At 34.6% G+C, this 72,089-nt stretch overlaps 2 protein-coding genes across 4 annotated transcripts; both read right to left on the bottom strand.

Moving 5' to 3' along the window:
* Positions 1-5,097: 5,097 nt before the first annotated feature.
* On the bottom strand, positions 5,098-6,318 carry LOC145054899 (dehydrodolichyl diphosphate synthase 2-like). Its single transcript, XM_079003162.1, has 3 exons — positions 5,849-6,318; positions 5,699-5,766; positions 5,098-5,627 (listed from the first exon to the last, which is right to left on the bottom strand). The coding sequence occupies exons 1-3, from the start codon at positions 6,209-6,211 to the stop codon at positions 5,189-5,191; spliced, it is 870 nt and encodes a 289-aa protein (XP_078859288.1). The 5' UTR covers positions 6,212-6,318; the 3' UTR covers positions 5,098-5,188.
* A 40,078-nt stretch (positions 6,319-46,396) lies between these two features.
* Positions 46,397-65,902, bottom strand: LOC145054898 (uncharacterized). 3 transcript variants are annotated; one of them, XM_079003159.1, is made up of 28 exons: positions 65,541-65,902; positions 65,335-65,429; positions 65,148-65,213; positions 64,701-64,802; positions 64,075-64,163; positions 63,870-63,943; positions 63,671-63,795; positions 62,752-62,822; positions 62,309-62,463; positions 62,152-62,231; positions 61,859-61,955; positions 60,575-60,837; positions 59,679-59,719; positions 59,199-59,301; positions 58,991-59,064; positions 58,791-58,909; positions 57,387-57,477; positions 56,586-56,688; positions 55,935-56,388; positions 55,724-55,860; positions 55,178-55,266; positions 53,997-54,078; positions 53,349-53,439; positions 52,322-53,081; positions 49,838-50,766; positions 48,808-49,025; positions 48,467-48,602; positions 46,397-46,885 (listed from the first exon to the last, which is right to left on the bottom strand). In XM_079003159.1, exons 25-27 carry the CDS (start codon positions 49,846-49,848, stop codon positions 48,493-48,495), a joined length of 339 nt encoding a protein of 112 aa, XP_078859285.1. In that variant the 5' UTR covers positions 49,849-50,766; positions 52,322-53,081; positions 53,349-53,439; positions 53,997-54,078; positions 55,178-55,266; positions 55,724-55,860; positions 55,935-56,388; positions 56,586-56,688; positions 57,387-57,477; positions 58,791-58,909; positions 58,991-59,064; positions 59,199-59,301; positions 59,679-59,719; positions 60,575-60,837; positions 61,859-61,955; positions 62,152-62,231; positions 62,309-62,463; positions 62,752-62,822; positions 63,671-63,795; positions 63,870-63,943; positions 64,075-64,163; positions 64,701-64,802; positions 65,148-65,213; positions 65,335-65,429; positions 65,541-65,902; the 3' UTR covers positions 46,397-46,885; positions 48,467-48,492. The 3 variants fall into 3 exon arrangements, with proteins under 3 accessions (XP_078859285.1, XP_078859286.1, XP_078859287.1); XM_079003160.1 differs by lacking the exons at positions 53,349-53,439; positions 53,997-54,078; positions 55,178-55,266; ... (18 more) ...; positions 65,335-65,429; positions 65,541-65,902 and having other exon boundaries at positions 52,985-53,337; XM_079003161.1 differs by lacking the exons at positions 53,349-53,439; positions 53,997-54,078; positions 55,178-55,266; ... (18 more) ...; positions 65,335-65,429; positions 65,541-65,902 and having other exon boundaries at positions 49,838-50,363; positions 52,985-53,337.
* Between the last annotated feature and the right edge of the window lie 6,187 nt (positions 65,903-72,089).

Below are 72,089 nucleotides of genomic sequence, written 5' to 3'. Positions count from 1 at the left end.
CTTCAGAAGACAGGACGCCAGTCTGACCTTGTCCCCCTCGGGACATCTGCTAGTGCGGAAAGCGTTGGCCACATCCGCCAACCATCTGGTGCTCGCTATGGGGTCTCGCGCCCCATGATAGTCCGGAGCTCGACATGCCCTGAACTCCCTGAAAGTAAGGGTGCGCGACCCCATCATGGCCGCCACCTCGGCACGGAAGGTGCCCAATCTCTCATCCATCAGCTCTAGAATCCCCTCCTTGATCGAACCGAAGATCACACGAGTCTGCTCTAAAATGATACGAGTAATCTCTGAAGAAAGAAACTCCCTGGTCTGCTCATCCATGTGCTCGCTCCCCGAGCCTGATCCTGATCCCTCCCAGGCACCACCACTGCCGGCTGCTGTCCTCGGACGCAAAACCACCATACTGAAACACATCATAGCAATATCAGAAAACTAAAATATCTCAAGGGATCATTGATACTACTACTAGCTTCCTGGCCTTGTCTCGGCCTTCCTTGATTCGAGTACGGATCCTCTGCTTTCAGTAGTACGGGCCCATACTACCTTCCACATCTATCCGTACTTTCCTCAAGAACCGCCTTGACTCCACCAAGTCACTTCTACAAGTGCTAATCTCTGCTACTCTCATCCTAGGCTTGCCCTAGGGAAACCTCAGACTCACTCAATTAGTCCTCAGCTGCTAAAGGTCTCCCTATAATGCTAGTTAACCACCACCTGAACACCATCACATGTGACGAGGATCAGATAATCCTTCAAGTAAAAGACCCGTCCCTATAACGGTTGGACTCAAACAAGAGCTGTGCCATAGGGCCAGTCCCAGCACTCTGGGATTATTCAACCCTGATCACATGTGATGTGACGTATTCACCTAATGGCTAACTCCCATCATTCAGAGTCCCACAAAGCACAAAGCAAGCAGCATTCGGATAAGGGAAACATACTCAGGCAAAACTATCCTCATAACGAGAAACTGTACTAGCATACAGTGCTAAGCTCATACTATCAGGCATAACCTAAACAGGCTATCCTACTGCTGTCTGGTCAATACTAGCATGCAATACTCATAAAGCTGTAACACATAAAACAGGCACATAAGGCATCCTCCTAGATCCTTAGTCCTATACTAGCATGCTGTTCTACTGAAGCTGGAACAATTAATCATAATAATAAAACTTGTATTGGTAATTTGGGAGTACTTACTTGAGCTCGGCTGATCGCATGCACCACACCCTTATCTTGTTTTAAAAAAAATTCTTTCTTTTTAAGTGCTTTCCAAAATTCTTTTAGAAAACATTTCCTTTTTAGAAAAATCTTTTTACTTCCCTTAGTTTGAGTTCAGATACACCCGGAAGTGCATCCGAATCCCTCAAACCAGGGCTCTGATACCAACTTGTAACAACCCAAAAATACGACCCAAAAATTTTGTTTTTCAACATAACTAAAAACCATAATCTGAGTGTCATATCATAAAACCATACATGATGTATCTCAAAATAATAATAAAACACTGTGCGAAAAACTGTATCATATCCATGTCATATAAAAATCAAGAACTAAATCAACTCCCAGGATAAAAGCTGAAGCTGTGGTGTGTGCGATGCCATCATCCCGAGCTCTTCCCTCTACTTGCGGAAGTACCTGAAACCAAAACTGAAACTGTAAGCACGAAGCTTAGTGAGCTCCCCCAAACTACCACATACCATACGATACATATATAAAGGACATACTGGGCCTTGCCCACTGCATCAGACCGAAGTCTGGAACTAGCTGCATCGGACCGAAGTCCGGAACTGACTGGGACCTTGTCCCCTGCATCGGACCAGAGTCCGGAACTAACTGCATCGGACCGAAGTCCGGAACTGACTGCATCGGACCGGAGTCCGGAACTGACTGCATCGGACCGAAGTCCGGAACTAACTGCATCGGACCGTAGTCCGGAACTGACTGCATCGGACCGAAGTTCGGAACTGACTGATCATGGCATAGCATAAAACATAACAACTATTATAAACACATAAACTGCATACTGCATCGGAACAGAGTCCGGAACACATAACATAATTATGCTTGAATCACAAAGACATCAAGCACTCTAGCTACTGCATCAGACCAAAGTCCGGAACTACTGATAATTAAACGGGCCGACATTGTGGCCGTAGACCCGTTCTTACTGAAGGGAAACTCACCTCGTGAACTGGCTGCTGAGTGAATGGCTCTGAGGGCTAACTGCTGCTGCTCCGGTATCTCCCCGGCTACAAGTCCATAAACACACTCAATCAAATACTAAACACTGCACTGGGTAAAATGACTCTTTTACCCTTGGTCAAAGTCAACTCTCAGTCAAGGTCAACTCTCGGTCAAGGTCAACCCACAGTTGACCTGACTCGCCGAGTTGGGCCGCCAACTCGCCGAGTCCTTATTCTCACTCCTCGACTCTACTCGCTGCTACTCGTCGAGTATGGCATCGACTCGACGAGTACTCTCCCGATCCAAGAACTCAGACAATCTTCATCCGACTCGCCGAGTCCTATGAACAACTTGGCGAGTTGTTCTTGAGCTTAAGAAGATTGCCTTGGACTCGCCGAGTTGTATGAACAACTCGCCAAGTCCCCCCATTACTGAGTCTACCCTCAAACTCGCTGAGTCCACTCCACTACTCATTAGTCCCACTCGACACCGCTCAAAAAGGAAGAAATCGGGGACTCGTGACTCGACTCGCCGAGTCACCGCCATGCAACTATTCTACACTCGACTCTGCTCGAATCCAATACATCCAAATGATAGATCTGAGTCCAATAAGCTGATTTACCACGTAAAGTTTCCAACTTTACGTGTACAAACGCATGAACAAGGGAATAAAGGCTAAAAGATGCTTAAAAGGGGTAGATCTAGGGTTAATATGCAAAATAGCTCCATAAAGGCAATAGATCTGGGCTCTACAACTCCTAAATGAATAGATCTAAGGTTATCTCGGCATAAGAGAGCTTCCATATCAACATAAAGCTTTGAGAAAGGCATTAACAAGATCTAGAAAGGGTTTTAGGGCATAAAAGAGAGGGAAAACTGAAGAATACCTCAAAGAGCTCTTGCTTTCCCTTGAATCTCCGCTGTGAAATCCTTCTCCTTGCTCCTTTCTTCTTCTCCTTCTTCAAGCCTTCACAAATGCACACAAGATCACCAAAAAAAACACTCAAGATCGAATTAGGGTTTTCTCACAGCTTTAGAGGGTGAAGGAGGCGAGATTGGGGGCTATAAGGTGGCTTAAATAGTGGGAAACCCGGGGATTTAGGGTTTCTCCCAGACGGACAGACTCGCCGAGTCCAGAATATGGACTCGCCGAGTCGCCAGCTAACACGTGCTCGAAATCCCGACCCTACTCGGCGAGTCAGGCTATGAACTCGCCGAGTCCCTCTTGCAAAAATTCAAAATAAATACCAAGGAATTATCATACCGGAGACGGGTCGTTACACAATCTTAACAAGGCATCACCAGGAAAATCACAGAGAAAGACAATAACTTATATGATATTCGATTAAAATGAAGCTTTTGTTTCTACTATATTCTGATGACCAAGTAGTTATCCAAGTGTGAGATTGAAATAGGAAATTGATTTTTAAAAATCATAAACCTTTCAAACACACTTGATAGTCTTAATATCCTATTCTTGTTTATAACCTTACAATGATTTGAACACAACCTTTATTGAAGTTAGATATGAAATAGTTTTTTCATTTATTTGAAACCATATTATATTCCTTTAGGTTGGTTGTTCTGGGTGGTTTTCTTCTACTTGCTCTTCTCCTTCTTGTAACGTCCAAAATTATATGTTATTCTTGTCAATTCCTTCTTGCAATATGGTCTAGGTAAACTATATAAATAAACAAATGTGATCTTAATTATGTGAATATGGTGTGATCACTAATTATTTTAGGTGATGTAAAGATGCTTGAAAATTGAAACGGATTCCACTAAATTCTACCTAAGATAGTTTGGTTAACTATATTGGTGAATAAGCACTTGTTTAGATCATGCACTACAATCTAAGCTCATGTAAAATCAAGTATATCGTCATTTAAAAAAAACTAGTTTATGTAATTTAATTCGTTACTCGTTAGAACTAAGGAATTAAGGGTCTTTTTTCCAGCTCGTTCTAGGCAATTGAATCCTCAAGACCGGCCCCGACAGTGTTAGTACATTTTCACGTTATGTTTCTTAGAGTGAAATGTGCGTCAGAAAATAGTGAAAATGATGAAATTGTGTTAGTCAAAACTCTTCAAACTTTCCGTGCAGAAAGTAACGAACCTTTCCGATTTGTATAGTTTTGGCAAGTTATAATTGGGTGCAAAAAATGACGTCAATATGTCGAATCAAGTTGTGTTATTTTCATGTTTTGATGTTTGTTATGTTTAAATTTCAAGTATCTTGTGTTTTATTTAATTTTAAGCTCGTTATCTTTCATTTAATTTCAAGTGAATTTGTCTTTTTAATTTTAATGAAAATTTAGTATTATATAAATTAATTTTAGTTTTAAATAAGAGAAAAAAAATCTTATGACAAAAGTGGCAAACGATCCCCTTTAAATGACAAGATCTTGAAGAGATGATGCGGTAAAAGTGATAATACATTTAGCTTTTATCATTCAACACAACATGAAAATCAACATCAATTATTTGTTAGTGTGACGTGCTCTTGAATTAGTTTGGTGGTGATTTTGCGTAATCTACTATGTATTGTTTGGCTTAAAGGAAGAAGAAAGATAGTAATTATAAGATTTCGAGTGAAGAACAAATCCAAAATCACCGGTCATTGCCAAAAATACAAAATCAACGTCTTACGTTGGAGCAAGATACTAAAGGGTTATTTTGTAAGCCTCTTAATAGAACCATTAAGAGACAACCTTTTAAAAGCTTTTAGTATGCACTATTTCACCTCAATTTTGCTCATTTAGCTGTTGGTAGTCTAGTCTCAGTTTGCTTTGCATTAGCATTCGTATCCTTGATATGAAGCTTATGTTGGTGATTTCATTAAATATCTTGAAGCAAACCGTTTGATGAGGAAGTTACATTTTATATGATATATTTGACAAAAAAAAAATACAAAGAAATTGAAATATATATACCATTGCAATAGAATACTTATCTTCGTTTTGAGTGTTACATAGTTACATTATTAGCCCACGAATATCTCATCCCCCATATCGTCTCCGTCTCTGTTGAAAAGTATGAAAAGCACGTAGAAGTTCATCTTCTCCAAAATCCGGCCAAAGGGTTTCAGTGAAGTATAGTTCAGTATATGCCAATTGCCACAAAAAGAAGTTGCTCACTCTAATCTCCCCACTTGTCCGAATAAGAAGATCAGGGTCTGGAAACCGCATCAAGTTCATACAAAGTTCATTATCGATCATAAACTCATTGATTTCTTCAGGTTCAACCTCACCATCTTTGACTTTTTGGCAGATGCTTTGACAAGCTTGGACGATATCATACTTCCCACTGTAATTAATCGCTATAACAAGATTGAGTCGTGAATTGTTCTTCGTGGTGTTCTCACAATGTGTAATGAAATCTCGTAATGACTGTGGAAGCTTAGATATGTCTCCAATGACAGAAACTCGGATTTCGTCCCTGTCATCAGAATTACATTTTGAAAGTGGATTGAAATTGATTGAAAACTTATTCTAAGCGCTGGAAATTACCTCGACATAGAAGCAACTTCATCTTTTAATGTGCTTTCAAGCAGTCTCATTAAGAAATCGACTTCAACCTACCATAAACACAACCAATCAATCGACTGAACCCACAAAAATTCTGATGAAATTGGAATTCAATTTCAATATTACACATACTTTGGGTCTTAACCAGTTGTCAGATGAGAAGGCGAAGACTGTAAGAACTTGTATTCCCCACTTACGGCACAGATCCACCACGACCTTCAATGCTCCGACACCGGCTAAGTAGCCCGCCTGGGGCATCAATCCTCGCGACCGAGCCCATCTCCTATTTCCGTCCATGATGACTGCAACGTGCTTCGGCATTAACTCGCGATGGAGTCCCACCGGAGTAACAATCGGTTCCTCCGGCGAAGTGATTCCAACTCCGGCATATTGGTCGTTGGTGAATACATGAAGACGGGGGTTGTTGGTTATTAGAGAGAAGGGGTTTGAAAGGCAATAGCGAGGATTGGGCAAGGAAAGGGAAAGAGATAGCATTATGAAAGAGGGTTTTCACTTTTGAGGTATGCAGATTGGAGGGAGATGAAGGAATAACCCGACACGACGTCGTCCAACCCTTCGCCTTTGTATAGTTGTCCAAGTTTAGATTAAGCCGGTGGTTACTAGGATCATTATTACATCCAAAAGTAACTTCATAATTCTAGTCTTTATCTCTTCTAGTCTTCTATTATAAATGAATATTTTTTTTGTCATATATTCTTTTCTATTTTATTTGGATACTCTTTTCTATTTTATTTGGATACATGGTATTTTCTAGAAATTTTAAAATTTTTATTTTCAGTTTATTGTATTTTTCATTTTATTAAATTAAAATTTCACATTTAATATGTAAAGTAATATATATGTAAGATATTTATTAGAAAGAGTTTATACATCTAATGTATTTAATACATTAAAGCCTTATTAATTTTAATAATTCAAAATTTTCTCATTTCTCTTATAAATTAAAACTTTTCAAATTGTTAAAATTTTATATTTAATTTTTTTTAAATAAACTCATGTAATACATGGGTCTAGGCCTGGCAATGGAGTGAGTTTTGACCCTGATCCGATCCAAACCCTTAACAATTATACGAGTTTGGAGCATAGTTTTTGATTCCTTTACCCGTTAACGACTCGTACCCGCTAACCATTTTATTAAAAGGGTCGGGTATAGATCATCATCGATCCGCTCCATTTATAACCCGCCCCATATAAATTTTAAAATTATACATTTATATTTTATGCCGCCTAAATTTTACTTTAAATTCCAAATTAAAGTCCAAAGACTAAACTATTTATACATAGGATTCGGGGACTCAACTTCTAGACTTTCATTATTCTCTCAAGAATCATGATGTCATTTCATTTATATTTCATCATGTAATCACCAATTTCATTTATAAATCAATAAATTCATTTATCAACTTGAAGAAAGTTTATAATTGTCATTCTCTATCAATGCAATCAATGATCAAAAACTAATTAGAAGTAACTACAACAATGATTTTAATTTCAATCAAAAGTTTTCGAGTACATAATGTGTTTTCTAAATCAACATTTGTTTTATTTAACAAATGTGATTTTATGATTTAAGTAAAATGTGTTTGATTATTCAAAAAACCTACGGGTTACGGGGTGGGTTTGGATATATGCTGATTCGGTGGATAAGGGTATGGGTTTGATTATTCAAAACTCTACGGGTTTGGATCGGGTTTTGGAATTTGTTAAAAGGGTTTGGATTAAGGTCGATTCGCTCCAAACCCGCCCCATTGTCAGGTCTACATGGGTCTCACACCTAGTTATATATTAGAACGGGGAGTAGGCAATAAGATAATAAGATGTAACATTAAGTTGTGTCACCTCACATGTTACATAGAAAATATTGTTATAATACCAAGTAGAGAAATATGCAACAAGATGCAACACCAACTTTTTGAGAATAAATATGTTTTATTTTTTATTTTTTTTTGAATTTAGTTTTCTTTTTTTTTCGTTTTTTTTTCATTTTTTTCTTTTTACGTTTTTTTAATCACTAAAATGAATATATTTTTATAAAACATAAAATTTTAAAAACAAAAAAACACATAATATTAAAAATCTAAAATTACGATTACAATTAAAAAAACATAATTTTAAACCTAAAATCATAACTACAATACCATTCAAATTACTCCTAAAACCACACAACAATACTAGTAATTCAACAATACTCCTAAAACACCATTCAAATTACTCCTAAAATCATAATTAACCCAAATAATTCTTCCTAATTTGATCTTTCATTGCTTGTAGCACCGCTAGATCTTGAGACGTCAAACCCTCCTCGCTAGTTCGAAGAATTGACAATTGTTCTGTCATTAGCTCCCTATCTTTTTGCTCTTGCTTCTCCCGTGCCTGCCTTTCTAGGAAATCCAAATGACGACGTTTAGGTTGATGTGATTCCGTACGTCCGACACGTCGATCGAGCTCGAATTGCGAGACCTTTTGGATTGAACCTCCGACGATGTAGGCGTTTTATTCCACTTTGGATCCGCTCACAACAACTCCCATGATTTTTCAAACTCGAAAACATGTCCCATTTCGACCCGATATTGTTCTTTTGCTGATTTGAACAAATCGAATTCGTTGGTTCCGCTTTGCTGTTGCGCCTCAAGCCGGTTGTAAATACCGTTGAATTTGTTGCACCGCTTAGTTATTTGACTCCATTTGCTGCTCAACATGTCATTGTTACGATATAGATTTTTCTTCAATATAGCGTGAAACTTGTCGCGTACCGCCCCCCCCAATAAGCTCCTTTCTTCATTCCATTTCTGTGGAGTTCGTCTTTTGAAGTCGTACACACAGTCGCCGTCAAAGCATATTTCTCCTCCGGTGCCCATCATTGTGGAACGTCTGCATTTTCTGTTTCAACCGCTATCGATTTCCCATTCGATTTTACTTTCCCTTTCCCTCTCCTACTACCTCCCGCTTCCACTTCAACCGATGATTGTGTTGTAGGTGGGGGTTGGTTGGTTGTTTGTTGCATCGACGTAAAAGTAGGGAAAATATTTTGTTGTAAATTTGGGTTTTGACCAAATATATTTTGTTGAAGGTCAGGTGAGTTGGGAAATTGCAGTGGTGGTGAAGCGGGATTGAAAGCGGCGCCTTGGTATGAGATTTTGTGGTGATCCTTGAGACAATAAAATGTTAAAATAATTTTCATAACCTGCAAATCCGAGAAGTGAGGTTGTGTTTGGTTGTGTGTTTGGGTTTGATGATGGAGGGGGGGGGGGTGTTTGGGTTTTGATCCATTTTTTGATTAAGAAAGTGTATAAAATATAGAGAGAATGATAAAAAGATGTAAAAGCTGAACTAAAATGAGTATATATATATATATATATATATATATATATATATATATATATATATATATGTATGTATATATATATATATATATATAGAAAGAGAGAGAGAGAGAGAGAGAGAGAGAGAGAGAGTGTGTGCTAGGTTGAGGTATTTAAAGTAATTATTGTGTTATTGTATGCATAAATGTGGGCCAATCAAAATTAAATAATTAATTAAATAAATAAGAGTAATTTAGTAATTTGCTTAGTAAATTCTAAAAATAATCCCTTAATAATGGTATTGACTAAATAAATAAGTGTGTCTTCCTCAATCTCCCACCCGATAAAGCCCTAGCATCCTAGAGGGTATCGAAGCTTTCGGATCGTGTTCGGAAACCCCTCACTGATCGTCCACAAGTTCTAATCGGAAATCCGGAGTTGTAGCCTTTATCTAATCGAGAGTTGAGAATTACTGTACATCTAATCGAAGGTAGTCATGGAGGAACCCCTCACTGTCATAGGAATTTTTCAAACTCATACCCACATAACTACAACATATCAATCGATTGTATTCATCAATTTCGTCTTCGATAGCAAAACCCCACATGGTCAACTATGTAGAAAGTTAAAGGGGGACGGTGTTTTTGTTCGATATCTGGGGCAACGTATTTGGTAGATCTTCCCAACAATTTCAATTAGAATATTTGCATTCGTTGATTATATTAGTAAAATAATTTTGTACAGTAATTGTTGTAATCCGTTAGCTTGATATTGGTCGTTGCATTAATTTTTTTTAGGGTTTCAGAATTCAAGGACGATAACTAGGAAATCATCTACTTGCGGTTTCTGCGAGAACTCGAATCTAGCTTCTATTTGCTCGAGTTGTGTCAAGTATAGGTGTTAACACGCTGCCGCACACGTATTAAACAAATAAATTTATCACTGCTGGTTGCACTAAAAATATAGCACAGGCAAGCAGGGTCGAATCCCCAGGGACACAGCCTAAAAGTCGATGCCTTTTTGCATCAGGCACATCCAGTCAAAATAGAAATTATAAAAGGGGGTTATAAATTAAACTAAAAACTAAAATTGCAGTGATATTAAACTAAATGAAAATCAATAATAAAAACGGTTTCAGTTCTGCTGCGACTTTCCTAATCATGTAACTGATCCAGATCTGATTATTTGTGATGCGTTCTATCTAAGCTGGTACTGAGAAAAACTAACAAGCTCTAGTAATTTCTCTTTTACCTTAATTAGTTAACCAAAACAAGCTCTTTAATTCACCCTAAATTTTTACTGTTCAATTAAACAAGCTCTTAATTAAATCAGAAAAATTGCTTTATGATTTGTGTAAAATTCCCAGCAATACCTAATACTTCTCACAAGGTCGGAAGCGTAAAGGTATGCTTTTTACAGTTTATAATAAAGTCAAATCCCAAACTCGGAACCGATTTAATACTTGTTACTTTTACCAATTTATTAGAAAAATTATGAATTCTATTAACTGATTAACTGAAATGATAAAATCCTAGCTAGGTGATCAGACTAACAAGAATTCAAATCAAACATTCATTAAGCTCAAAATTGAAGAATCTAGATAGAAACACAAATAAAAATCCAGATCTAATGATCAATCACATGAAAAGTACTTGTCTTTTGCAGAATTGAAAACTAGGGTTTAGCCAGACATGGCTAAAATCCTATCTAAAACAATAAAAAGAAACATTAAACTACTAAATCTTACTAAACTAAACATAGGAGATGATCCACATTCTTCAGATCTTCAGAAATTGATGAAAGTAGAGAAGAAACGCCTCCAAAATCGTATTTTCGTCGTCTGGAACCTCTGGAATCGCCAACTTAGGTTACAGGAATGCTATCAGGGTCTATTTATACGTCCAGTAGCAAAAACGGTGCACCTGTGATCGCATGTACACAACCTGCGATCGCAGGTTTTGAAATAAACGCGTCTGGTGTCTTTTTAATGAAGTAGGATGCTATTTTGACACTTTTTGGCCAACCTGCGATCGCATGTACACAACCTGCGATCGCAGGTATTGAGTTTTCACTCCCGGATGGATTTTGGGCACAAAAGAACCTCGAAGGCAACCTGCGACCACACCTGTGATCGCAAAAAGGGTCACCTATGATCGCAAGGAGAAAACCTGCGATCGCAGGTTGTGCCTATGAGGTCCAAAATTTCGTCTATTTTCATATCATTTTGAATCGCGTCAATCGGAGTACGGTTCTCGAGATATGGTCAAAATACTGATAGGGGGTCAAAGCTGCCAGCAACATCCTTTAACTTTAGATTGCATATTCTATCTTCGTGTGATCAATTCAATCCAATGTTTCTTGACCAAAGCATCTTGCAAGCATTCCTCAACATACTCCATAATTCCCAAGCTCCATTTTAAGCTCCAAACACGCATCCAACTGCTCCCAAAGCACTGCTCCACTCGAACTATCTGAAATTGACATAAAAACATAAGCAGTACGAGAATTCTAACGAAAGACATGAGCTGAACATTGTTTATCTAAATGACATTCAAATGTACAAAATATGATGCTAAAATGATGATAATAACTACCCTATAAGATGCATAAAATGGCATCTAACAACAGGTAAAATTTTTGATATTTTTTTAGTATTTTGTAGTGTTTTAATTTAGCAATTCCGCTTGAACAGGCATCAATTTGTACTCCATTTGCTCCCAAAGTGGATTTACATTCGAATTTTGAAACTTGAATTGATATCTCCTTTATACAGGTTGAATTCATATGGCACAAATTTGACATCATTAAAGAGTCGTCGAGATTCTTTATACTCAAAATTAAGTGAAGTTCTTGTTGCAAAGGTTTGATCATCTCCACAGCTTGTCTTTTTTCTGATTCTTTTAACAGGAAATGATTAATTTGCTTTTCATGTTCCTCTCTACTTGTTTGATTTCTTCATACCCATTAGTTGCTCCGATCAGTAACAGGTTCTCTTCCCTTTTCTTTTTGTTTGAATGTTAGATAGAAATCATTGGGGTGTTTGGGTTTGTTTCATTTGATAGAAACCAAAGGGTGTTTGGATTGGGTGTTTGACAGGGAAGGAATGGAAATCAAAAGCAGATCGCTCATTACACACTTCATCATATTCAGCCTCGTGTTGTATCATTTGAGGAACAGGTTTATTTCATACTAAATCAGCAACCATCTATCATCTATGCATAGTTCAGTAGCAACATCAGAACGTTTTGAAGTAGAGATAAAGTACATTGGTTTGTTGGAGGTGCAACATTTTTGTGAGTAGGACTCTATATGTCATCCCAAGATGGTGTTAGCTCTTTTTATATTATCTACTAAGATAGTCTCGTTAGGCTCTATAAGATGACATCCGTTAGTGGTTTTATTTTATTTGGGACTAATATACATATCAGAATGAGCAGTTTTTTGGCTGCATTTTACGAATTGATTCATATTTCAATTTAGGTTTTTTTTTCCTGATTTAACACTTCATTTATGTGGACAATGCAGGATCTTGACACGGTTGAATTCTAAAAAGGTATCAAGTATGTTTATGTAGATAATTCAATGGATGATATTGGTGAGATTCCAATTCTATTGGAATGGAATCACGAATTCCAATTCTGTTGGAATGGAATGACTTATTCCAATTCTGTTGGAATCATATAAGTTGATGCTTGAAGAAGGGGCCACAAAATTGAAACGGACCACATTATTCTTTTAGAATGTATTAATCGTTGTTAGATTTTGATATTTTCTTTCCCGTTTTGATTGTTTTTTAGTTTTATTCTTTAACAATAAATGTAATTCTTAACCATTGTTACCGTATTCTATAAGAAATAATGTATTTTTTTGTTTTTATTCTTCAATTGATTGTTCAAGAATTTGTTATTCTACAAGAAGTTTTTAAATTCATGATCAAGAAATAGGTTCAAGAATATTTTTATTATTTATGGTTCAAGAATATTTTTATTTTTGAATATACTCATAAACATATTCTGTCAGAATGTCCGAATTAAAAGAATTATAATTCATAGAATTGGATTTTTAAAATTAATAGAATCTATGATCCCTTAAAGAATGCAATTTTCCTTTATTAAATCTATATTAATTGACTAAATTACCCTTGTAATTAATTAAGATGATATTTTTCAATTATAGTTAATTCAATAATATATATATTAATCACTTTCTTAAAATAAGTATGCATACAATAACACAATAATTACTTTGAATAGAATAACCTAAGTATATATATATATATATATATATATATATATATATATATATATATATAAAGTTAAAAAGGTATTTTTTATTTCAAATATTGACCGTTTGCAACAGTCATTAACCCACTGAACGTATATATTTTTGTCGTTTCAATACGTCGCAACAGCCAAGAGAAATTGCTTAACGAGATGCAACGAGTAGGGGGCGGTGTTCCCCCGTTAAGACAGCGTTAAGGTCGTCCACCTCAACCACAACGAGTCTCAACGAGACCCATACCGCATCCTCTTAAAAGAGAAATTTGAGGATATCACTTTCAATAATCATGGTCATTCATTGTGTTTCCATGATTAATTTCAACCATCGAATCATTTTAATGATGTCATCATAAAATAAAATAAATTTAATATTAACTAAATTAAGTTGATTTACGTTTCGGAAGTTGAAAACTTATTAATGGTGACTGGGATTTTTAATTGGAATTTATTGAAGTGAAATAAATGTCAGCATAATTATCAAAACATAAATATGGTTCCTTTTTCAAATCAAATAATTTGTATATATCTTTTATAATTATAGAATTTGAAATCAAAGAATTCAAAATAGTATGATATGAATCACAATATTAATTTCTTCATATCCTTTCCAAAATCATTGTTCAAAATTACGTATAAGTATAATCTCATTCAGTTGTTATCACAATTTCATGAAATTTGGACTTTGCAGCATCACGTTCGAATGTCAGCTTCATAAGGTTAGCAATTTTTTTGATTGACTGATTAATTTCTTATATCTGTAATAGTTTATTTGTTCAGTATATGTATCAATGGCTTAGTGAGTTTTTGATAAACGAATTCTATGTTCTCTCTCTCTCTCTCTCTCTCTCTCTCTCTCTCTCTCGCACTCGCTCGCTCTGTGTGTGTGTGTTTGGATTATATTCTATTTTTGGATCGGATGAAGTAAAATTCAGTTTAATTAGTTATGTATTAATTGGATTTGATTCTGTGTTTTGATCGGATGAAAATAGAAATAAAGAAAAGTAAAAATGGAGTACCTTCCCGAAAGGTTTAGTGTCTACGTATATTATTTCTTCAAAATGACTTATTTACCCTTGCAATAAAACTACTTTTTTGGGAATGATTCATATATTTCTTTAATATATGTTTGTGTCTCTGTTTCTCAATCAACATATGCATTTTTTTTCCAGAGGTAAAAAAGAAAAAAGGCAATGTACTTTTGATATTGCAAGTGTTATCATCCTCGTACGTACGACAAAGCTTATAACTTGGGGTGGTAAGAATATTTTTTATTATAAATGTCCATGTCATTACATTAATATTTTATTTATAAGATAAATTAATTTACAAATTTAATTGTTATTTCCAGGTGAGCATCAAGTGAGTAACTGTCTATTTGGGTCGAGATTACATATTAATGATGACATGTCTCATTTTTCAGAATTCAAAAAAGCATATGTCTTTTATCATTAATTAATAGCTTAATGTTTGTTTTTCCTTATTCTTGATCATTAATTATTTATATTGTTTACCTTCTTTATTTTTTTCTTCTTATATGTAGTATTGTTGTTATGGATTTGAATGTTGAGTCTTCCATTAGTACTACACAGCTTAACATCGATGATGTTGTGGCCAAGACAGAAGATTACTACCTCCATTTCCCAATCAAGAACATTGATAATATTCTAGATTACAATGAGGTATACTTAACAATATTAATATTTTTCCATTAATTTTACAAATTTATGGCATATAACACAATGATTATATATATATATATATATATATATGTGTGTGTGTGTGTGTGTGTGTGTGTGTGTCTATATATATATATATATATATATATATATATATATATATATATATATATATATATATATATATAATATGAAATAGGAAATTGGTTTGTCCATTATTGCTACTGTTATCGGTTTTGATTTAGACGAAGGTTGGTATTCTTTTTATTGTGGTGACTGTTCAAAAAAAGTAAGTAAGAATGATGATGATACTAATGCTTAATCATTTACTTGTGATGGTTGTGCTGGAGTTTATGATGTTTACAGCAAGTAAGTTCATAATTTTACATTTGTAAAGTTTTTGTGCCATTAGTCTATATTTGAATGTTTCCAATTTTATTTCATTGTCCATTAAAGTGTTATTTTATAATTTTGAGGGTGAGGGTCATAATTCATGTTCAATATAAAATTGGGTCCGCTTCTTTTGTATTGTTTGACCGTCATGTTAAAGATGTTATTTACTGTGGTAATCAATTGACGGAAACGATATGAAAGACAACGTTAATTTTTTTAATCATCAACTCATCTCTTATTTTGCTTTATGATATTAATGTTGTTTAATATATGTATTGATGAATTAAATAAATTCATTTTAACCCATTAATATATACAATTCTTTTAACATAAAAAATTGTCTATAAATATGTCATTCAACACTTTGTACTTTTTTATGCGTTCCCCCCGCGTTTGACGCGAGTTATAATCTAGTACGGTGTTATAACACCAACTATGAACATAGACAACACCAAATAACACTCTTTATTTTCTATTTATTTTTTGTTTTTTTTTCGATTTTTTAATTTCTAGTATTCGAATTGTTTTTTTATATCATAATATTTATAAAAAAAACATATAAATTAACAACACATGTAATTTAATTAAATCCTAAGTTAAAAATAACATTTAAAAACTAAAAACGACATTACAAAAAAACAAAACATTGAACAGAAAAAATATGATAATCCTAAATTTAAAAAACATAAAAACAATGCATTAGTCATTGCCCAAATATTTCTTCTTGATCTTTTCCTTCATTTTTCGGAGCACTTGCACTTGTCTCGGTGCCATATTTTCCTCGCTTGTATGAAGAATTGTCAAATCCTTCGTCATTCGATTTTCCTCCACTTGATCACGAAGGAACTCCAAATACTCACATTGCAATTCTTGTTTTTTTTTGCGATTGTGTTGTGGGGGTCGAATTTCTATTTCATTTCCGCATGCTCTTGAAGCCTGCTTTCACTATCCTCCGCATATCGTTGAGCGCACTTCTTTTTCTCGCGTCTTATCGGTCGTTGTGACGGGGAGATCTCTACGATGTTGTCTGAGAGCTCATCGGTGTCAGCGTTGAGGTCGGTGTTCGTTCGTGCATCAAAAGTATCAATCGAACCCGAACCACGAGACCTCTTTGATTGTACCTCTAATGATGTTGGCGTCTTAATCCATTTTGGGTCATTTCTCAAAATCTCCCAAATTTAGCCGTACAAATAAACATGGCCCATTTCGACATGATGCTCCCTCGCGGCTCTAAATACATCGAAGTCGTTCGCACCACTTTGCTTGTGTGAAGAAAGTTTGTTGTAGATCGAATTAAACATGGCACACTTCTTATTGATTGCATCTCACTTTCTACTAAGCATATTGTTATAGCCTTCGATTCAGAACAAGCGTGTGACCGTCTATCTCATTCTTGGGTTGTGTGCGACCATGTTCTTGTCTAGTTTTATGTTGATATCAATATGTGTTATGAAGGGAATTATGTGTGATAGAAGGGTATGACCCATGTTGTGTTCAGTTAGCATTAAGAGGGATGTTGATTGGGTTCCTGCAAGTCGGTAGACTGGTGGTTGGGTATCGTTAGGCCCATTTGGTGCTGGTAACGAGTCTTCAGGCGATGGATGTGATGACGACAAGATGGATTTAGTGTTGTGAGCTTATAGTTTAGTGGATAGCAGGTGTCATGATGTATCGTGAACAAGTGGTTGTATGATTTATATGGGTAAGACCTGATAGTCTTTTGATTGAGACTCTTAGGTCTCAGATCGTTAGCTTTCTTGGCTTATTTGAGTGCGAGTGCATTGTGGGGGTCGAGAGATTCAGTGACCAGTTGGTTTGGAGCATGTCGGAAATTAATGGTTGTTAGGAATAATAGTTGTGCTTTAGTAGCCACTTGCAGAATGTTTGCATTATAAACTCAGTTGGCTTGTGAGCTATCTATCAGGAGTTCGGTTACCAATGTTGGGCATCGGTTACGAAATCTCGATTCATAAGGTTCATTGCGAAAGTCTCGAGTGATTTGTCAGGTAGGGGTGCACCTGAGCCGAAATGGGATTTAAATGCAACGTGAGAATTTTTGGAATGACCATCCTTATGCTCGTGGGATCAGCAGGTTGGTGATGACTTTTCAGGAAGTCAAGTGTGTATTTAAGGTTGTTAGGCGCAACCTCCGAATTGGGGATTTGGTGAAATTCACTATCGGTATATTTTAAGCATTCCTTCTGCATAGTAGAATGGTAGTCCTAGTCAGAGACTAGGGGATGGTGCGATGAATGAATGATCAGTAGTCCTAGGGAATAATTTTTAGGGTTTAAGTTGATGGGTTCATGTTTTCAGGATGTTCATGCTTTGGGTGGTTATCGATGTGATATGAGGTCTTCCAGTTAACAAGAGTAAGGTAGTTGTTTCAGATCTTAAGAAGAGCAGTCAGGCTTCCTTCTTTGGCCGAGGGCATAGTGTTAAGGTTCATTCTTTCGGAGGTAAAAAGTGATTTCTGCCAAGATGGGGTCTGGATGGCAGGTTTGGGAGGCGTTCGTCGGTATAGGATGATTCTTCAAGTTAAATCAGAATTCGTGAAGTTAGGGCAAGATCGACTAGCATGGCAGGGGAAGTAGTAAGGAATGATTTTGAGGATGAAATATAATTTAAGCGGGGGAGAGTTGTAACACCATGTTTCGAATCGTTTCATAATTTGGGTCCGTGTACTCAAGATCAGTTATCATAGGGCCTCGGGCCTTGGGGAGAGAGACATTTAGGCCCCTTTGGACGTAGGTAATATAGATTAGGTGATCCGAGAGTTTTGGTTGGTCCTTTGGAGCCCAAGGGGTATAACTGTAAAGTGATAGTTCAAGTATGAATTTTGGATTTAATTTCAGTAAGTTTTAAGGCAAAAGAGAGTTGATAAGGTTGTAGAGCTTCTCAACACCTTTCTGTGGATATAAAGATCGTCGAAATCGGAGTTTAAACGAAGAAGTTATGTTTGAAGTTAGGGCGGTTTTGGGTTGAGCCACGTGCGTTGGGCTTACTCAACGTGTACGTTGGGCGTACTAGGGCATCCCTACTACATTGGGCATAAATTGAGTATGGTATGTGTATGCGATCAGTGCCCAAAACCTATTTTCATGGTTTGAGCCCTATTTAAGCTCCTTAACTCCCCCAAACCCATTCCATTCTCAGCCTCCACCTCTCCAACACCCTCTCTTGTGACCTTAACCCTAAATTGAGCCTTGTAAGAAAAAAGAAGGTGTTTATAAGTGCTTTCGAGTGTTCTTGGTGCACCTTGGAGAAGAAGAATCACATTGAAGAAGTGTTGGTTGCATTGAAGCATGTAGATCCAAACTTTGTTCACCTTGATCTTTCTTTTAGAGGTATAAAGTTTGAATCATGATGATGGAATTGTCAGATCTAGCTAGTTTTTGGGTGTTATGATCTTTTGGTCTCTTTAAGTGTATAATGTTTAGATCTTGAAATTTTGTGACCTTTTATGGATAAAGTTGGAAACTTTATCCATCTAAACATCATTTGAGTCAGATTTTAAGGTTGGAGACTTGTACTTAATGGATTAAGTTGAAAAAGATGCACTTTTAGGTCCCTTTGAGGCTTAAAGACTAGATCTTGTTTGTGGGAGCCATTCTAATGGATAAAGTTGGAAAATTTATCCATTATGGAGTTTTTATGAACCATACAAATGTGATCTTGGCCCTTTTTATCCCTTCCATGCACGAGCTGTGATGTCTTATTAGGTTAAGAACTTAGGGTTTTGGACGTTAAGCACCTTATAGCCATGAAAAGTCACAAGGTTGGAAACTTTATGACTTAGGACATCATTTTGGGCTTGGATATGTGTTTTGGACGTAAGGGCTTAATGGAATAAGCTCTTAATGGAGTTTTGGGACTGGGCTGCATACGTTGGGTGAACTTGGTGGTACGTTGTGTATACGCGGTCAGCGCCCCACTTTTGGTCAACATCAGAGTACACTGAGCGTACTCTCTTGGTACGCAGGGTGTACTCCGCTGGGAAGAAATATTGACTTTTAGACCTTGTCCGATGACTTTGACTTTGACCAGGGTTGACAAGTTTAACCTAAGGGCATTTTGGGTAATTCGATTTATAGTTTGAGATTTGGTTTCCTGTTAATTGTATAGGTGATCGGTAGAGATAACTTTTAGAGGAGTGATCAGTTTAGCTGTTCTTTCAGACTGTGAGGTAAGTTTTCTCACTATATCCATGGGTCGAAGGCACCAATGTCGGCCCATTACTTGTTATGTGGAATGCTAGTTGTTTCTGTGATGCTTGCATGAAAGATCAAGATCTGGCCCCTGGAAATTGTATGAAAGACCAGGATCTGGCCCCTGGCAATTGTACGAAAGACCAGGATCTGGCCCATGGAAGTTGTATGAAAGACCAGGATCTGGCCCATCGCACCTGTGTGTAAGACTGGGATTTGGCCCTTGGCACTACAAGGAAAGACCATGGGGTTAGCCCATAACACTTGTATGTTTTGGTATGTGGTATTTTGGGGAACTCACTAAGCTTTGTGTTTACAGTTTCAGGTACTTTCGGTTAAAAAGGGAAGGGCCCAACGTGATTGCACAGCATGCGTCCGAGTTTTCCGCATTAGCAATTAATGATATTACTCTGATGTTTACATAATATATTCACTTTGATTGGTTTTGGACCAACTTGTTGTATGATTATTGTTTTAAAAACTAAAATTTTACCTTAGATTTTTGGGATTTTACAATGGAGGTAGCCCGTGGCACTTGTATGTAAAACCAAGATTTGACCCTCGACATTGCAAGGAAAGACCGTAGGGGTAGCCCATGATACTGGCATGTATTGGTATGTGGTATTTCAAGGAACCCACTAAGCTTTGTGCTTACAGTTTTATGGTTATGGTTTCAGGTACTTCTGGTCCGAAAGGGAAGGACCCGGCTTGATCGCAGTGCATCCACCCATGTTTCCGCAACTATATGATTTTGGGATTGTACTCTGATAACTGTTTTTATTCTGAAATACTTTGAATGATTGGAAAGAATATAATTAGTGTTTCTGGTTGAACAAAAATGAAATTTTTTACCTTATAATTTTTGGGATGTTGCAATATATATATATATATATATATATATATATATATATATATATATATATATATATATATATATATATATATATATATATATATATATATATATATATATATATATATATATATATATACACGAAAAAATAAAGATCTTGATATTCAACCTCAACCACATATTTCTCATTTGCCGCTTTAGCACTCCAGCGTACCGACGTCGCGGGAGAGTTATAATCATAAATGATTATTCAGTGTTGCCTGTTCGTTTTCTCCGTGCCACCTTCCCCACCACCAATACCACTACCACTGCCATCGATTGACACCACCACTGCCACCTCCGTCACCTATACTACCACCACATCTTCCACCGTCACCTCCTCTATCAACAATCGCCATAATCATATATAATTACTCAATATATGAACATACATATATGTATAATCATTTATGATTAGACATATACATATAACCGTGTATAATCATATATGATTATACCTTTTGCCATATAATCATTTATGATTAGGCATACCCCGATGTTGCCGGATATGTTGGAGCGTTAGACCGGCAAATGAGAAATATGTGGCTGAGGTTGAATCTCAAGATCTCTATTTATTTTTTTTATTTCAAGGAACCAAGGAACAAAATTCTTTTTCAAGTTTTTTCAATAGAGAACCATAATTATTGGTTCTCCTAGGAACCAATTGTTTTTTTTCAAGTTTTAGAATTTATTGTTTATCGAAAAGAAAACTAAAAATTTCTAAAGTAATAACTTCACATTGTGAATGCTAAAAAATAAATTATATAATTTTCGAGCTCACTATGTGAATTTAGATTCACACTGTGAATTTGATGATTTTAGTATCGAATTTGATATCATCGGAAAAAAGATAAAAAGTTATATATATATATATATATATATATATATATATATATATATATATATATATATATATATATATAATAAAAAAAGAAGCTCTAAGTGTTGAAAAAAGATTGGTTCATTGATTAATTATGGTTCTCTATTAAACCTCACACACACACTCTCTCTCTCTCTCTCTTTATATATATATATATATATAGAGAGAGAGAGAGAGAGAGGGTTCAATTGAGAAAAAATGTTGAGAATTGAGGAATCATTCTCAGCCACACATTTATTTTGCCGCAAAATAGTTAGGTGTATCGTCGGAATTGGATAATGGATAAACATTTGTTTACAACCAAACATGTTTCATTAAACTATGTTAATCATTACCTTAATATACACAAAAACATGTTTTTTTTTTTATTTTTAGAAAGCCATTTTTATCGAAAAAATATTTTCAATATATCAAAATTGATAAATTTTTTATTCTCTTTAAATAGACATCCATATTAATATAGTTTTAAGATAAAATAAAAAATTTATTTTTTTTAGAGTTTCAACTCTCGTTATTCATAAGTGAATAAAAATCTATCAGATTTTTATTACAATACATTCGTTATTCACTTATGAATAAAACGTATGCTTAACTTTTTTTATAGTTTAAGTATCGTTCATATATGAATATGACACGTAATAAAGTTTTCTTACTTAAAATATATTTTTTACATCATATTTTGTCATAGATAATATTTATATATGAATAAAACGTGTATTAGTTGTTGTCATATTTTATATTCATATATGAATAAAACATTTAACAGATTTTTGTTACAGTTAATTTGTTATTTATATATGAATAAGCAGTATAAATGATAGTTAAGTTATAAAAAATATTATTCGTATATGTTTATTTATAAATGAATAATGAATGTACTTTAGCAAAAATCTGATGCATTTTTATTCACTTATGAATAACGATAGCTGAAAATATAAAAAAAAAAATATATTTTATCTTAAAAGTATACCGATATGGATGTCTATTTGTAGAGAATAAAAAATCATGAATTTTGGTATCTTTAAAATCATTTTTCGATAAAAATAGTTTCTTAAAAATTAAAAAAACAAAAAAGAAACTATGTCTTTATATATATTAAGGTAATGATTAGCATAGTTTAAGGAAACATGTTTTGTTGGAAACACATGTGTATTCCTTATCCATTTCCGCTAGTACAACGGAGGCTTTTGCGGCAAAAATAAATGAGTGGCTGAGAATGATTCCCCCATTCTCAACCTTTTTTATTTTCTCAATTGAACTTACATCTCTCTCTCTCTCTCTCTCTCTATATATATATATATATATATATATATATATACACACCTTAATAAGCATTTACCTCCAAATGCTAAATTTTAAGAGGTACACCCCTTAAAGTAGCATTTACAACAACTTTAGGCATTAAATAATTTATGAATCTTAAAGTCATGTCAAATTGAACTGAGTGGGTATTCTTCACCCCAAATGAATCGGTCAACAATTGACCCAATCCATCCATATCTCTTCCTCACTCCTCACCACCTTCTCTATATTTCTTAATAAAATCGAATCCGTCATTTTCAAAATCCTTTGAAACACTACGCCTCTTCGCGTTCCACATCCCTTCTAATCCCACCTTTCTCCAAAAACCCTATACTCCACCGCCACCACCACTCAGTTTACTTGCAGGCTTCTCTTCTTCTCCCGTTTATGTTCACATATAAACTTGCAAGAGGTATCTCTCCTTTTCTCTTTCTGGTTTGTTGTGACAACCCGAAATTTCCATTATGTACAAACTATATCACTTCAATAGAAGTTGTAGCAGTCACAGTTAATTTTCAGACTTTTCGCGTAAGTTTGAGTAATTCAGGGTTTACACTTCCGGAAACATCGGGAGAGTGGGTGCACTAGGGTTTTGTGCAACACTATTATTCCAACACTCTATTATATTAGAGATCATTACAGGAATAAAAATATTTTCTTCCAAAAATATCTCAGGACTATAAATAGAATTCTGAACCAAATTCATTCATTATTCACATTTCCAACTAGAGAAAAGCCATTTTCTCTCTGACAGATCTTCGGGTTTTTATCCCAAATTGTGAGTACCTCTTTCTAGTAGTGTTAGAGAGCTTATTATGTGCTTATAACATGATTTAGATGGCTAAATCATTAGATCTAGGAGTTTACTCCCCAAGGTGTTCTTGGGCGGTAAACTCCCGAAACTGAGCCGAGATTGTTCCTTGTGTTATGCTACTACCCTAGGCTCATTTGTATATGTTTTTAGGACAAGAAAACAATCAAGAAACACAAACACATGGGAGTTCACGGCCCAAGAGCAATCTTAGGCCGTAAACTCCATTGAAATGGACAAAAGGGTGTTTTTATGACACCTAAAGCCCTAGACCTTTACAAGAAATTGTTACCCACTTAATTGAGGGACCAAAGCACATCAAAATCACTTATCAAAGTGAGTTTACGGCCAAGACTTTGTTCTTGGGCTGTAAACATGAAAGGATAGCACCAAAGTGTGCCTAATGTCTTCATATACTTGGAATAAAAGCCTAGAATTCATACCACCCATGCTTGAGGCTTGAAAACAAAAAGAACACCATTCCAATGGAGTTTACGGCCGTAAAATCCAAAGGAAATGGACTTAGGTCCGTAAACTCCTAATTGGATTATTTCTAAACCTTAAACCCTTTCAAGAATTGAACCACCAAGTTGGAGTAATTCTAGGAATCATTTGGAACTTCAAAACACACCAAACACACATGGTTGGGAGTTTACGGCCGTAAACTCAAGAGTTTACAACCTTAAACTCCATGTGTGTTGGTATATGAGGAGTAAACTCATATATGGGATCCTTTGGAACCCTAAACACAAGTACCTTGTCCCACAATAGCTTAGATGCAATCCTTAGGGCTTAAAACACTTATATAAAGTGTTTATTATGTCTAGGATGTCTTAACATTATCAATTAGTGATTTGAGACTAACTGAGTTCATATATGTGTGATTATATGTTCATTAGGATCGTAGTGTGTGTACAAGTCCTCGCTTGACACCTAGCAATCCTATACCGTTCAGTTCATCCCAATCACCAACTACAGGTGAGTTCATACCCCTAATCAATGTTTTAAATGATTTTAGATGCTTAAATGGGGGGGGGGGGGAATACAAGTAGAAACAAACATGTTATTAAATCATTAATATGTATTTTAAAACTGTGTTTGTCATTTAACAGATTTCACATACTACAAAATGTGATGCATGAAATGGTTTTCTATCTTAAAATACCTGGATAACAAAAGTATTAGTTTTGAAATGTTTATTAAAATGACATCAAGTCATTCTTAATTATTGTTCAAAACTCCTAGATATCTTGCAAAACCATTATTTTACATTCTTGAACTAAACTATGCATATACACTTATATTCTTATATATGTATTGATGTTTTAGTTTACACCTTTCATTTAGTTTCCCACACCCTTGAGTAGTAAGAGTGTATAAACCTACATGATCAACCAATTACCTCTCAGTTAATTATCATAGGGATAATTTGAAGATATCAAACATAATTCCTATTACAAAGAATCACATAAGAGTCAGTTCATTCATGAGTCTATATCAGTATATTACCTGATACATGAGTACATTTACCTTTGATTACATGATACATGAGTACGTTTACATATGCTTACATGATACATGAACACGCTTACATGAACGCGTTACATGAGTACCTTTACGTAGATACACTTACCTGTGTATATTAACATGAATACTTGTATCTCGAATTGCGAGGATGATTTATTAGTACCTTCTGTGTAAATCTTCCTGCATATCCCTAGTACCTCGGGATATGTAGACAGGACCCTATCCCTAGTACCTCGGGATACCTAGATGGGCCCCTATCCCTAGTACCTCGGGATATATGGATGGGACTAACCATTCTGGAACCCATCTGTTAGCAACAGTGGGTGATGAACATCTACGGATGCCTACGGTTATTACTTATACTAGGAGTACCTTTACAGGGACTAACCCTTCCTCCGCCCTGCTGCTGCTACAGAGGACAATTGGAAAATCTTCGGATGTTCATTAGGTTATATAGGTTGTGTTAACCCTAGTACCTCGGGATAACAGTTACATATGCTGTGTTAGTCCTAGTACCCAGTGACAACACTTACAGTAGTACATTTTCCTGTTTACTTTATTTTGTGATACTTTCACATAAACGATGAGTTAGACTAAGTACTTTAGTACTAAACAATTAAAGGAAAACTATCATTTTACTTACAAAACATTCGGGTCTTGGTAGAAGACTACATTGTCATAACAAAACATTCGGGTCTTGGTAGAAGACTACAATTCATACTTATAGGAAATAAGGGATTTTCTAGGGTTTCCATACTTACATCAACATTTTCATTTAAAGGTTTACATGGCCTTCATAACAGATTTTCATAAGCAAGACAATGACACTTAAATACTTATGAATTCACCAGCTTTAAAGCTGATACTCTCTTTCAAAATAACTTGTATTCTCAGGTCAACAATAGACAGGTACGATGGCCAGGTTTTGAGAAGACGGAGCAGACAAGACTCGTCTTTTATTTTGACTGTATATTTTTGTTTCTTACTACAATGAAAGAACACATATGTATTAAAACTTTACTTATAATGCAATGGATGATGTTGTTGCTTGTTTATTATATTACACTGTTGTGATACTGTACATGACGTCCTCCACCCCTGAACGTTTCCGCCATTCGTGGTTTTGGGGTGTGACAGGTTTGTGATCACATACCCTTCTGCTACTTTAAATTCACTGCACCCATACATTGTCCTTTGAATCCGATTTCATTCAAATGGAAACTTCAATCGATCCAACAAAATCAGAGCAAATCACCTTAATCGTTTCCTTCCTATCTAAAATTGAAACCCTAGACAATCTATAACATCCCGAGTTCATGAGTGCAAGTTCAGGGTTCAAAGTGTAAATGTGAAAGGGAAACTCGACGAGTCCATGGGTGGAATTGGCGTGTAGGGTCGCGATTCTGGTCGCGTGTTAAGTGGCCAACTCGGCGAGTCGGCGGCTGGACTCGACGAGTTGGTGCTGTGTGGAGAAAACCCTAATTTCGGAAGATGAGCCCTATATAAAGGACATTATACCCTCTCCCCAACCTCTTTACCCTCTCTTGAAGTCCAGAAAACCCTAATGCGTGTTTGTGAGTGATTTGAGAGCATTTGAACCTCAGAGAAGAGATTTTGGAAGAGATCTTGGAGAGTTAAGAGGCCTGGAGCAAGGGGCTTTGCAAGGATTCGGATTTCTCTTTTTTTTGGAGCTTTCTTTTGAGGTATTATTTCGTTGCTTGGGCTGTTATTTATCTAGATTCATCATTTTGGAGTATTTGGAAAGAATAGCTTGTGATATTTTGAGTTTGGAGGTTAGATCTGAGGTTGCTACCTCAAATCTAGAATGGAGAAGGTCTAGAGTGCATTAAAGTCCCTGTTCTTGAGTGATTGGTAAAGCCATCTTGTCCCAAACCCTAACCCTAGAGTGTTATATGCTTAGATCTCTTTGGATTCACGTAAAGTTTGCCACTTTATGTGATGGATGGGTTGTAGAAGGGTAGATCTATGGTTTGGATCATCTGCATGGCCTGGAAAGCTTCTGTATGGATTAAGATCTAGGGGTACTCGGCGAGTCACAAGGGTGTACTCGGCAAGTTGCATGAAGGTGGGCAGGAACTCGAAGAGTTGGAAGAACAACTCGGCGAGTTGGTTGAAGATAGCCTTGGACTCAGCGAGTCTGTTCTTGGACTCGGCGAGTCTGGTCGTGAGGTCCTAACCTTCTTCTGGTTGAGCCGTGAATCGGTGAGTCAAGGGAGGACTCGGTGGGTTGAGTGCGAGGGGACTCAGAGTTATTGGACTCGGCGAGTCTCGGGGTGACTCGACGAGTTAAGTTGCGGATTGGGGAAGTTCTGAGCATGGGGACTCGACGAGTCATCGGGTTGACTCGGCGAGTAGAGTCAGTTAGGAGGTTGACTTTGACTTTGACCAAGGGTTGACCAGTTGACTTCTAGGGGCATTTTGGTAATTATTGGCATCTGTTTTGAGTTCAGTGTTGGTGTTGGCTAGTGGTGGAGATCGTGTTAGTGGTCAGAGCATCTCGATCTTATCTTTTCAGTCGGTAGTTGCGAGGTGAGTTATCCTCACTTTATCGACAGGGTCTACAACACCAAGGCCGACCCTTTATCGGATTGTGATCCAGGTATTGTTGTTATGTTATTGTTTTGCTATGTTTGCATCCTGGTAGTTAGGATGGTATATGTTAGAGACCTGGTTAAGGTCGGTATCCTGGTTAGGATGATGTTATGCTATGTGATCTGCTAGATCGGTTTGATTGGATGTGAATTGTTATATGATTGAATGTTTATGTGCACATGGTTGTTGGACTGGGGTTGGGTTGAGGCGGGTCCTGCTTTGTGCTGTAGGCCAACATACCCAGGGCAGACCGATTATCCCGAAGGCCCAGCGAGCGGTCCGGATAGGCTGTAGGCCCCAAGAGGGCGGACCAGACGTGCCGAGGCTCGGAGAGTGGACCAGGGCGACTGAAGGCCCAGTGCGGGCGGACCAGTCATACTGTAGACTCAGAGAGTGGACCAGGTGGATTGAAGGCCCGGTGCGGGCGTACCAATCACACTGTAGACTCGATGTATATGGCTAGACTCGGAGGGTGGACCAGTTGGACTGAAGGTCAGTGCGGCGGACCAGTCACACAGTAGACCCGAAGTGCCTGGCTGTTCTGTGTTCTGTTATGATATGGCATGTTGTGCGTGTATGGTATATGTGGTTGGTATTTTGGGGGTATCTCACTAATCGGGCTTATAGTTGTGGCTTAATGTTTTTCAGGTTCTCCAGGAGACCGTGGCAAGGCAAAGGCGTGATCGTACCACTCTTCATGATTATGTTTTATGACGTGGTTCTGGGAAGACTCTGATAATAATTGTATTGAAAACCTTTTTGTAATAACTTTATGAAACCGGGTTATTTTTGAAAAGTTTAAATTGTTTGAAATTTTTAGAGTGTTACACAATCCCCGATCCCGCATATGTTTTCTTTCATATCTTGCGTACAAATCTACTACACTTTTTCTTCCCACCTCCTCGACACTATTCTTCATCCCTCTATCTTCCTCTTAATCGATTCAGGCAACTGATTTAGCTAGAGAAATCTCGATTCATAGTAGATTATCAAAATTTACTAAATCGATTAGAGGTTGGGTGAAGATTAGAACATTCAAAATTGGCGAATAACAATTAATTCTAAATGTGAAATGGAATTTGATCGCTCCTTTCTTGCTATCTCTCACTACCTTTTTCTCAAAAACCCTACACTTCACCTTCACTAGGACCGAATTTGAAGAAGAAGATGATTTGCAGGTCTCTTTTATCGTGGTTTGAATTACACACATTACATCTTATGTGGTGAGTATTTTAATGGTGTATTTCTTTATCGACTATTTTGAGGGTGATAAATCTTTGAAGATGGACTTGGCCACCTCTATTGTTGTTTTTTCTGTAGAAATCTCTAATTCATGTGTTCTTTTCGATAACAGGGGAAGCTAACGTGTTACTTTATGTTCTTTTCATTCAAGATACCATCCAGTCAGTCAAAGTGAAGAAACAATTTTAAATTGATAGTTTGTTACTGTTGTGTCTAAAATACATGGTTATGATTTTTTTGTATAACATGGTTATGATCTTTGGGTCTAAATAAGAATTATGTTTACACCAAGATGTAATTAGCACCATATTGACATCAATTGCAGGAGACTGAAGCCAAAGTTCTGACATTTATGTGAATTTATGATGAAGACCGAAGAAAAGATAGTTCAATGTTGTCCGATTTGCTAAATTGAAGGACAACATGAAATTTGCTCATCTGTGGATGAGTTTGTGACCACATTAATCAAATAGGATGGAACAAACTATGAAGGAAAGAATTTGCGACTATTCAATAATGTATATTTCCAAAATATATAAAGTTTCATGCTTTATTAGTATTATTTTCATTAGTTTTATTACTCAGGCTTTCAGTTGCAACTCTTGCAAGAAAAACGATAGTTGGATTTTTAATTGACCTTGGTTTTTATTTTATCTTGTTCATGTTTCAAGGGTTTAGATTTTAAATTGAAAAATATACACATTATAACATTGTGATTCAACATTCTTTGTTTGGCAATGTTTTAACAAAGTTTATTTATTTAATTGTTGATTTTTTGCTAGTGTTCTCGATTCTATTTCAGGTGATTGGTGCTCAATACTCATGAGAGTAATATGTATCAAATGGAAAATAAATGAAGGTACTTTCTTAACCACAACAGAAAAATAGAGAAGATAATTCTTCTTTTTCTAAAACTAGATCTTTGTAGATTTGTTTTGGAACAGCAGTGTAGTTATGCTTTTCTCTCTCCCTCTCTCTCTCTCTCTCTCTCTCTCTCTATATATATATATATATATATATATATATATATATATATCTTTTTTTTTTCTGTGAGTCATTCTCTCTCTTGCACTACGAAGAAACAAGGAAGAAAATGCTTCTGGTATCTGTATGTTGATCTTTGATCTAGATAGAATTATGAAATTTTAAGATGAATTATGAACCACTATTTTATTTTAAATCTATATTATTAACTTTTTATATAACCCCATGTATTTATTTTTGACTTCCAAATGCTTTTAGATAACATTTTTGAAATTTGATTATGTCTTGGCATGGTATGGACAAGATATTAAAACATATTTTAATATGATATGCAAGAAATAGCAACTTATTTTTGTAGATTCTCTTTGCTTGCTCGATTCTGGAGGAATTTATAGCTTACATCTGTTGATGGTTGGCTGACCAAAGTACAAGATTTTGGATTTCCTATTGCTCTGATGGTAGTTAATTGTCATGTGGAGTGGGAGCGCTTAATATAGTGTTTATTCAAATTCAAGTTTGTTATTTCTTGTGACTATCAAAGTTCATTGCCATAATATGTTGGAACAATGTTTTAATGAGTTTGCCTATGTATGTTTCCATTGGGAGTTGTTTTTATGTTGATGTCCATAACAGCTTCGAATGTTGAAGAGGGAGAGTTTTTATTATTTTTTTTGGTTACAAATGATTTTGATTTTCTTTTCTGCTAATGATTTTTTTTTTGTTTCGATCAATTGCAGGTTGCAGTCAGAGAGTTTTACTAATCAGGTTAGATCTTTGGCCTTTTAATACACTACCTCTCTTCATCCCTTCTTTATAGATGTCCCTCATGCATGTTCTTGTTTGATAATTACACCAACTTTTGTCAAAAGCATTTAAAAACTATAACCACAACCAACACTTCCTTTCTAATCTTCCTCTTTTTTATCACATCCAAGAACCAATATTTATTAATCTGTTTTGCTCTATTTGTTGGTTTTTTTTCTGGTTTTTCTGGTTTGTTTTTGGTGGCATAGGTTGTAGTCGGTGGTCTTTTGAGATGAAGGTTGGTCTGACTCGCAGGTGGTATTGATGCGTGAAGATGGTTGGTGAAACCCACTGTATGGGTGCGATATACATAACAGGTGATGCTAGATATGATCTAGGTGATGTCTCTCTAAACGTGGCTATATGGTGGTTCACTGTTGCAACAAGGAGGCTAAGGTGATGGGTGGTTGGGTTATGACGCTGAAGAAGGCTGTGGCAGGAAGTAGCGGATGATGGTGTCCGGTTGCTTCAAACCGTGGGGGATTATGATGAAACTCGGTTTAATGGTTGTAAGGTGGAGGAGGTGGTGCACTGGTGGCGAAGGTGGATCATGTGACATCCCCAAAATCACGACCAAAAAAGACCGATTTAATTTATGTTTTCTAAGTAATTTTTAGAGTAATCCTTTGATTTAAAAGAGTTGCGGAATTTGTTCCCAAAACAAAATATGATAAATAAAATTTATCGAAGCATTTCTTAAAGAAATGTATTTTCATATATAACAAAACTCGGTATGTCATGTTCCGATACAGATCAAAAGTATAAACGGCACATTATAAGCCTTATAACAGTTATATACAACTTCTGGCCTATAAACAAAATATATTCACAAGTTTTCCAACATATGCTCTCGCGCCACTACCTGTAATACAAATAAAACTGAGTGGATCAGGCTTGGGAGCCTGGTGAGCATATAGAGTGTTCAACCCACAATAAACAATTATATTTAATTTCACCGACCAACAATAACCCGATTACTCATTCCCGTTATTTTGGTATATACTTGACCAAATTGTGAGCATGGTCGTTTGGGTTGCCTTCACCATAGCAACTGATAGTATGAATTAAGGAAAAAAAATTAATTATGATTTATTAATATATTATATGAATTGTATATTAAAAGAGAAATCATATTGTTTAATTAATATTAGTTAAGAAATAATAAGAATTAATTTTGTGGCTAAAAGAGATTAAGTAAATAAAGGGGACTGATTGTGTAATTATAAGATAGTTGCATAAATGGGCTAATGGACTCCATAGAAGTTGGAGTGGACGAAATCTATAGGGAAACCCATAAGAATTCTTCTAAGGTCTCTAAGGAGGGAGTCCATGGGCTTCTTAGGGCCTAATCAGTCAAATTAGGGTTTCATAGTTGAAAACCCTAATAGCCTACCTATATAAAGAACCCCTATGGCCCCAAAAACATGGTGAAGTAATCCCTAAGGGTTCTTGGACATTTTTGGTGCTCCTCCTCCTTCTCCAAAGTCATCTTGTTGCTCATGGTGTTTGTGACTCCATTAGAGGTGCAACATTTGAGGCACCAAGCTTTCACAAGTCAATTACAAGAAGGATTGAGATTGTTATTGCTATATAACAATCAAGGTAAGATCTAAACCCTTGTTCATATGTTAATTTGATTATTGTATGCTAGATCTAAGGTTTATGAGCTTTGGATGATTATTGCGTGTTCATTAGACAAACTAGATACAAAGCTTAGGGTTTGCATATACATCATAGGATTGATGTAGTGCTCATAACCCATCAGAGGTACCAGAGCCTAGGTCGTTTTCTAGTGAATAGATACAATTGTGACCTATCAAAGATTAGGAAATCAAAATTGTTTGCTGTCTGGAGCATGAACTCGACGAGTTGGGTGAACACAGCGAGTTCATAGCCCAACTCGATGAGTTGACTGTTTTGTTGCCGGGATTTTCGATTTTCTGGCCAGTTTTTGATGAAGATAATTCCCAAAACTCGTTTTTATTGCCTAAAATAGATTTTTTAAGTTGGGAATGATTATCCTTATCAACATTGATGGATTTGGTTAGATTTGGATAATATATAATTATTTTGATTCAAATATTTAACCTAGTAATTTAGAAAAGATTTTAAATTACACCCTTAAGTTTTATAGTTTAAATTTAAACTTAATAGTTTTAGTTTTTGAATTTTAAATAGTTAAACCTAATTGTTTTGAAAAGTTTCAAAACTTGCCCTCAAGTTTTGGAATTTAAATTTTTGATTAAAAAGTTTAATTTTGAAATGTTTAAATTCTAAACCCTAATGTTTTGAAAAGTTTCAAAACTTGCCCTCAAGTTTTGGAATTTAAAATTTTGATTAAAAGTTTAATATTAAAATGTTAAATTCTAAAACCCTAGTTTTTTTTTTGAAAAGTTCAAATTACACCCTTATGGTTTTATTAAATTAATTAAGTGTATAATTAAAAAAGAATTAATAAATCCATAATGACATGGTTTATATTTAATTAAATTAATAGGTATAATTTATTAAATTAGACCACATAGTATTTTAAAAGTGTAAAATACACCCTTATACTATATAAAATTAAAAGTTTAATATTATATATGTATGAGTAAAGAGTCAGTCTTACCGTTAGTATGCCTTTGTAACGACCCAAATTTCAAGGCCAAAAATTTTATTTTTGAATTACCGCATTTAATAAACATTTTACCAAAACCTTGTCAATAAAACATTTCATTACAAGATCATAATGTTGTATTTCAAACCATCACATCATAAGTATTAAAAATCAGAGTACAGCCCCAAAACTTCTTGTGGAAACATGTGTGTGTGTGTGATGCGCTGCTACACCGCCAGCTCTTTCCCCTTCGACGAAGAGGTACCTGAAACCAAAACCAAAACTGTAAGCACAAAGCTTAGTGAGTTCCCCCATCATACCACATACCATACAATATCGTCGGTATCTTTCAACCGGTAACCTTCATCGGTATCTTTCAACCGGTAATCAACCTCGGTATCTTTCAACCGGTAACTGGGGACTATTTCACCCCCTACCACTATCATGCAATCAAAAGATATAAACATACAGTCAGGCACATCCGGGTACTGACCTACCCTTGGGTCCTAAGGACCACTGTCAGGGAAACTAATCCCTACCATACACATAACATACTATCAAGATAAACCTCATAACCAACACATAACCAGACCAAGATAATTATCACAAAGACCATTATCTTTTAAATACCCCTTTTTGGTGGGCCGGCATTGTGGCCTTAGACCCAACCCTACTGGAGGGTAACTCTCCTCAATGTCGTGCAGTGTCTGAACTATCCTCGGCGCACAAGTCGACTCCCTACGACTCCTCGATCCCTACATGACAGCCTTCAAGTCAACACACATCACATATAACCCTAAACAGGGTCAGTCCAAGTTCATTCAAAGTCAACATTGGTCAAAGTCGACATTCAGTTGACCTGACTCGCCAAGTTGGCCTACCAACTCGTCGAGTCCATGCTTCACTACTCCCACACAAAACCCCGGCCCCACTCGTCGAGTCTAGCAAAACTCGATGGGTTCTCCTTCAATCATAACATCGGGACCATCTTCATCCGACTCGCCGATTTCCTTCTTGAACTCGTCGAGTTCATCTCCAACTTAAGAACTTGTCCAGTGTATGACTCGCCGAGTTGTATGAACAACTCGTCGAGTCCATCTTCATAGATTGGGAGATTGCTAAGGACTCACTGAGTCTGCTCATACCACTCGCCGAGTCCTATGACTTCCAGGTCCCTTATCGCGTCTAAACCCACAAGAGACTTCCTTCCTAACATTTACCCATTCACAGGAAGGGTTTGGTGCACAATGGTCACCGACTCGTCGAGTACCAAGAACAACTCGCCGAGTCCAACCTTGACCAATTCCATACAGTCGATTTAAATGATGTCTAACACACCAAAACCATAGATCTGGACTCCTAATGTTCATTTTATACGCAAAGTTCCGAACTTGATGCACATGCATGGGGTTTTTAGCTCAAGAATCCATATAAAGTGTCCCACAATGTGCATGGGGCTCTCATGGCCCTAAAGTTGGCACCTTTATGCCATGAGACCCCTCTTAAGGCACAGATCTAAAGCTAAAGTCCACATAACACTCCTTAAATCCGAAAATGGCTTGAAAAGCCCGAAATGCACCCAAGATCTATAATCTAAAGATGAACAACCAAAAGAAAGACCAAAGCAGGGGCATTTTACCATGATTATACTGAAGATGGAATGAGATTTTTGGATCCACAAGCCCCAAGTCGAATACTCAAGCTCCTCTTCTTCCTTCCAAGCTTCACAAGTCAACAAAAGCACCAAGATGGCCTTAACACACACACACACACAAACAGTTAGGGTTTCGATATGCAGCTCTAGGAAAGTGTTAGGGGAAAGGGAGGCTGAGTTAAGGCGTTTATATAGGGTGCAAACCCTCATATTAGGGTTTTTCTCTAGACAACACGAACTCGTCGAGTCTGGTCTCTGACTCGCCGAGTCAGCCACTTAACTCCCGTGTCCAAACCGCTTCTACTCGACGAGTTAGGCTACCAACTTGCTGAGTCCCAAGCCAAAATGCAAAATACTTAGTTTAAAAATACGTACCAGGAACCAGGTGTTACAGCCTTATTCACGAAGCTGGTCTATAATGGGTGTTTAAGAAAGTGGCCTATAAAATCACCGCCATTGGGTATCCACTCTTACCCACCACACTCTTGACTAGTGGAGGGTCGTTAGCCGAACGGATAGGATAGGACACAACCTTCCATTATACGTATAATGAAATACAAAGTAACTAAATGTTTTATAAATTCCCAAATCTTAGTTACTTTAGGAAAAATGTGGAGTTGGTGTTATTCCATGAAATTACACTTTGTACCCTTGCTAAGAAGTTAGTGGAGCGTGTGTGGTTAACCGTCACACTAATTGGGATCTAAGAAAAGGTGGAAAAGGGTGACTCGATGTTTGTCATAGATCGATGGAGCGTGTGTGGTTAACCGGCTCGTCGATTTGGTGACTGTAACATTGGGGGCACCATGTATATTTGCATGGTTATCCACAACTTGTTTGTGATCCTCGACATCCCGGTCACAAACGAAGAGCACACTCAAGATTTAAACATGCCATTGAAAAGTTCAATGAATCTCAAGAGATCTAGGAGTTTTAATTCATTTAAAACTTAATTTTCAATTTTTGTTTTTCATGGTAGAAATTGGTATACCTTCAAATGTTCTGCAATTTGGATTACGGCATCTCTCTTCCAAATTGTAGAATATTGTGATGGGTCATAGCCTTAATATCTCATTTGGTTGTTTTATTAAGTACTCAAATCAACTAACATGAATTTCTCCTGTTTTGTAGATGTCAAAGTCTGACAACTATCGTCTTCCTGAATCCGTTGGAAAAAGTTTTCCACATGAAGATGGTGTTCCACGATTGGATTGTAGAAATGCAAATCACTCTTCACTTCCACCACCTCCTCCAATAATTCTCCCTGACCCACGTGTTAGAAGAATTGAAAAGTTCAAGGTCACTCAAGTCCTATTGGCAAAAAGACACGAAAATGGAAAGTCGGTATGCGCTCATGTCTTGGATATGAAGTCGCATATTGATAGATTGGGAATGTTGGGCGTCGATGTCTCGGAGAAGTTGGGTGTTGACTTGGTTCTTCACTCACTTCCCGATTCATATGGTAAGTTCGTTAAAGAGTACTATATGATGGACCACGACGTAACCCTTATTGATTTGAATTATTTGTTTATTGCAGCTGAATCAACTATGATTTGGCGCACTGGTCAAGAAAATTTGTATGGTAAATCAATGTCCCAACCTTCTATGGGAAATGGCAACATTGGAAGTCCAGAAAAGTTTTCTCTACGCAAGAGAAAGGCTGAGTCTGAGATAGTCCCGTGTACCAATCCAGAAGAATCCATATGTTTCTACTGCCAAAAGAGAGGGCATTGGTTACGAAGTTGCCTCGACTACCTGAGAGATCTAAGAGATGGGAGAGTCAAGATGTATGACTCTACTTCAAGTAAAATCCACTATCTAACTCTATTAAGTTCCTATTTGGAGATTATTAATACATGATGTGATAAGATTACATTTTGATGTTTTGTAAGATCGAAGAAAAGAGGGTAAGCTTAAAGGAAGAAGTGAGCAGAGTCTGATCGCGAAGAAATAGATTTCAATCGGATGATTTGATGATTGGATTTTAAGCTACTACTTAGAGTTATGATAGATTGCTTAGGAATATGTAATAGCATAATTTTCATTTGAATTGCATTGTAAGGACAAGTTTTCTGCACCTTTTATAAATAAAATAAATTTTGATTTTTTGCCTTGTTTATAATTCCTTGCAATGGCATGTATGAAAATTGATGTTGTGTATTTCTATTTTTAGCAATGTTGAAATGGATATGATTCTTAGTTATGTTATTTGTGGTAATGTCGAGAATTTACCAAATAAGGAAAGATTTTTGTCGCACGAGTTTCAACTGGATAGAAACTTGGAATCATACAACTTGTATTGTATGATGAATGAGAACCTTCATATTTGAAAAATTAAGACTAATTCCTTGACAAAGAGTCAAGTGAAGGACTAGGAGAACTGGTACACAATGTTTTGCACTGGTCAAGTCCGCCACAAAGAACAATAAGATTATTCGTCATGACTTACTAAAAGTCTAGTAAATGCTTACAAGATTAAGTATAATTCTGAATTATTGAAAAGTTTCAATAATAGCAGAACAAATAAGAAGAATCAATAAGGCAGAAAGATAAAGTTTCTCTAATCTGAAAAGATGGGAGAGTACTTTTGTATCATGTTTTATGATTGTCTCATTGATTGTTAAACCATGTCACAATTGATCCTGTAGGTAAACCTTAGTGCACTGGTATGGCTAAGAAGAGGAATTGGAAATTGTTGAAATGGTTAAATCAATAGGTGAATCATACTTTGTTCCAAAATCAAGTCTTAGAGTTATACTCCAAGATTGTGACTTGAGTGACACATCTTAAGAAGTTCTAACACACTCATCAAATGTGAAGCAGAAAAATTGTTTTTCTTACTCTTGCACGTTTGAAATTGGTGAGTTGTGATGTCTTGATAAGACAAAGACCAACTAAGACCAATTGTGTGTAGTGGTTTGTCTTAATAAGGTTCCGCACTAACTCTTGAATATTTGTTTGTCAAGAAATGTTTCTTGATAAGAGAATCTTATATGTCAAGAGGGCAGTGGGAGTCTAAATGATCTTGAAAAGGTTCAAGAACTAATCAAGAGTAAACCTATTAGAGACTAGCGCACGAGTTGAGGTTTGTAACCTATTGTGTTGACAAAATTTTATTACCATTCCAGTAAAGTTACTTATACATATGAGTTCTATGAGTTCTCAATTGACTGCATAAGGGCAAGAACCTTGTTCAATGAAAGTAGATTGACCAATATAGGTGGGCTACTAAATAACTTGGAAGCAATGGTGGGACCCTTGATGGCAAGAAATTAAGAATGAACAAGTTTTGTCCATAAGAGTTTGGATTTGTCTAAAACATTATCTTATGATTATGGTTATGACAAATTCACATGGATAGGAACACATACGCCATAAAATCAAAGTGTCATAAGGTTTGTCTCCTTCATGAAAATGACTGTGAGGAAACGCTTTCACTAAGAAAGATTTTGAGAAGATAGCGATTGTGTAAATTGTATTCTCAAATTTGATTATGATTATAGCATCCCTCTTCATAGTTCGAATTGTGAGATTTGGCAATTAGTTTAAACATTTAAGACTTAATGCTATAAGTGCTGAAATTGTTTAGACACATATATGAGCTATCTAAGGAAAGGTGTATGAGTTTGAGAAGCTTAGATAAAGGCTTATCGAAGCATATCGTATTAGAAATATGAACTTTGGAAGTCAATAAGTGTTGCTTTCTAGAAAGTCCAATTGTTTACTGAATACGTGTCAAAGCTAGTGGGAGCATAAGTGTTATGCTGGTATGGAGATAATTATCATGTTAGTGGGAACATGATTATTATTTTAAGTGTTGCAAGTTATCAATATTAATTATAAAAAAGAAAGTTTCATTTTGCAAAGTTGCAGGGGTTGAAAAGTTTTTTTTTGCTATAACTAAGAGAGAGAATATTATAGTTCATTTCGAAATCTAAAAGCTTGGATCAAGAAATTTTAACTAAATTTAGTCAAAATACATATATGGATGTTATGTTGAAAAGATTCAACTTAAAAGGATTCTATATATGGCAATATTATAGCAAGGAACTGGTAAAGTATCATGTTTTCATTATGAATCGTGTCACATATGCTTCATATATAGGATAGATTGCATATGCTGTAATATTCGACCGTTTTCAAAATTTTCCAAATGCCTAGGGCATTTAGAGGGAAAAGGGACTAGAACCGGATTTGACTAAAATAATTAAACAACTGTCAAGTACAATCTAAGGTTCGCCAAGGATTGGTCACTTGTGGGCAGTTGGAAGTATAATAATGAATGGATCATAAGGGCATTATTATGATTAGATATGATTCTATTAATAATGAGCTGTCGTATGGAAAATATGGAAATGTTTCTATATTGGGAGTTGGACGTTAAGAATTTATGTCTAGATTAGAAACTTTTATGCAAGAAGGATGTTCAAAGGAATGTACTTCGAATATGAGACTTCGCATTTATGGAATTGTCTTGTAACAATCTCCAATAGAGAACTTTGTAATTTCATTGACAAAGTCTTGGTGAGTTTTGTGCAATAAGATTACAAAATGATAATTGCATAAAATGTTAGAATCTAACATATTCTAGTAGTGGCGAGAATTTTGTGTTCTTACACTAACGATAAGGATTAGGGATTGTGAAATGAGCATCATCGGAAATGTTTTCAATTGATCTATTTCACAAAGTATGGACCATAGGTAAACAGAGTGTGCATGTTTGGTGCATGGGACAACTATTGTTATAATTCAAGTAATAAGTTGATTATTCGAAACAATATACAATGAATAATGTGTAATCAATATGGTGACTAAATAAAATGAGTTTTATTTACACTCAAAAGTTTGGGGCCATATTGGGTTCGATTATTCTTGTGTTTCACTTTGCATGTTTTGACTTCCTGAATAATAAGACTATTTGAACGTTCCACAGTCGCTCATACTTTGGGAGTAGGTATGAAAAAAGACTGTCACGAATTGGCTTGTAGATTGTCTAAAGTGTATTAGACATAACAAAAGTCTGATGCAATGTTCATGAGTGCTTATGAATTAAGATTTAAGTATTGGATTAAACCCACGCTCACTTGGATCGCTTCATGGATTTTATCACGAGTGATTGGTGAGACGATAATATCTTATATTCTTGAAACCGAGACGTGTTAGTTGTATTCTGCAAGTTGGTTGCACATTGATAATATGTAAACGCACTAGTAACTTGGTGTTATAAAACATATTGTTGTATGTGATTTGATGAGTAGGTACAAGCGAGCATTGAGTCAAAGTTTATATGTTCCTTTTACACAAAGTGGGATAAAAGGGATATATGTGGGCCCCTCGATGATTTAGTGATGACACCCTAAGCGCTTGGCCAAGCCAGGACTAAGTTGATGTGTTCAACTGTAGTCTGTTGTCAGTCGTCATAAATCGGAAATCGGTAAACAACACATTAATAGAGAGTATGATTAAAATTCATGTCTCAGTTCATACGATATCTACAATGGAGGAATATATGATGCCTTATCTAACGGACACGTCTATGATAAAATCAGAGTTCGACAGCGGCTTTTGAAAGCTACAATTTCTGATCAAGTTCCGAAGTCATACGCAATATAGTTATTAGACTTATCCATGTGGGAGACTATTGGATTAGGTGTCTAAGCCCATATATACTTGACCTGATTGTGAGCATGGTCCTTTTGGGTTGCCTTCACCATAGCAACTGATAGGATGAATTAAGGAAAAAAAAAGATTAACTATGATTTATTAATATATTATATTAATAATATATTAAAAGAGAAATCATACTGTTTAATTAATATAGTCAAGAATTAATAAGAATTAATTTTGTGGCTAAAAGAGATTAATTAAATAAAGGGGGCTAATTGTGCAATTATAAGATAGTTGCATAAATGGGCTAATGAACTCCATAGAAGTTGGAGTGGACGAAATCTATGGGGAAACCCATAAGAATTCATCCAAGGCCTCTAAGGAGGGAGTCCATGGGTTGCTTAGGGCCTAAGCAGTCAAATTAGGGTTTCATAGTTGAAAACCCTAATAGCGTACCTATATAAAGAACCCCTAAGGCCCCAAAAACGTGGTGAAGTAATCCCTAAGGGTTCTTGGACGTTTTTGGTGCTCCTCCTCCTTCACCTAAGTGATCTTGTTGCTCATGGTGTTTGTGACTCCATTAGAGGTGCAACATTTGAGGCACTAAGCTTTCAGAAGTCAATTACAAGAAGGATTGAGATTATTATTGCTATATAACAATCAAGGTAAGATCTAAACCCTTATTCATATGTTAATTTGATTATTGTATGCTAGATCTAGGGTTTATGAGCTTTGGATGATTATGGCGTGTTCATTAGAAAACTAGATCCAAAGCTTTAGGGTTTGCATATACAACATATGATTGATGTAGTGCTTATAACCCATAAATCCTCACTTTACGTCCCTAAAACAACAACTATCACAAGGGACCTAGTCTAGGATTTTTCATCAGGATGGACATTACTGCAAAGGGGTTTCCTCAACAATAGATGTCCTAAAGGCAACCATGAGGGGGATAGAGTACACTGGTGAACACATCCTTCACAACACCTACAGGTTATGAACCTACCAGCGTTCCACTAGACAGTCTAGAAAGAGTCCATGGTCGTCATCCATACTCCGCTAGATGACTAGATCAACAACAACATCGAGGCCTTTCATCTTTTTATTTCATCACACACCAACTATCTACTCATGTTCTACCCAACATATTAGTAGATAAAATATACATATTTTATATATAGTTTAAAACCTGTATTGCATGTTCATTCAATACTCATTCCAAATAACAGATGATACATATACACATAACACGTATTTCATAGAGAATAAATCATATCTATGCGTTTAGAAGATATCAGTAACACACTCACATAAAAAATATACCTAATACATTCAGTCGATACTTGTATTAAAATCGTGTATATGAAAGGGACTATGCACTCACTTGATAAGACGATGCTCGGACAGCACTACGGCTCTTAAAGTAGTATTCTTCGGTGAAACTGTGATATCTTCACACACCGGACTTCTCGCGGGCAGAACTTCGGCTAGAAACTCTTTTCTTCTCGGGATCTTCGGCGCTTCGAGACTTGTTTTAGGTGTCGGGATGATACCGGGGCTTCGGGGGTATAACTTGCACGTAAAACGAGGTAATATGGAGTGAGAGGAAAGAAATTGGCAACCCTAAACGGCTGGCCTCGCTTTTTATTTATAGGAGGTTCAAAAACTATGCTCACGTCGGGAGTCACTAATGCTCACGTCGTGAGCCACTAATCCACACGCCGTGAGCTTGATAGGTCACTGCGTTTGTCATGGCCACTTGCTCTGGAAGGTGTCCATCACCTGCTCATGTCATGAACACTGTGCTCAAGTCGTGAGCTCCGACACAGGGGTCGAAGTTCGTGCCCCGAACTTCAGAAATTCATATCTTTCGCATACGAGCTCCGTTTTCGTCGTTCTTTATATGAACGCGTAGGCGAGATTATGCTCTACCACTCCTCTAGACTTCGTCGGCTAATTTTGACTTTAACTTTTACTATAGTATTTTTAGTAGGTCGGGATAGGAAAACTCCGTTAGAAATTCATAACTTCTTCATCTGACGTCCGTTTTCGTCTGTCTTTTTACCGTTGCATTACATCGACGAGATCTTCGATTCTCGTTTAGATTGTTTCGGCTAGAAATCTCTTGATCTCATATTCGAACTTTGGGCTGCATACCGCTAAATCGAAACTTCGAAAAATCATAACTTCCTCATACGAAGTCAGATTTAGACATTCTTTTTATGCACGATGTCGGTTTAACTTATTTTACGACTTTCGTTTAGATCACTAAGACTAAATATCGCTCTATCGTAAACTCACTATTTACGTCATACAGTGTCGCACCGGTTTTGTCGCGAAACTTCAACAGGTCATAACTTCTTCGTTATAACTCGGATTTTGGCATTCTTTATATTTTCGGAATCCTCGTAACGACCACTACAACTTCATGTATAGATATCGGGCTTATCTAATATTTTATTATTACGCTTATTCTTGTTCTTAATTCATTTAAGTCACACAATTAAGCATAAAACACATAACACTCAAAATAATACATTTTTATTAGTTCACAACGGTTTACAAAGGTTAGCCTAGACTATTACATCATCATTAATGTCTAGCCTAGAAACATGGATGTTACAGATCAAATAGTGGTGGTAATGGAGTCGGTAGATATGGTGTCATCAGTTATGGTGGTGTTGAGTATGAACATAGAGGACATGGTAGATTATTGGGATGAAGTAGGTGTTGGAAAATATCATTCTTTATCTCTGTTAGATTTAAATAGGGAAGAAGATGTGGGTTATATGTTTTTCGTGATATGCGTGCATGAATTAAGAGAAATATAAAAGAAAACATCTAAATACATTCAAAGGTTGGAGTGTTAAAATGTATTAGAACGTATGTGTAAATTCCATATTTGGCTTATTTAGTTTATATCCTCTATAGTACTTGGTGTATTTTTATTTGGAAAAATACTAGAGAAAATGCGCAAAATGGGAAACAAGGTTATGATGTGTTTATATGTTTGTGACTATTTTTATGTGTATTTATTTATGTGACTGTGCATTTGTGTATTTGTGTGACATTTGTAGGTGTCAATGAAGAGGAGTGGCTAAAGAAGGCTTCTTCGTTCTTTTTCGTAAAGAATAAGTTAAGAAAGAATAAAGAAGTATAAACACTTCAAGAAGCCAACATACTTAACTTTAAAATTTATCCTATTCTTTTTGGTAATATAATCTATAAATCTGAAGAACATAATTTAATATTTAAGTAATTATGGTGCATGATGTAAGGACAATATTGATATTTATGTCTGATAATATTAATGAACTTGATGTTAAGTTCTGATTCATTTAAATGATGTTATATATTTTTTTTTATGTCTACTAATAGCATTGAACTTATAGTTGTAAATTTTTAAGGGATAATGACTTAAAAGGGTAATATATTTTTCGATTTGTACTTATTTGGTCACTGAGTTTTTTTTCGTCCACATTTACCCATTCAACTTGTTAAACTGTACACATTTAGTCCTTATGACCGGCTACTCCAGGATTGCCGGTAAAAATGACTTAATACACTTTGTACACATTTAGTCCTTAATATTTTTGTACACATTTAGTCCTTAATATATATATATTTTTGAAAATAAGTCATTCTTATTTTTGTACTCATTCGGTACTTATGAATGATTTTGTGTATGTTTTACTCACAAAATCTAATGTGGGACATTCATTAATGAGGTGTTTGGGGCTTTTGATGTTTATCTCCATCGCGATCTCGACTACTTGGTTGTTTAGGTCATGTGTTCTGAACGTCATAATTTCTTCATATGATCTCAGATTTTTACGATCTTTATATCCATACGTTCGTATTTATTCTACTATAACTTTCATTTAGATTACTCCCATTAAAAGATAATATATTTTTACTTATGATTTTTATATCCATACGTAGGGGCAGATTTTGCCTGGTCCGGTGTTGCATCGACAACACGTGTTTTTTCTGTCAGTAGTGGAAAAAATTGATTTTTTTTAGTTTATACCTTTTTTTCATGCCTATGTGTTGCGTATTTCTTTGGAATTTGACATGTTTGTGAATTGAAACTATGTTGCATGGAAACTATTCATCGGAGTGAGTTGATCTTCGTATGTAAATTATTCATTAAAATGAAATAAATTGTTGCAGCCGCATCACACGTGTATCCCAATATTTGGTTATATATTGTAATCTAAACCCAAAATAAGAACCTAAATATGAACGTAAACATGCTTGTAGTCGATTTTATTTGCACCTTGTTTAGCACATCCACCCTTTAAAAAGTAACCATGTTATGTGCTTTGCTTGCATTTGACGTGTTTAACTGAGCTATAATTGTCTTGTCATAATGATCCAACTTTCTTTTTGTCTTTGACATGTGCACTATACTGTTTGTATAGAGCTCATGGTTGTGTTTTTGATTAAATGTTTTAATGAAAAAGCGATCAATATCTTTTATGAACATTAAACCAGTCTTCGCTTCGCGAGAAATCATTTGACTTGGATGTTTTCTTTTTTGTTTACCTTCTTCTCCATTCAAAGTGACAACATTCTTCTTATATGCTTCACCGACCTTACTACATATCACATACTTATATTGTAAAACACCATTAGCTTTTTTAGCCTTCTGAGAGGACATTAGAAGGGACTAGTCTAGCCTGGAGAGCTGTTATTGATTTGAGATGATTGCTTATGTGTTTAGGCGGGGCTAGGTCATTGTTACGAGGTTTAGGGATACCGAGCACGTGAGTTACTAGACAGCATACGAGGTGAGTCTTCTCACTATACGTTACCTAGAGTGGTATTTATGTGTGACCGGAAGGTCTTATGTGCTAAGAAGAGTATGTGATATATGTTGATAGATGATATGTGATATGTATGTGTTATGTTATATTATGAGCAGTATGTTATGGACCGGAAGGTCAAAAAGGGTATGGACCGGAAGGTCATTACGTGTAGGACCAAAAGGTCTACCAGGGTTGGGACGAAAGTCCCCTGAGACACATGGGCCGGAAGGTCCCATAGAGCTATGGCCTTGAGTGACGTATGTATTGTATGTGGTATTTTGGTGAACTCACTAAGCCTTTATGCTTACAGTGTTAAGTGTTATGTGTTTCAGGTACTAGCGAGGATCACGGGAAGGTGCCGGCATGATCCGTACACACTGGCAGATGATTATTTTATGATCTTGGGATATGTTTTTATCATGATGACATTTGTTGAACATTAGATTTGAGAATATTGATAATTTTATGTTGTTTGAAAAATGAAAAAATTGTTTTAAATTTTTACGTCGTTACACTGTGTCCAAGTAAATTGGCTATTTTTGGTCACCAAATATAGATGATTTTTGCAACTTATCATTTCCATGAAGGCATAATCACCCAACACAGCACCCTTATTTGGGTTCCATGGAACTAAAAGTGTATCTTTAAATATTAACAGAAAAACTACATAAGAACCATAAAAAGCATCTCAAGTGTTTTATAGAGTTAAGGGTAAAAACTACATGTTAACACATTGATTCTCAGGGGCATATTCTTTTCCTTTTATCAACCATAAGCTCTTTATCTGGTTTCCAAAACATTTTCTTGTTGCAGAGTAACAGATGGAACTTGTTAAAGGAATTGGAATTAAGCATAGCAATTCATCTCAGAGTAATGTAAGGGAACTTGTGGTTCACATAATAATTTTGATAAGAATGATATTTGTCCAAGGAGTTGGAATAAATTTTGAAAGTACACAATGTTTTAATATTAAAAACATAGAAGTTACAATGCTATAATTGGTAATCGAAACCAAACATGTTTATTTTTTCAAATTACAGTGACTTAATAGGAAAAATAATAAAATTACAATGTGTTAATAATAGGTTTGATTATGAAAGTATAATGTTTTAATGTAAGTTTTTACACCTTAGCATCTAAATAGCATTCGATTATCGCATACAAACTTATGAGGCAATATGGAAAGACTTATTCCCTATTAATATTAAGTAATAGGCAAAGTACAATTTGGTTTCTTACCATGGCATCATTGTAAATCAAATCCTCTAAAATTGATTTGGAAAGAGCATATATGTGATGTTTTCCAATCAAGTTTCCATATTAGAAAGCACCTTTGGTGTTCACTTGTATAACAGATTATCTAGTTTTGGTGGACGAAAAGGGTGATGGTTGTTATTTCCCTAAATTCATATGGCAAATAAATCAGTAATCAAAAAGGCAGAAATCATAAAATATGAACTCAAATCAAAGAAGCTCATGTTATTGGAGATGTTCAAGTCAAACACAAACTTGTGAATCAACAAAAGGATTTGAAGTTGTACTAAATTCAATGGAGATGATCTGTCACCAAAAGGGAAGATCTGTTACTTAATAGGAAAGCATTATAACATGTAATCAATGTTGTGAACCTCTAAATAGAAGAAAATTTTATACAACCTTATATTCAAAAAAGTTAAGGTTTTTTATACAACCTATGCATCTCTTAGATTGACCTCTTATTTGTAACCTTATATTCAAAAAAGTCAAGGTTTGGACCAAAACTCCAAAAATATGCATACCACAGTGACCATTTTTGCAGTTTTGTCTAGAGTTTAATGCCATACATGGTTAGATTTTGAAAGTATAATGTCACAATTAGTATAAGTTGACATTTTTATACTGCAATTACAAAATTAAAAAAAAAAGCATGTCTTAAGAAGTTGGACTTTGAATGAATAATATTAAAAATAGAAAAATAAAATAAAATAATGTTGCCTATGGTTAGATTTGTTTTTAAAAGTGTAAAGTTTTAAATAGATAATAAAAGTAAAACCAATTTAGATAACAATATCTTAATTAGTAAGATTTTGAAAGTAAAAACATATAATTGAAAATATAATGTTCCATACAGTTAAATATTAAAAGCATATTCTAATAGGTTCTAACAGGTTAGATTTTGAAAGTACAATGTATAAAATACCTGATACATGTTCTTATGCAGTTGGTACAACTATTCATACTTCCAATATAATGTCTTAATAGGTTAGATTATGAGAGTAAAATGCTATAAGTAAAAATATGATATAATAACTGAAAACAAAACAAAAGAAGTTAATGCATATATAGTTTATATATTAAGAAAACAATGCTACAACGTGAAGGTATAATGTTATAATTTGGTAGGTATATTTATCATCTTAATAGAAAAAAATAATAATAATAAAAAATTTAATGTCCAAATAAGAAAATGTATAATGCAATAAATAATAACAAAAATCAGAAAGGGTAAAATTTTAAAAGTACAATATCTTAATAAAAAAGATTTTGAAAGTAAATTGATAATGATATACATGAGACCATCATGCCATAATTGGTTATATTTTGAGAATAAGAGTCTCAAAACTGAAAAAAAAAAAGAAGTCCAACGTCCCCTGTTTGGATGTTGTTGCTACTATGTGTGCAGCCAATGGTGAACTATGAGCATTATTAATGAAAATATTTTGGAATTAAGTGCGATATCTGGTGATAAAATGTACTTCAAATCTTGAAAGATAATATCTGTAGTGACCATGGGTTTAAACATGGTTTTCTCAGAAGAACATAATATAAAGCAGACAAACTTAGAAAGAAGAGTAAAATACACTTTTGGTCCCTGAATATAGCACATTTACAAAATTTGGGTCCTTATCCAAGCATTGTAAGGTGGCTATTTTTGGTCACCAAGTATAGCAGATTTTTGCAACTTTGGTCCTAAATTTTTTGTCATCTTACTTGGAACAAGTAAAAAAACCGCTACATTCGGGGACCAAAAATGTAATATTACTCTAAATAGATAGAAAAATCATTCATATACTCTTACTTAAATATTGATATTCGATAATGAAAATTATTTATCAAGTAAAACAAAAATATCTATTTAAGTGTTGACAAAAATTACAATACCTGATCACATTTCTTTCTTGTACAAATCACCACCAGAAAGAATGAGACGAAATCCATACTTTCTTAACATAATTGGTTTGGCTAAAACTTAACAATAAGATGCTTATTGAAGCATCACAGCTGGATGAAGAGATTCCTGCAAAAAAAATGAAGTTTTTTAACAAAATTCTCATATATAACCATTTTCATTCACTATTGACCCCTTGTTAACATTTCAACCCACCAAAGACCATAACATGTGTCATTTCCCTTCTCTGATGTCCCAATTTGCTAAATAAAAGTACATTTTTAAACAAATAAAAGAATTGCCTAAATAACAAATATCTTTTGTAAAGAATTACCAGGCGAACTAAATGCAATATTCAGAATCTTTTTTGATTGATTTAACATGAAGTATGTTAATCCCATCATTTCCTGAAGACAATAAATGACCATAAGGTTTAGAAGGTATTTCTGGAAATACAGAAACAGGGTCATAGACTCATAGCTATAGCTACCTGTACACCAACATATCATTTCCATCAAGGCATAATCACCAGACACAACGTTAGCAGAGTAACTAAAAAAGAACAGAAAAAAGCATGAAGTACTTTACAGTGTTAAGGGTAAAAATTACATCTTAACACTTTGTTTCCAAAACCTTTTCCTGTTGCAGAGTAATGAATGAGATTTGTTAATTATTAAAAGCATATTCTAATAGGTTAGATTTTAAAAGTACAATGTCTTAATAACAAAAGATAAAACTACAATGTATCAAATACCTGGTACATGTTCTTATGCAGTCGGTACAAATATTCATTTCATACTTCCAATACAATGTCTTAATAGGTTAGATTACGAGAGTAAAAAGCTATAACTAAAAATATAATATAATAACTGAAAACAAAACAAATGAAGTTTAAAAATTACATGATAACACTTTGATTCTTGGGGGGGATCTTCTTTATCTGGTTTCCAAAATCTTTTCGTGTTGCTGACTAATGAATGGAATTTGTTAATGAAATTGGAATTAAGCATAACAACCCATTAGAGAGTAATGTAAGGGAACTTGTGGTTCACCAAGTATTTTTGAGAAGAATGAAATTTATGGAAGGAATTGGAATAAATTTTGAAAGTACAATAATTTAATAATAAAAACTTAGAAGTTATAATGCTATAATTGGTAACCAAAACCAAACATGTTCAGTTTTTCAAAGTACAGTGACCTAATAAGAAAAATAATAAAACTACAATGTGCCAATAGGTTTGATAATGACACTATAATCTTTGAATGGAAGTTTTTATACCTTAGCATCTAAACAACATTCAAATTTACGAGGTAATATGGAAAGACTTATTCCCTATTAGACATTTTACAATTTGGTTTCTTACCATGGCATCATTGTAAATGTTCATTTAGCTTCTTCTTTTTTCCTTCCAGATTTCTGGTTGCTCTTGACTGCTCCAATATTACTAAATTTACTAAAATACATAAATTTATCAATACCCATCATATCATATACTTTGTTATTTAATCACACAATAGGTCTCAATTCTGCCATGTCATCCAAGTTGTCCCACATGACATGAATGAAAATATAGTGAAAAGTTTTGTCCCACATTAAGTCAAAAAGAAACAACAGTTTTGTCAAATGATGTAATCAACTATGCATCTCTTAGATGGACCTCTTCTTTAATTTATGTTTCAATTCAAAAATTATAACATAAGTTGGGGAGAGGGTCTCCCACTCTTCTACTGGTTTGATGTTGGACTACCAGAAGCTCTAAGCATTCTTTTAGGGTTAAATGCAACACAACTTTATCTTTTTTCGTATCCAAGGGAAAGTGCCTTTTGTGTTCACTTGTATAACAGATTATCCAGTTTTGGTGGACGAGAAGGGTGATGGTTGTTATTTCCCTAAAAAGCATCAATTCATATGGCAAATAAATCAGTAATCGGAATGGCAGAAATCATAAAATATGAACTCAAGCTCATGTTATTGAATATGTTTAAGTCAAACACAAACTTGTGAATCAACAAAAAAGGATTTGAAGTTGCACTAAATTGTATTAAAGTTTTGAGAATGTTACAACCTTATTAACCCCAGTTGTTGATGGAAGAGATGGCATTACCAGTATAATTAATGGGGGACAAACCAGGGTAAGGGTAAGAGATGTATGTATATATATTTAGTCCAATACAGGATCCCTGTTGCAATGTTATACAATTTCAGTGACGAAAGTATGTAGACACAAAATTATCTTGTAAATGTAAGGTACCAATGTCAGGAACTAACTTCAATGGAGATGCAGCAGAAGATCTGTCACCATAAGGGAAGATCTGTTACTTAATTAATAGGAATGCATTATAACATGTAATCAATGTTTTGAACCTCTAAATAGAAAAATTTATACAACCTATGCATCTCTTAGATGGACCTCTTATTTATAACCTTATATTCAAAAAAGTCGAGGTTTGGACCAAATCTCGAAAAATATGCATACCTTAGGGACCATTTTTTCAGTTTTGTCTAGAGTTTAATGCATACATGGTTAGATTTTGAAAGTATAATGCCATAATTAGTATAAGTTGACATTTTTAAACTGCAATTACAAAAAAAAGCATGTCTTAAGAAGTTGGACTTTGAATGAATAATATTAAAAATAGAAAAAAAATAATGTTGCATATGGTTAGATTTTAAAAGTATAAAGTTTTAATTAGAAAAGGTATAGAAGGGACAATGTTTTCATAAAAACATATTTAGAAAATAAAAATAAATCCAATTTAGATTACAATATCTTAATTAGTTAGTTTTTGAAAGTAAAAATATATAATTGAAAATATAATGTTCCATATAGTTAATTATTAAAAGCATATTCTAATAGGTTAGAGTTTAAAAGTACAGGGTATCAAATACCTGGTACATGTTCTTATGCAGTCGGTACAAATATTCATACTTCCAATACAATGTCTTAATAGGTTAGATTATGAGAGTAAAAAGCTATAACTAAAAATATAATATAATAACCAAAACCAAAACAAATGAAGTTTAATTTTTCAAAGTACAATGCATATATAGTTTATATATTACAAAATAGAATGCTATAAAGTGAAGGTATAATGTTATAATGCATATATAGTTTATATATTAAAAAAAGAGTGTTATAAAGAGAAGGTATAATGTTATAATTTGATAGGAATATTTATAGTCTAAATAGAAAAAAAATAATAAAAACTTGAATGTCCTATTAGAAAAATGTATAACGCAATAAATAGTAACAAAAATCAGAAAGGGTAAAATTTTAAAAGTACAATATCTTAATAAAAAAGATTTTGAAAGTATAATGATAACGATATACATGAGACCATAATGCCATAATTGGTTATATTTTGAGAGTAAGAGTCTTAAAACTGAAGAAACAAAATAGAAGTCTAGTGTCCTATGGTAAATAATTGGATGTATAATGCTATAATTGGTAAAAAAAACAAGTTTCCTGTTTCAAAATACAATGACTTGATAGAATGTATAGTGCTAAAGTTGGCTGGATTTTTAGAATACAATGTATTAAAAGGACAAAGTCTTGATAAGAAAAAACAAATGAAAGTAAAATGTTGGATTTCGAAAGTATAATGTTATATTTAAAAGTGTAACCTTATAGATGGTTAGATCATCAAAGTACAATTAACTTTCATGTGCTCTTTAAAAGAAAAGAGAGAGAGGGATAGAGAGAGACAGAGATAGAAAGTAGATATTGTTAATAGGATATTTGTTGAAAAGGTAATGCTATAACTAACTAAAGGTATAAAGCTTAAAGTCAAGTAGAATATCTTAATAGGAAGAAACTGTTGAAAGTATAAAACAAAAGTGAAGAAACCTTATCCTATCATTGGTGAGTCATTTAGCCTTTTTCAAGATTTGCAGGTGCTCTCAACTACTCAAGTTAAGTTATTCTTCTATCAAAAAGAGGATTTGTTAGATGATAATAATTGAAATACATAAATGTGGCAGATTATATGAGCCTACTAACAACAACCCATGATGGCAATGATGTTGTTAGCTAATATTAACATAAGACTAAAAAGGAGTAAACAAACATAACACGTTCAAACCATGACTAGATCCAAGCAAGATTTTGACCAGTAAATGCAAAGCAATGGAAGAGAAACTAGAAACACAATAAACATCAGGCCAGATTTTATACTTTATAGAAAGCAATGGATCATATACACAAAAATAGATTTCAATAAAACAAAACCATCTTAAACACACCAGACATGACAAAGATAAATAAAGCACTACGCTCAATAAGACTAAAATTATAACAAAGAAAAATCTTTTTAATGCCTGACTACAAGAAACCCTTAGAAATTTGTCATCATCTTCATACTTATCAAACAAAATTTCGTTGCTACAATTCTCATTTTTGAACTAAATGTTGAAGATGTTGATATTGTGTTGTTTTTGGGTAGCAAAAGAGAATAAAGACAGTTTTTTTTACCTTAAAAAGGGCAACTTGGAAAAACAGATGTGTACTTACCACTTACTTCAAATGTCATCTTTACTTTTTGGAAGGTTAAGTGAAGATGTTTATGCCCTAATTCATTCAAAACTTCAAGCCATAATTTTCTGTTTACCTGCAGAAGATTAACTGTTCATCAGAAAATAGTGAAGATTGCAACCATCAATATATCTTAATTCTCAATTAAAGTTTCCATTATCAAAAAATAATTAAGAATCGAGTAACTATAATAGTACAACTTCTAAACTCATACACCAAAGTAACTTTTTTTTAGAGTTTTAGTTGCTCTCTTTGGCCGTTTATTTGTTATCTTAAGAAGCATCATTCTTCAATTAGTAGGATTGAATGAATAATAAATTAAAAAAATAATAAAAAAGATCACATTTTGCAGGAAAAAAAAGATCACATCATCATGTTTATAGTACAAGACTCGCATCACCAATTCTCAAAAGCTTCTGGATGGCCAAGGTGACCTACAGTTAAAACCAAGGAAAAAATACATTGGCACTATTAGCTTGGATTTAAAGGAAGACAGAAGAAAATAATGAGAAAATTTTATATGAAGTTTGAATTCAAAGAGAAAATGATAAATTTTGAAAATCATGACTTTTGACAATGTTTTTTTGTTTTATCATTGTAGAAGTACCCTTCAATACCATATATATATATATATATATATATATATATATATATATATATATATATAATTATGGTTATAAAGTCTTACAATGATCAATAAGAGGGACTATTACTTCACAAACCTAGACATGAACAAATATGTACTTTTGTAATTATAACAGTTGTAATATAAGTTATAGTAGAAAATGAATTATGTTGAAAGCATGAACAGAGCCTGAAGAGCTTGTAGCTACAACAACTTCCGGAAGCCACATACATGGCCCATATTATCCCTTTGGAAACTATAAGACTGAGATAGATCAAAAAAGTTGGAAATTAGTATAAACAAATGGGAATGAAATGCATTTAAAGAACCAAAGAAGATAAAAATTGTATGTATTTTGCTTTTCACCTTGGTTGCTTCTGAAGCAGAATGAACCCTAATTTATGTCCCCTGTTCCGATGTCGCTACTATGTGTGCAGCCAATGGTGATCTTGAAAGATAGTGACCAAGGGTGTTTACACATGAAATCAAACATGGATTACTCAGAAGAATATAATATAAGCACAAAAACTTGGAAACAAGAGTAAAATAGCAAATCTATAAAATTTGAGTCCTTATCTAAGGTTCTGGTATCATTTTCAGTCCCTGCTATTTTTGGTCACCAAATATAGATGATTTTTGCAACTTATCATTTCCATGAAGGCATAATCACCCAACACAGCACCCTTATTTGGGTTTGATGGAACTAAAAGCATACCTTTAAATATTAACAGAAAACCTAAATGTGAACATAAAAAGCATCAAGTGTTTTAACACTTTGATTCTCAGGGGAATTGGAATTAAGCATAGCAATTCATCTCAGAGTAATGTAAGGGACATTGTGGTTAACAGAATACTTTTGTGAAGAAAGGAATTTTTGAAAGGAAATGCAATAAATTTTGAAAGTACAGAGACTTAATGGGAAAAATAATAAAATTACAATGTGTTAATAGGTTTGATTATGAAACTAGAATGTTTTAATGATAGTTTTTTATACCTTAACATCTAAATAGCATTAAATTACAGCATACAAACTAAAATACATAAATTTATCATACCCATCAATTCTGCCATGTCATCCAAAAATTTCAAGTTGTTCTACATGATTGAAAATACAGTGAAAAGTAGAGTTTTGTCATGATGCAATCAAGTCCAATGTCCTATGGGAAATAATTGGACGTATAATGCTATAATTGGCAAAAAAACAAGTTTCCTGTTTCAAAATAGAATGTATAATGCTAAAGTTGGCTGGATTTTCAGAATACAATATATTTAGAAGTGTAATGTTATAGATGGTTAAATCATCAAAGTACAATTAACTTTCATGTGCTTTTTAAAAGAAAAAAAAAAGAAAGATAAAAAGTAGATTATCTTAATAGGTTACTTGTTGAAAAAGTAATGCTATAACTAAAGGTATAATGATTAAAGTCAAGTAGAATATCTTAATAGGAAGAAACTGTTGAAAGTATAAAACAGAAGTGAAGAAAGCTTAGCCTATGATTTGCATGTATATTATTAAGTAATCAACAAAGTAAGGTTTGGTTTCTTACCTTGGTATCCACATCATATAATGGTCAGTCATTTTTAGCTTTCTTCCAGATTTGTAGGTGCTCTCAACTGCTCCAGTTAAGTTATTCTTCTATCAAAAAGCCACAAAAAGAGGATTTGTTAGTTGATAATAATTGAAATACATAAAAGTGGCAGATTATGTGAGCCTAATAACAACCCATGAAAGCAATGTTGTTGCTAGCTAATATTAACATAAGACTAAAAAGGAGTAAACAAACATAACATATTCAAACCATGACTAGATCCAAGATTTTGACCAGTAAATGCAAAGCAATGGAAGAGAAACTAGAAACACAATAAACATCAGGCCAGATTTTATACTTTATAGAAAGCAATGGATCATATACACAAAAATAGATTTCAATAAAACAAAACCATCTAAACACACCAGACATGACAAAGATAAATAAAGCACTACGCTCAATTTGTCATCGTCTTCATACTTATCAAACAAAATTTCGATAATGAAAACTATTTATTAAGTAAAACATTATTATCTATTAGAGAATTTACAAAAATTGCAATACCTGATGACATTTCTTTCTTCTATAGATCACCACTAGAAAGAATGAGACAAAATCCATACTTTCTTAACATAATTGGTTTGGCTAAAAGGTAAAAATAAGATGCTTGTTTGAAGCATCACAGCTGGATGAAGAGATTCCTGCAAAAAAACAAGTTTTTTCACAAAATTCTTATATGTAACATTTTCATTCAGAAAAAAGAATTGAATATTACCTCTTTATATTGACCACTTGTTAAGATTTCAACCCACCAAAGACCACATCATGTGGCATTTCCCTTCCCTGATGTCGCAATTTGCTAAAGAAAAGTACATTTTTAAACAGATAAAAGAATTAACTAAATAACAAAATATCTTTTGTAAGAACTAAATGCAATATTCAGAATCTTTTTTGATTGATTTAACATGAAGTATGTTCATCCCATCACTTCCTGAAAACAATAAATGACCACAAGTTGTAGGAACAGAGGGGTATTTCTGGAAATACACAAACAGGGTCATAGACTCATAGTTGTACCTACCTGTACACCAGCATAGCATTTCCATGAAAGTACAATTTGGTTTCTTACCATGGCATCATTGGTTTCTAGTTGCTCTTAACTACTCCAGCATTGCCCTAGTTTCTCTCAGACCATCAGATGAGATGACTTCAGTGCAATAACCACACACCTAATTGAGAATCAATAAGCGTTACTAATTTTATACTAAAATACATAAATTTATCAAAACCCATAATATACTTTGTTATATAATCACTCAATAGGTCTCAATTCTGCCATGTCATCCAACAATTCCATGTTGTCATGAAGTAATCAAGTTCAATAAAGAAATCATATCATCAAATTATATTGGAAAGAGCATTAGACCTTTCATATATGTGATGTTTTCCAATCAGGTTTCCATGGGAAAGCACCTTTGGTGTTCACTTGTATAACAGATTATCTAGTTTTGGTGATGGTTGTTATTTCCCTAAAAAGCAGCAATTCATATGGCAAATAAATCAGTAATCAAAATGGCAGAAATCATAAAATATGAACTCAACTTCAACAAAAGGATTTGAAGTTGCACTAAAGTGTATTAAAGTTTTGAAAATGATACAACCTTATTAACGCCAGTTGCTGATGGAAAAGATGGCATTACCAGTATAATTAATGGGGCACAAACCAGGGTAAGGGTATCATCATATAAAAGGACAGAAATGTATGTATATATATATAGTCCAATACAGGATCCCTATTGCAATGTTATACAATTTCAGTGAAGAAAGTATAATACAGACATGTAGACACAAAATTATCTTGTAATTATAAGGTACTAATGTTAGGAACTAACTTCAATGGATCATATACACAAAAATAGATTTCAATGAAACAAAACCATGTAAACACACCAGACATGACAATGATAAATAAGGCACTACACTCAATAAGACTAAAATTATAACGTTTAACAAAAACCAATCTTTTTAATGTCTGATTACAAGAAACCCATAGAAATTTGTCATCATCTTCATACTTATCAAACAAAATTACTTTGCTCCTACAATTCTCATTTTTGAACTAAATGTTTAAGATGTTGATATTGTGGCATTTTAGGGTAGCAAAAGAGAATAAATATAGTTTTTTTACCTTCAAAAGGGCAATTTGGAAAAACACAAACATACTTACCACTTGTAGAATGTCATCTTTACTTTGTGCAAGGTTAAGTGAAGACGTTTATGCCCTAATTCAAAACTTGAAGCCATAATTTTCTTTTTACCTGTAGAAGATTAATTGTTCATTAGATAATAGTGAAGATTCCAACCATCAATATATCTCAATTTGCAATTAAACTTTCCATTTTAAAATAAAATATTTAAGAATCGAGTAGATGTAATAGTACACCTTCCATACTCATAGACCAAAGTAACTTTCTTTAGAGTTTTAGTTGCTTCCTTCGGCCGTTTATTTGTTATCATAAGAAGCATCATTCTTAAATTAGTAGGATTTAATGAATAAGAAATAAAAAAATTGTAATAAAAAGATCACATTTTGCAGAAAAAAAAAGGAGAGCACATCATCATGTTTATAGCACAAGACTCGCATCACCAATTCTCAACAGGTTCTGGATGGACAAGGTGACCTACAGTTAAAACTAAGGAAAAAATACATTGGCACTACTAAGCTTGGATTTAAAGGAAGACACAAGAAAATAATATTCAAAGAGAAAATGATAAATTTTGAAAATCATGTCTTCAACTGTTACTTTTGTAAATATAACAGTTGTAATATAAGTTATAGTAGAAAATGAATTATGTTTTAAGCTAACCTCCAAACCCCGGTCAATAAGTACACCATGCATTTTCTCCCAAAGCTCCAACTTTCTAGCCAAAATTGATATTTTTGGACAAACTTACCCTTGATATATGTAACGTGGCCATAAGTGTTTTACTAATTACTACAGGGACTCGATATATGTTTTTCCAAAAAAAGAAAATCATGCATTTACAATAACAAAAGCCTTTGATGACTAGCCAATCCAAGAAAGAAAGCATGAACAGATTAACATTAACAGGGTAACCAAAAAACAACATAAAAAGCATGAAGTATTTTACAGCGTTAAGGGTAAAAACTACATGTTAACACTTTGATTATCTAGTTTTAATTCTTGGGGGGGGGGGGGGATCTTCTTTATCTGGTTTCCAAAGCTTTTTATTGTTGCAGAGTAATGAATGGAACTTGTTAAAAGAATTGAAATTGAGAATAGCAATACATCTCAGAGTAATTGGAATAAGTTTTGAAAGTAAAATAATTTAATAATAAAAACTTAGAAGTTATAATGCTATAATTGGTAACCAAAACCAAACATGTTTAGTTTTTCAAAGTACAGTGACCTAATAAGAAAAATAATAAAACTACAATGTGTTAATAGGTTTGATTATGACAATATAATCTTTTAATGGAAGTTTTTATACCTTAGCATCTAAACATCATTCAAATTTATGAGGCAATATGGAAAGACTTATTCCCTATTAGACATTTTGCATGTATATTAATATTAAGTAATAGGCAAAGTACAATTTGGTTTCTTACCATGGCATCATTGTAAATGTTCATTTAGCTTCTTCTTTTTTTCTTCCAGACTTTTGGTTGCTCTTGACTTCTCCAGTATTGCTCTAGTTTCTCTCAGACCATCAGATGAGATGGCTTCACTGCAATAACCACACACCTAATTGAGAAATGAGAATCAATAAGCCTTACTAATTTTACTAAAATACATAAATTTATGATACCCATAATACACTTTGTTATATAATCACACAATAGGTATCAATTCCGCCATGTCATCCAACAATTTCAAGTTGTCCTGCATGAATGAAATTACAGTGAAAAGTTTTGTCCCACATTAAGTCAAAAAGAATCAACAATATTGTCATATAATGTAATCAAGTACAATAAATAAATCATTATCATGAAATTAATTTGGAAAGAGCATTGGACCTTTCATATATGTGATGTGTGCGAATCAGGTTTCCATAGGAAAGCACCTTTGGTGTTCACTTGTATAACAGATTATCTAGTTTTGGTGATGGTTGTCATTTCCCTAAAAAGCAGCAATGCATATGGCAAATAAATCAGTAATCAAAATGGCAGAAATCATAAAATATGAACTCAAATCAAAGAAGCTCATGTTATTAGAGATGTTAAAGTCTTGTGAATCAACAAAAGGATTTGAAGTTGCACTAAATTGTATTAAAGTTTTGAAAATGACACAACCTTATTAACCCCAGTTGCTGTTGGAAAAGATGGCATTACCAGTATAATTAATGGAGGACAAACCAGGGTAAGGGTGACATCATATAAAAGAACAGAGATGTATGTATGTATGTATGTATATATAGTCCAATACAGGATCCCTGTTGCAATGTTATACAATTTCAGTGAAGAAAGTATAATACAGACATGTAGACACAAAATTACCAATGTCAGGAACTAACTTCAATGGAGATGCAGCAGAAGATCTGTCACCAAAAGGGAACATCTGTTACTTAATTATTAGGAATGCATTATAACATGTAATCAATGTTGTGAACCTCTAAATAGAAAATTTTATACAACCTATGCATCTCTTTTTGATGGACCTCTTCTTTGTAACCTTATATTCAAAATACCAATTTCAATTCAAAAGTTAAACAACAAAGCCAAAGTTTTTTCAATGAACAAAAATATTAGGAGACATTGTTTTGACCTAACTCAGAAATAGGAGGACAGGAGATGATATAAACAGGCCCACAAAAAAATCACATCGCCTCTTAAAAGTATCCTCATTTGATTAAGATTCTATCTCTAGAATCCTGAAGTAAGAAATTACAAACATAAGTCCTAATATTTCTGTAGCAATGAAAATCAAAAGTTGTTTCAAACATTCAAATTACACTTCTATTTCTAACTGAATTGAAAATACAAACAATAAATTATCTTTCCCTAATTGAATTACTAATAGCTCAATAAATTGTTTAATGTTTTAATTTTGCTTGTGATTATTTACTTCTCTCTGCATAATTTCACCCTCAGAACAAAACAAAACAACTCTTTAACTTAGTTGACATTTCATCAAACACCTAAAGTGCACAGAAGAACAATCTACAACTAAACAATAATTTTATGGGTTTCAAAACTATTTAAGTTTTACTGACGGCACATCAGATTTTCTTGACCAATCATCTCCATCTGATGGATGCTCTAGTTTCGATTGGGTGACCTAATTCAAAAGACCAACAAAAAAATGGAGGATAAAGTGAAAGAAACCTAGAGTCGCCGTATGTGTTAATTAAGATTTAAGGCAACAATCAGGTATACTTATGTCATTAATTTACCTTTGATATAGTTCAAGAAGATCCATGGGCATAGTGTTTGATCCTTCAAGCGATGATGATGCATGCTTAGAAAAAAAACAGTTTCATGACATAAAAAAGTTACCATAAACTAAAACACGCTACCTGGAGATCAGATGAGAAAGATTGTACTCTTTTTTGTTGATCGATGGTGGACCAAAACTACATCGCAACCAGACGTCATAGAAATACACTGCATAATGGCACAACCCAACAGCATGATGAATCCAGTAATGACGAGAGACCTGAAGAATCAGTATCATCAAATTAATTTGGAAAGAGCATATATGTGATGTTTTCCAATCAGGTTTCCATTAGAAAGCACCTTTTGTGTTCACTTGTATAACAGATTATCTAGTTTTGGTGGACAAAATGGGCGATGGTTGTCATTTCCATAAAAAACAGCAATTCATATGGCAAATAAATCAGTAATCAAAATAGCAGAAATCATAAAATATGAACTCAAATCAAAGAAGCTCATGTTATTAGAGATGTTTAAGTCAAACACTAACTTGAGAATCAAAAAAAGGATTTGAAGTTGCACTAAATTGAATTAAGGTTTAGAAAATTGTAAGGTGCCAATGTCAGGAACTAACTTCAATGGAGATGATCTGTTACTTAATAAGAAAGCATTATAACATGTAATCAATGTTGTGAACCTCTAAATAGAAAATTTTATACAACCTATGCATCTCTTAGATTGACCTCTTATTTGTAACCTTAAGAAGTTGGACTTTGAATGAATAAAATTAAAAATAGAAAAAAAATAATGTTGCATATGGTTTTAAAAGTATAAAGTTTTAATTAGAAAATAAAAGTAAAACCAATTTAGATTACAATATCTTAAATAGTAAAGCATATTAAAAGCATATTCTAATAGGTTCTAATAGGTTAGATTTTGAAAGTACAATGTATCAAATACCTGATGCACGTTCTTATGCACTTGGTACAACTATTCATACTTCCAATACAATGTCTTAATAGGTTAGATAAACACCCCAGACATGACAAAGATAAATAAAGCACTACGCTCAATAAGACTCAAATTATAACAAAGAACAATCTTTTTAATGCCTGACTACAAGAAACCCTTAGAAATTTGTCATCATCTTCATACTTATCAAACAAAATTTCGTTGCTACAATTCTCATTTTTGAACTAAATGTTGAAGATTTTGATATTGTGGTGTTTTTGGGTAGCAAAAGAGAATAAAGACAGTTTTTTTACCATAAAAAGGGCAACTTGGAAAAACCGATGTGTACTTACCACTCACTTCAAATGTCATCTTTACTTTTTGGAAGGTTAAGTGAAGGTGTTTATGCCCTAATTCATTCAAAGCTTGAAGCGATAATTTTTTATTTACCTGCAGAAGATTAACTGTTCATTAGAAAATAGTGAAGATTGCAACCATCAATATATCTCAATTCTCAATTAAAATTTCCATTATCAAAAAATATTTAAGAAAAAAAAAGAGCACATCATGATGTTTATAGACAAATGGAATGAAATGCATTTGAAGAACCAAAGAAGATAAAAATTGTATGTGTTTTGCTTTTCACCTTGGTTGCTTCTGAAATAGAAATTTATGTCCCCTGTTCGGATGTTGTTGCTACTATGTGTGCAGTCAAAGAGCATCTATCTGTATTATTTATAAAGCACACAAACTTAGAAACAAGAGTAAAATACACTTTTGATCCCTGAATAAAGCAAACTTACAATATCTGGCTCCTTATCTAAGGTTTTTGTACCATTTTCGGTCCATGTTCCAAGTAAAGTGGTTATTTTTGGTCACCAAATATAGAAGATTTTTGCAACTTTGGTCCCAAATTTTTTGTCATCTTATGTGGAACAAGTAAAAAAACATTACAAACCTGAAACAAGAACCAAATTAGAAAAAATCAGCTACACTCGGGGACCAAAAATGTAATATTACTCTAAACAGATGAACAAATCATTCATATATTGTTACTTAAGTATTGATATTCGATAATGAAAGAATGAGATGGAATTCATACTTTCTTAACATAATTGGTTTGGCTAAAACTTAACAATAAGGTGCTTGTTGAAGCATCACAGCTGGATGTAGAGATAAACTGATGTTTTTTAACAAAATTCTCATATATAATATTTTCATTCACAAAAAAAGAACTGATTATTACCTCTTTCTATTGACCACTTGTTGTTAACATTTCAACCCAACAAAGACCACACCATGTGGCATTTCCCTTCCCTGCAGAGTGATGTCCCAATTTGCTAAATAAAAGTACATTTTTAAACAAATAAAAGAATTCCCTAAATAACAAAATATCTTTTGTAAAGAATTACCAAGCGAACTAAATGCAATATTCAAAATCTTTTTTGATTGATTTAATAAATGACCACAAGTTTTAGGAGCAGAGGGGTAATTCTGGAATAATACAAACAGGGTCATAGACTCATAGTTGTAGCTACCTGTACACCAGCATATCATTTCCATGAAGGCATAATCACCCAACACAACATCCTTTAAATATTATCACAGTAACTAAAAAAGAACATAAAAAGCATGAAGTATTTGACAGTGTTAAGGGTAAAAAATAAAAATTACATGTTAACACTTTGATTCTTGGGGGGATCTTCTTTATCTGTTTTCCAAAACCTTTTCTTGTTGCAGAGTAATAAATGGAACTTGTTAAAAGAATTGGAATGAGAATGGCATTACATCTCAGAGTAATGTAAGGGAACTTGTGGTTCACAATATATTTTTGAAATGAATGGAATTTGTCAAAAGAATTGGAATAAGTTTTGAAAGTACAGTGTTTTAATAATAAAAACTTAGAAGTTTTAAAGATATAACTCGTAACCAAAACCAAACACGTTCAGTTTTTCAAAGTACAGTGACCTAATAAGAAAAATAATAAAATTACAATGTGTTAATAGGTTTGATTTTGACAATATAATCTTTTAATGGAAGTTTATACCTTAGTATCTAAATAGCATTCAAATTTATGAGGCAATATGGAAAGACTTATTCCCTATTAGACATTTTGCATGTATGTTAATATTAAGTAATAGGCAAAGTACAATTTGGTTTCTTACCATGGCATCATTGTAAATATTTGTTCATTTAGCTTCTTTTTTTATCTTCTTCCAGATTTCTGGTTGCTCTTGACTGCTACAGTATTGCTCTAGTTTCTCTCAGACCATCAGATGAGATGACTTTACTGCAATAACCACACACCTAATAGAGAATCAATAAGCCTTACTAATTTTACTAAAATACATAAATTTATCATACCCATAATATACTTTGTTATATAATTACACAATATGTCTCAATTCTGCCATGTCATCCAACAATTCCATGTTGTCCTACATGAATGAAAATACAGTGAGAAGTTTTGTCCCACATTAAGTCAAAAAGAATCAACAGTTTTGTCATGAAGTAATCAAGTACAATAAAGAAATCATATCATGAAATTAATTTAGAAAGAGCATTAAACCTTTCATATATGTGATGTGTGCCAATCAGGTTTCCATGGGAAAGCACCTTTCGTGTTCACTTGTATAACAGATCTACCATCAAGTTTTGCTGAACAAAATGAAAGGTGATGGTTGTTATTTCCCTAAATTCATATGACAAATAAATCAGTAATCAAAAAGGCAGGAACCATAAAATATGAACTCAAATCAAAGAAGCTCATGTTATTGGAGATGTTTAAGTCAAACATGAACTAATGAATCAACAAAAAAGGATTTGAAGTTGCAGTAAATTGTATTAAAGTTTTGAAAATGATACAACCGTATTAACCCCAGTTGCTGATGGAAGACATACCAGTATAATTAATGGGGGACATACCAGGGTAAGCGTAACATCATATAAAAGGACAGAGATGTTATACAACTTCAGTAAAGAAAGTATAATACAAACATGTAGACACAAAATTACCAATGTCAGGAACTAACTTCAATGGAGATGCAGCAGAAGATCTGTCACCTCTAAATAGAAAAAATTATATAAACTATGCATCTGTTAGATGGACCTCTTCTTTGTAACCTTATAATAGAAAATTTTAGACAAAGTTTTTTCAATGAACAAAAATATTAGGAGACATTGTTTTGAACTAACTCATAAATAGAAGGAGAGGCAATGATATAAACAGGCCCACAAAAAAAATCACATCGCCTATTGGAAGTATCCTCATTTGATTAAGATTCAATCTCTAGAATCCTGCAGTAAGAAAATTACAAACATAAGTCTTAATATTTTTGTAGCAATAGAAATAATCAAAAGTTGTTTCAAATATGCAAATTACACTTCTATTTCTAACTGAATTGAAAATACAAACAATAAATTATCTTTCCCTAATTGAATTTCTAGCTCAATAACTTGTTTAATATTTTAATTTGGCTGGTGATTATTTACTTCTCTCTGCACAATTTCACCATCAAAACAAAGCAAAACAACTCTTTAACTTAGGTAAGACATTTCATCAAACACCTAAAGTGCATAGAAGAACAATCTACAACTAAACAATACTCTTTTGGGTTTCAAAACTATTTAAGTTTTACTGACAACACATCACAACTTTCTTGACCAATCATCTCCGTCTGATGGATGCTCTAATTTCGATTGAGTGACCTAATTCAAAAGACCAACAAAAAAAAATAAATGGAGGAGAAAGAGAAAGAAACCTAGAGAGGTCGTATGTGTTAATTAAGATTTAAGGCAGCAATCAGGTATACTTATGTCATTAATTTACCTCTAATAAAGTTCAAGAAGATCCATGGGCATAGTGTTTGATCCTTCAAGCGATGATGGTGGACCAAAATTACATCGCAACCAGATGTCATATAACTACACTAATAGCATGATGAATTCAGTAATGACGAGAGACCCAAAGAATCTTTGACTAATTGAAATAACTAGCAAAATCAATAATACACATAAAAGAATCAAGAACGTTACCTAAGAGACGAAGAAGGAAAGGCAGAGGATTCTTGAACGCCCTAGAATGAAAGAAAGAGAAAACACTGGTGTCGCTAGAAGAAAAGGAGATACGGCGGTGTGAAAGATGTTCCCTCCAAGTAAAACCCTCTAACATGTCTCCGGCGGTGTTTGGAGAGCAGCGGGATGATCGGAGAATGAACGAAAGGGAGAAGAATGAAAACTTACAACGATCTTGTTAATTTCTTTGGATTATAGAGATGATTGCGAGTGTATAGGGCTGATTGGGTCTCCGAGGAGCAGAGTTAAAGAGACTAGTCTCTCCGGTGGACGGACGAGTGAAGTGTGGAAGAGCGAAGAAGATGGTAATATTAAGCGTCAATACAACGACCCAACCTTTTTGACTTCCTACTTCTAACGGTTCTTTTTAAAAGCATATCGTTTCCAAAATTAACACCTTACTAAACGATTTTTTTTATTCACCCCTCAAATTTTTTACCCTCCTTTTTTTCAATTTATTATTTATTTATTTTGTTGGTCTTTTTGTTTTTTTCTTTTACTATTTTTAATAAATACATAATACTATTTTTTTCGTTTGGACTGTTTTTGTGTTTTATTTACTAGGTGTGAGACCCATGTATTACATGGGTTTAATTAAAAATATATATATATAAAATTTAATAATTTGAAAAGTTTCAATTTATAAGAAAAATGAGAAAAATTTGAATTATTAAAATTAATGAGACTTTAATGTATTGAATACATTACATATATAAACTTTTTCTAATAAATACTTTACATATATATTACCTTACACATTAAATATAGAATTTTAATTTAATAAAATGAAAAATACAATAAAATGACAAGTGAAAAATAAAAAATTTAAAAATTCTAGAAAATGTCATGTGTCCAAATAAATAAGAAGATGACATGTGGCAAAAAACCTTCATTTATTATATTAGATTTAATTATATTTATATTTATTTTTTTGTTTTAATTATTTTTAATAAATACATATTATTATTATTATTATTATTATTAAAAATATTTTTTTCGTTCGGATTATTTTTGTGTTATTTTTGTTTTCATTTAGACTATCATTGTGTTATTTTTATTTTCATTTAGACTATTAGTGTGTTATTTTCTTTTGTTATGACTATACATGTATTATTTTTTTGTTCGAATTATTTTCATTCAGACTATCTTTGTGTTATTTTTTTCATTAAGGCTATTCTTATGTTATTTTTTTATCTAGATAATTAAAGAGACATCTAATCAAATAATAATAATAATAAAAAGATAAAACAAAAAACAACAAAAAATACAAAATATGTCTTTTTAAAGACAATAAAATAACAAAAAAAAGTGTGAGGAATTCTATGGATTATGGGGGTACATAGACCAACACTCATTCCTAAATTATCATACTAACATAAAACATTTCCACTTATCTTGAGCCACATAGCCCCTATCTTTTGACTTTTACCTTTTTAATGCCCCCCCCCCCTTTTATCTTTTATCACCAGATTTGTTCTTAATTTTTATTTGGGTGAATTACACCGATTGTCTCTCGTGCATGTGTCAAAATGCATGTTTAGTCCCTATTTTCAAAAATTAACTTCGATTGTCTCTCATGTCGTTAAAAGGTGTACGCTTCATCCCTAACAAATGATTTTATTGCGGTTTTAGTCCATGTCGAATCTTAAATGAGTATAATGGCCATTGTGTATTTATTTTTAGATTAATTTAATGTTTTTATTATTGTTATTAATTTAAAAAAAAAAAAAAAGAAAAAAAAACCCTACCCTACATTCTCAACTGTTGCATTAGGTGTCTAAGCTTGTAACTATAATTGATAGTAGCACAATCATTTTGAGTTGCCCTCAAACCTAGCAATTGGAAATGATGATTTTTGAGAGAGAGGTTAATTTATTATTTGAATAACAACTTGAAATAAGTGATTTATTAATGTGTTATGAAACTAATATTTTAATTAGAAATCATATTATTTAATTAATAATTAATCAGAAATTAACTGAAATTAATTTTGGGATTAACTGGATTAATTAAAAGTGCAGGGTTTATTTGGTTATTTATTGATAGTTGAGGAAAGAAGGCTCTAGAATCTCCTTTAGAGAGGTGGAAATAAAATTTTAGGGAAGAGTGAAACATCCCAAAAAATACAGTCTAAATTTTTTTTCATTTAAATCATTAATAAAACCATAATTATCATTCAACATATAAAAATCGTAAATCGTGTATCTCAAGAATATCATAACATCTGTTAAATATATCAAAGTATAAACATCTCATGCTGAACAAATGGTGTGTGCACTACAATCATCCCGAGTTCTTCCCTTTGCTATCAAAAGTACCTGAAACCAAAATTGAAAATTGTAAGCATGAAACTTAGTGAGTCTTCCAAACTACAACATACCATACACATAACATGCAACTAGGAGATACGGACCCCGCCCACTCTAATGGAGATTCGGGCCCCACCCACACTCCGTTGTCTAGGAGATTCGGGCACCGCACACACTCCATTGTCTAGGAGATTCGGGCGCCCTCACTCCGCTGTCTAGGAGATTTGGTCCCCGCCTACACTCCACTACTAACATGCATACAAGTATCACACAGACAAAAAGTATATCTATTTCTATCAAACAGTCACATATCCATACTCAAATAATATTACGAGATTCGGACCCTACCCACACTCGTCTACTATGAGATTCGGGCCCCGCCCGCACTTAGCTACTATAATATCACGTATACGGGCCGACCTTGGTGACTTAGACCCATTCCTACCGAAGGAAACTCACCTCACAGTCTCACACTGCTGAAGTCCGGCAGACAAAACTCTATGTTGCTCAATGACAGATTCCCGAACTGTCAACATCAAAATAACATCCAATTAATAGTTGAGTTTCAATACATAACCATAAGTCCATGCTTGGGGTAAAAGACTACTTTACCCTTATCTTAGCTTCATTCAAGCTCAAGGCCTAATATAAAGGCACAAAAGTCAAACTATGAACCAAAGCCCAACATATGGCCCAATTTTCCAAATTGGACCCAAATTCCTCCCATAGTCTTACCTTAAGGCCTAACAATTTATTTTGGTCCAAACACTTAGCAGTCCACTGGTCCAATATCTCATAATCATCAAGGTCTAGTTATGGCCCATCTATGGCCTAATTTTCCCAATTGGGCCCAAGTCTGGCCAATGGGCCTTATCCTTAAGCCCAATCCAAATATTCTAGTCCATATATTTGTTCTTGGATGGCCCATCAAGAGCCTATTAACTAAAACCCGACAGAAAGGCCCAACTTAAGGCCCAACCAAAATTTGGGTTTCTCACATGAAATGACGATTAGGGTTAAGTATTCTTACTTAACCCATTAAAGACTTAATCCATTAATTCATCACTCCATTAGGCCATTCATACAATGTAGTTGGATATAAATCAAAATTCCAGTCCATCAGTCCAAACATAGGTCCCGCCAATCCCAAACTAACGTTCCCAAAATTAGGGTTTTCTAAACCGTAAATAGGGTTCCTAACCCAATCACAATCCAACTAAGTCCGGATTAAGCTATTGGGCCGATTAGGGTTTCACTATGTCGAGCACCACCCACTGCCACCTAGGGCGGTGGTGGTCGACGGCGGCGCACGGCGGCAGCCACCACCTCACGGTGGTGGTGGTTATGATGCTTGGCCAGAAATAAGGACAAAGGTATTCCAAATAACAATCCAAACGCACCAAAATGCACACAACCACTAGAGATGGTGGCAGAATAGCGGCAGTATGTGGCAGCCACCACCTCACGGTGGTGATGGTGGTGGTCGGTTTTCCGGCCAGCTGATGCGCATACAACTCCATAAACATGGTAACAACATATATACTCGAACGTATAAACATCCGACCACCTCCTATACGGCTGGCATCGCCGGAATTGACGACCACAACATCCCAAAAGCCATCGGCGGCAGCAATGTTGTTCATGACATCAAACATCGAAAGGGACGACGGAGAGGAGAAGAGAGTGGTGGCTAACCTTACCGACAGCTTCCTAGTCACTCTTGACCAACACATAACGAACGTGGATTCGAATTCCCTTGATGGTTCTCCGGTTACCCACGGCATCCTGCAGCAAGGTGTGGTGGTGGCGCTTTAATGACGATGCAACAGATGGAAGGGTGGCGGTCACCAGCGAGGCAACTGGCGGTATGGTGGTGACGGCTGAAGAGGGTTCACATGGTGGTGGTGGCTGCTGTAACATATTAGGTTTATGGTTGGTACCAGCTACACGAGAGGATGGAGTGTCGGGTCTAAATCTCATTCCTTCATTCAAACATTTGGTCATTTTTCCAAGATTCGTCCCTCCCCACAAGATCTTTTCAATCTAGCTCCCAAACTTACCAAACAGCCCCTGCATTCAGAAATGTAGCACCTGGTTCCTGGTATGTAAAATTTATCTAAGTGTTTTGCATTTTTAGCCTTGGACTCGGCGAGTTGTAGGCCCGACTCACCGAGTAGAGACGGGATATGGAACATGTTTAAGTTGGCGACTCGGCGAGTCCATATTCTCTACTCGGTGAGTCCCCGTTGTCTAATGAAACCCTAATTTCAAGGGTTTGCACCCTATTTAAGTCATCTTATGCGCCCCCAAGCTCGCCCCCTTCACCCTCAGAGCTCCCTATATCGTCCAACCCTTGTTCCTTGTGAGATTGAAGTGCTTTGGTGTGTTTTCTTGAAGATTTTGAGAGAAAAAGGAGAGTAGATCAAGAGGAGAAGAAGGAGGCCCGACATCTTGGTGTTATTTCAGTGATTTCCTTGAGGTATAACTCAGTTTCCCTTTGTTTTCATGCTTATAGTCCCTTAAAGCTCCATTAAAGTCCTTCTTGAGCCATTTCCAAGCTTGTTTATGAATTAGGGTTTGTAATAAGTTGATTAACCTTTAGATCTAGGCATGATTGAGCCCCAGGAGCTCGGATCTACTGCCTTTATGGAGACATATTGCATGAAAGCCCTAGATCTACTCTTTTAGTGCATTTTGAGCCCTAAAACCTTCATTGGTGTTTATTTACACGTAAAGTTGGACACTTTACGTGTTAATCAAGCCCTAAGAACCCAGATCTATGTATGGCATGAGCTGGATTCAAGCAAAATCGAGTATATAGTATTTGCATGTGAAAGACTCGGCGAGTCGTTCATCGGACTCGGCGAGTCGAGTCGCGAGTCCCCGAGTTTTCCCCCTTTTCGTGTTTGCTGAGTGGAGTAGTGATTCATGGGGTGTGACTCAATGGGTCGGAAGCCAGACTCACTCATGAAGGAACTCGGCTAGTTCAAGGCAATCTTCTTGTCTCAAGAACAGACTCGGCGAGTTGTTCATACAACTCGGCGATTCTCAGCATAGAATGTTCTTCGGATGAAGATGAACTCGACGAGTTGTTCATACAACTCGGTGAATAGGATGAAGGACTATTGGACCTTGGTTTAGAAGGAAAACTCGTCGAGTCAATGCCTAACTCGACGAGTAGAGACGGGATTATGGTCAATCGAATGGATAGGGACTCGACGAGTTGGCAAGCCAACTCGGCGAGTCGGGTCAACTGGAAGTTGACTTTGACTTTGACTCTTGACTTGGTTAGGGGTAAATGGTCATTTTACCCTGAGGTCGGTTAGTAGTATTTGACTGAGTGTTTTGTGGGAATTATAGTCGGAGGATTTCCGGGGCAGCAACAGCAGAAGACAGTCAGTTCCCACACAGATCAGCAGCTACTTTGAGGTGAGTTACCTTCCAGTAGTGGTGGGTCTACGGCCACAATGTCGGCCCACCAGTAGGAGTTGTATGATAGATGATTGTCTCTGTGATATTCATCTAGGGTTGCTACTACCTATTATATGTTTATGTGCTAGTATGATATGATGCTATATGCTAGTGACAGTAGGGGGAGATAGTCCCCAGATTACCGGTCGATAGGGCCGAAGGGGCGGTCATGCCCAGCCATGCTAGATAGATTATGTGATATGTGTTATGTGGTAGTTGTAGGGGTGAAATAGTCCCCAGTATCCGGTCGAGAGGACCGAAGGGGAGACCAGCACCCAGATATGCTAGTCAGTATCCGGTCAAGAGGACCGAATGGGAGACCAGCACCCAGATATGCTAGTCGGTATCCGGTAGAGAGGACTGAAGGGGAGGCCAGCACCCAGATATGCTAGCCAGTATCCGGTTGAGAGGACCGAAGGGGTAGGTCGGGCACCCAGATATGCCTGACAATATATGTATGATATGTGATTGTATGGTATGTGGTATGTGGGGGGAACTCACTAAGCTTCGTGCTTACAGTTTTCAGTTTTGGTTTTAGGTACCTCTTCTTCGAAGGGGAAGGAGCTGGTGCGGTAGCGGCACATCACACACATGCTTTGTATTCCGCACTACAAGACCTTCCTGGGGATTTGTACTCTGACATTATTATGTTTTATAAAATGTTTTTCCAGACACACGTTATCTTTTATGAAATGATATGATCAGTGAACGTTTTATTTCTAATGTTTTG

Source organism: Lactuca serriola, chromosome 5 (genome assembly GCF_051521515.1).
Source record: "Lactuca serriola cultivar US96UC23 chromosome 5, Lser_US96UC23_V15, whole genome shotgun sequence".
In the NCBI taxonomy this organism is placed as follows: Eukaryota; Viridiplantae; Streptophyta; class Magnoliopsida; order Asterales; family Asteraceae; genus Lactuca; species Lactuca serriola.
Note: the sequence above shows the minus strand (reverse complement) of the source record. Positions and strands in the feature narration are given on the sequence as shown.

Coding starts and splice junctions, on each gene's coding strand:
- LOC145054898 (XM_079003159.1), bottom strand. Junction 48,603..48,807: donor TATTGCATTTAGTTCGCCTG/GTAATTCTTTAC, acceptor TTTTTTTTGCAG/GAATCTCTTCATCCAGCTGT.
- LOC145054899 (XM_079003162.1), bottom strand. CDS start 6,211: ATGCTATCTCTTTCCCTTTCCTTGCCCAATCCTCGCTATTGCCTTTCA. Junction 5,767..5,848: donor ACAACTGGTTAAGACCCAAA/GTATGTGTAATA, acceptor TGTTTATGGTAG/GTTGAAGTCGATTTCTTAAT. Junction 5,628..5,698: donor GAAGTTGCTTCTATGTCGAG/GTAATTTCCAGC, acceptor TTCTGATGACAG/GGACGAAATCCGAGTTTCTG.